At 57.8% G+C, this 66880-nt stretch overlaps 5 protein-coding genes across 5 annotated transcripts; 2 read left to right on the top strand and 3 right to left on the bottom strand.

Annotated features, from left to right (window-relative positions):
* Positions 1-6323: 6323 nt before the first annotated feature.
* On the top strand, positions 6324-21436 carry FBXO41 (F-box protein 41). The gene is made up of 12 exons (XM_054290836.1): positions 6324-7191; positions 11075-11303; positions 12127-12209; positions 12968-13275; positions 13523-13791; positions 14187-14302; positions 14573-14725; positions 17225-17320; positions 18103-18221; positions 18863-19021; positions 20003-20118; positions 20770-21436. Exons 1-12 carry the CDS (start codon positions 6470-6472, stop codon positions 20830-20832), a joined length of 2433 nt encoding a protein of 810 aa, XP_054146811.1. The 5' UTR covers positions 6324-6469; the 3' UTR covers positions 20833-21436.
* Positions 21437-26832: 5396 nt separating this feature from the next.
* Positions 26833-40845, bottom strand: CCT7 (chaperonin containing TCP1 subunit 7). The gene is made up of 12 exons (XM_054290757.1): positions 40746-40845; positions 39111-39264; positions 37564-37670; positions 36774-36899; positions 35740-35792; positions 34035-34206; positions 32898-33062; positions 31916-32104; positions 31333-31430; positions 30546-30678; positions 29061-29267; positions 26833-27072 (listed from the first exon to the last, which is right to left on the bottom strand). Exons 1-12 carry the CDS (start codon positions 40749-40751, stop codon positions 26842-26844), a joined length of 1641 nt encoding a protein of 546 aa, XP_054146732.1. The 5' UTR covers positions 40752-40845; the 3' UTR covers positions 26833-26841.
* A 163-nt stretch (positions 40846-41008) lies between these two features.
* PRADC1 (protease associated domain containing 1) lies at positions 41009-45099 on the top strand. The gene is made up of 5 exons (XM_054290824.1): positions 41009-41090; positions 42174-42274; positions 42582-42691; positions 43709-43876; positions 44386-45099. Exons 1-5 carry the CDS (start codon positions 41039-41041, stop codon positions 44504-44506), a joined length of 552 nt encoding a protein of 183 aa, XP_054146799.1. The 5' UTR covers positions 41009-41038; the 3' UTR covers positions 44507-45099.
* An 80-nt stretch (positions 45100-45179) lies between these two features.
* On the bottom strand, positions 45180-51767 carry SMYD5 (SMYD family member 5). The gene is made up of 13 exons (XM_054290769.1): positions 51687-51767; positions 51401-51509; positions 50753-50892; positions 50453-50574; positions 49780-49849; positions 49521-49625; positions 49026-49088; positions 48802-48872; positions 47943-48049; positions 47667-47723; positions 47358-47452; positions 47027-47097; positions 45180-46523 (listed from the first exon to the last, which is right to left on the bottom strand). The coding sequence occupies exons 1-13, from the start codon at positions 51750-51752 to the stop codon at positions 46385-46387; spliced, it is 1215 nt and encodes a 404-aa protein (XP_054146744.1). The 5' UTR covers positions 51753-51767; the 3' UTR covers positions 45180-46384.
* Positions 51768-55322: 3555 nt separating this feature from the next.
* Positions 55323-59699, bottom strand: LOC128946658 (homeobox protein not2-like). The gene is made up of 4 exons (XM_054290607.1): positions 59391-59699; positions 57019-57040; positions 56291-56499; positions 55323-55481 (listed from the first exon to the last, which is right to left on the bottom strand). Exons 1-4 carry the CDS (start codon positions 59697-59699, stop codon positions 55323-55325), a joined length of 699 nt encoding a protein of 232 aa, XP_054146582.1.
* Positions 59700-66880: the final 7181 nt, after the last annotated feature.

The raw sequence follows: 66880 nt of genomic DNA, 5'->3' as shown, positions 1-66880 counted from the left end.
TAAGATTTCCCGAGGCGGCGCTTCCCAGGACCCTGGCATGGATTCCAGCGCTTCCCAGGATGGTCCTGCCTGGAGATTTCCCGTCCGACAGACAGACAGACGGACAGATATCACCACCGACGGGGTGGACACTCAGCGCTGGGAGCGCCCCGCTGTGATTTCCCAAGGCAGCGCTTCCCAGGATCCTGGCATGGATTCCAGCGCTTCCCAGGATGGTCCTGCCCGGAGATTTTCCAGCCGGCACGGTCGGGGCTGCGGCTGCTCCCGTCCTTTCTCCCCAGGGAGAGAGACCCCGCCGGGCTCTGGCAAGCGGTGCTAACAAGCCCTTGGGAAAGGTGATTTCAGTACTATTATTATTATTATTATTATTATTATTATTATTATTATGTTTGTAAAAAGAAAAGGCCTCCATCAGGAATATTTCAAATTTGTGTCTATTTTTCTAATTAAAGATCTGAGCTGATCCAAGCCCTCGCTGAGGTTGCTCTCTGCCTTTCCATCCTGTATTTCCGTTGGGTTTTTGACCTCTGCTGCTGCATTTTGGGGGGGGGGGGGGGGTGTTGAAAGATGCTTCCATAATTAGTAGGGAGAAAAAGATCCATCAGTGCCGAGAGCTCCTGAGCGTCCTCAGAGTCCAGGTGAGGGTCATCCCCAGGTGGGGAGGAGGGCTCCATCCCGGGCAGAGCAGGGATCCCTGCTCCCTGTGCTGGGTCTCCCTCCAGACACAGGACGTGGCTCTGGGATGCTCTGTTGGGGCTGGTCCTGCAGGAATCTGCTCCTCTCCCCTGGGGCCCCCAAAGCCCAGCCCAGAGCCCCCATTCCGGGATCCTGGCTCCCAGTGGGATGTGGATGTCCCACACTTCACCCTCAGGAAATAGGATGAGGTTCCCGTTCCCATTTCCAGCCTGGCTCAGCCCCAGGGTTGGAGAGATCCAGGCAGACAGGATGGGGAGCCCTGCACAAGGAGAGGCTGTTTGTGCCTCCCTTTTGGGGTTTTAGATGGTAGAGGGATGCTGGTTCCCCTCTCCGGGAATGGCTCAGGAGAGGCTGCTGCAGCCAGGAATGTTCCTCCCATGAAGCACCTCCCTCCTGTGGTGGTTAAAAATCAGTGACAATCCCGAAATCCCACAGTCCCGCCCCTCAGGGGAGGTGCTCGATGGGGCACGCCGAGTTTTGGTTAATCTCGTTAATCGGGAGAAGGTGCCGTGGGAAGGAGGCAGCAGGGCCAGGCCATTGTCATGGATGCTCAGGTGATTTAGGGGTGATGCTCCTTTGCTGGCAGAGGGAGGGCCACAGCTCGATCTACTCTTTCCTTTCCTGATGGATTTTGTCCCCTCCTGCAGCCCTGGAGAGGGGATCTGCCCCCCAGCCATATCATGAAGGAGACAGGGGTAACCCTGTTTTATTCCTTCATGCCCCTCATCCCTTTGTCTGCATGTGGGCTGCAGCATTCTGGGGCTAAACACCTGTAATCCCAGAAAATCCAGGGTCCCAGTTATCCCAGAAAATCCAGGATCCCAGGCGTTCCAGAAGATCCAGTGTCCCATTAATCCCAGAAGATCCAGTGTCCCAGGTGTCCCAGAAAATCCAGTGTCCCAGGTGTCTCAGTAATCCCATCAGAACCCAGTGTCCCAGGTGTCCCAGCAGAACTTGGTGTCCCAGGTGTCCCAGCAGAATCCGAGCTCCCATGGGCTGTGGAGGCCCTGTGGAGCTGGGGCGGGAAGCTGGGCAGGCCATGGGGGGTTGGCAGCAGAGATGGGATGTGGGAAGGGGCCAGGAGGAAAGCTGGATAAGAGGGAAATCTCGATTTTCCCCTCAGATGTGTCCCTGAATTTTCACTCCCCCATGGCACCCAAGGGTGCTGGTGACCCTCAGGTGAGCCCTCCCAGGGTGTGGGAGCCCAATCCTGAGCCAGGACCACTCCAAGGGGTGCAGGTGTCCCCAGAAGCCCGGGAAAACCTTTTCTGGGGGTGCAGCCCAGCTTTATGGTCAATAATGAGCCCAGGTTTCCTTTGGGAAGGGCTGGGCTGGCCCCTCCCTGGGGATGCAGGATCCCACTGGGCAGCAGAGCCGAGCTGTCCCTGCACCTCTGGCCATCAATGATGCACGAGGCCTTGATTAATACCCCTCAGGAAACCATCCATAATTGATGGGAGCCTGGAGCTCTGCAGAGGCACCGCTCCAGCCTTGGCCCTCTGCTCCTCTGGCAGCGCTGCCCGGGAGGTGGGAGGGATGGGGCACACCCCAGAGCCATCCCAGAGCCATTCCACAGCCACCTCACACACCCCACACACCCCAGAGCCACCCCAGAGTCTCCCCACAGCCAACCCACAGCTTCCATAGCCACCCCACAGCCACCCCACACCCCCCACAGCTACCCCACACACCCCACAGCCTCCCCAGAGCCACCCCACAGCCTCTGGGGCAGGTGCTCCAGGCTGAGGTGGCACTGGGCACACATGCAGGAGGGACAGGGGTGGCACCCCATGTCCCAGGGGATGGGGACACCCTCCTGCCCCCGTGTCAGCACCACCCTGGGCCTGGCACTGCCATCCCCTGCGCCCACACCCCGTGCTCACCCCAGAGAAGGAACTCAGCAGTGCCAGATGCCTTTGGCACGGGCACCAGGCTGAGGGGCTCAGGAGCTGGATCAGGATCAAGCCAGGCTTAAACCAGAGTGCTCAGGGACCAGCTGGGGATGGAGCCAAAAGGGGATGCTCAGGACTGAGGCAGGACCAGGGCAGGGATTAACCAGGGCAGCCTTGGAGCCAAGAGGACCAAGGCAGGGGTTAACCAGGGCAGCCTTGGAGCCAAGCAGGAGCAAGCTGGGAACCAGCCCAGGGTACTTGGGGACTGGACCAGGACCAAGGCAGGGATTAAGCCAGGATGGTCAGGGACACAATCAGGACCAAGGCAGGGACAAAAGCAGGGTGCTCAGGGGCACAATCAGGACCAAGGCAGGGATTAATCCAGGATGATCAGGAACCAGCTCAGGACCCAGCCAGGGACCAAGCCAGGGAGCTCAGGGACACAATCAGGGCCAAGGCAGAATACTCGGGGACTCAATGGGGATCAAGCCAGGGATGAAGACAGGATGATCAGGGACTGTCCTGGGACCCAGCCGTGTCCTGGCACCTGTGCCCAGCCCGGGTTGAGGCAGGAGCAACTCAGGTGCCCAGGCTGGCCCCACACCTGCGCCTGCAATCCCGGAAGGATGCTCGGGAGGATCCCGGCCGGGGGCTGCCAGGGGCAGGGGGCACAGGGGGTCTGGGGACTGCCAGGGGCTGTGGGCACAGGGGGTCCGGGCCGGGGGCTGCCATGGCAGCCGGGCCCGCCGTGTTCGTGGGGAGACAGGCAGAGGGAGCTGTGCGGGAGGAACCGGCAGCGAGCAGCCCCGGCTCCGGCTGCAGGGGAGGAGGCGCTGCCGGCGCTCGCCCTCCGCCTCCCTCCATCCCTGCATCTTCCCCTGCTCGCCGTGCTGAGCCCCCAGCGCCCCGGGGAGCCGCCATCCCCAGGGTGCCCAGAACCCTCCCAGCACCCCGCCGGGGCCTTCAGCCTCGGCTTCCTGCCTTCCTCCTCCTCCTCCTCCTCCGCCTCCTCCTCCTCCCCCCACCCCGCAGCCACCACCCTCCCTCCCTCTCTCTCTCTCTCCCTCCCTCCCTCCTTCCCCGGGGCCTGCCTGGCATGGAGCTGCTGGCCGCGGGGAGCATCCCCGGTGCCCCGCACCCCCGTGCCCGCATCCCCCGTGCCCCGCATCCCCCGGCGCAGCCCTGAGCCGCCTCCTTTGTGCGGCGGAGCGGCTGTGCGGGCTCCGGCCCCCACCCCGCACCCCCGGCTCGGGGGCGGCCCGCGGGCGAGCGGGAGGGATGCTGCCCTGGCCGGAGGAGCCCAGCGCCGGAGCTCGGCGGCCAGAAGCAGGTACGGGGCCATAAGGGATGGGATGGAGCGGCGATGGTGCCCAGGGAGGCGGCGGCTCGTCCCCAGGATGCTCCTCACCCAGGGCCCCCGGGAGCAGCGGGACGCGGCGGGGACAAAGCCGCTGCCAGGCTGTGAGGACGGACCCGCCGCTCCCTGCTCCGGGGGCTGGGGGGGCAAAGAAACCATCCGGATTTTCATGCCCACCTCCCCCGGGCACTCTGTGTGCCGTCCTCGCCCACCACGGTGCTCCCACCCCGCTGGAGCGCGGGGAAGGACGGGGACCGGCGGGGCGGGCAGCATCCTCCATCCAGCCCGGCATCTCCATCCACCCCAGCATCACCCTCCAGCTCGGCATCATCCTCCATCCATCCCGGCATCGCTCTCCATCCACCCCGGCATCACCCGCCCTCCATCCATCCCGGGCATCGCCCCCACCCGCAGCATCCCCACACCTCTCCTGTCCATCCCTCCCTCTCCAGCCGGTCTGGGAGCTGCCTGCGGTGATTTTTCGGGGCTGGGTGGGCAGAGGAGCGTTGAACAATGCCCAGGAAGGCAGGCAGGCTCCATGATGGAGGGCAGGTAGCGGGGATGCTGCATTCCCGGCGGCGTTTCCCGGCTCCGGATGCCCGTGGGGTTTCTTAGCGTGGTAACGACTGCACGAACGTCCCCTCAAATCCCGGCTGTTGCCGTGGAGATGGAGCCAGGCGAGGTTTGCGGCCGGGGTAGGACCTGCCCAGCACCCGGAGCGCTCCCGATCCACCTGGGCCGATCCTGCCGTGGATTTGGGCCGGGAAATCTGGGCTGGGGCTGCTCGGGTGGCCCGGGAGAGGCGGGCAGGGACCCAGGCCCGAGGCAGCACGGCCCGATTCCCCGTCCCTGCGCTGGAAAAGCGCTTTCTCATCCCCCGGCAGCGGCTGGAGTGTCCGGCCGTGCTTTGTGCTGGCCGCGGTTCGGGCTCCGGCCGGGCCGGGCCGGTGCTGCCCGGCTGGGGCTGGTGTGGGAGGGTGTGTTTGGTCACGGCCCCAAAGCGCAGCCAAGCGGGTCACACACCCTCCCGTCTCAGCCCGGGTTTATTTCTGGCGTGGATTTCTCGCCTTTGCTGATTTTTCCCTTAAAAAATGGTTTCCCAGCCTCGTGGCCTGGTTGTCCCTCCGAGGGGATGCTGAGCCACCAGGGATGCTGCCCTGGGACCAGCAGGGATGGATGGAGGCTCCGTGCCAGCTCAGGGCTCACCAGCTGGTGGCTGTGGGATGCAGGGGGGCTCTGAGGGCTTTTAGGGTGGTGGGATAAATCCCCCTGTATGGGATATTGCAGAGGGATGAGCAGGGGATACTCCCACCCACAGGTGCCCTGGGTGTTGTTGGGGTGAAAGCATCACAGTTTTCATGTTTGAATGATAAATGAATGAAAATTGTTGTGCCCTGAGGTGTGTTTGTGCCTCCCAGCCTGGAGGGGACCTCAGCACCCTCCTGGGGTGGATTTTCACTGGTTTATCCCATTTCTCAGGGGTGGGGTTCCCCCCACTGATGTCGTGAAGGATTTTGTGATTGGGGGGTGAACCAGGTCCCACAGGGACCCCCACCCACCAGGCAGGAGAGGCCACCATGTCCCCTGGGCAGCCCAGGGATGGATGAGAGCTCTTGGGATGGATCCCATTCCAGCCTTCATGGGCTGATCCAGCAGGAGAGGGTGGATTTGCCTTCTCTTGGAGAAGAGGGATCCCAGGAGCTGCTCCTGGTGTTGGACACAGGGATGGTCCTGGCCCTTGGGGACCCCTAATGCTGCAGGAGCTCGTTGGGTGGTGGTTGGGCAAGAGAGCAAAAGGGTCACCCCTGCCACCTCCTGTGACAAGCTGGGGGTGGATGGAGCGAGATTCCCATGGTCTGTGCCCCTTCCTGGTGGCTGTGTTCCCCTAGATGGTTGTAAACCTTCCCAAGGGCTGGGAGGCCTTCCCAAGGGCTGTGGAGCTTCTCAAAAGCTGTGGAGTTTCCCAAAAGCTGTGGAGTTTCCCAAAAGGTGTGGGTCTTCACAAGGGTTGTGGAGCTTGCCAATGGCTCTGAATCTTCCCAGGGTTCTGCACATTCCCAAGGGCTCTGCACATTCCCAATGGTTCTGCACCCTCTTCAGCACCATGTGCCCTCCCAAGGGATGCACATGGGTGGGAGGAACACAGGAGGTTGGGATGGAGGCACAGGGGGCACCCAGAAGAAGGGCCAAGGTGGGATTTTTGGCACTTTCTTTAGCACCTTGTGCCCACCCAGGGGATGCACGTGGGTGGGTGGAACACGGGAGGCTGGGATGGAGCCACAGAGGGCACCCAAAGGAAGGACCAAGGAGGGAATTTCGGGGAACCTCACCCCGGTATCACTGACCCCCATCTCTTCCAGCGCCCGGCACCACTCGATGCTGACTCTCCCCCCGGCGTGCCGCACCCCCCTGTCCCCACGCCATGTCCCAGCGGAGCCGCTGTCCCTGTCCCTCTGGCAGCCCCGCGTGTCCCTGCAGCCCCAGGCCATGAGCGGGCCCCGGCGGCGGGGAGCAGAGCTGCGGGATGGCCTCGCTGGACCTGCCCTACCGCTGCCCGCGCTGCGGCGAGCACAAGCGCTTCCGCAGCCTGTCCTCGCTGCGCGCCCACCTGGAGTACAACCACACCTACGAGACCCTCTACGTGCTCTCCAAGACCAACAGCATCTGCGACGCCGCCGTCTTCCCGCTGGCCGCCGACGCGGCCCTGCTGGCCCCGGCCGCCCGCAGGGACTACTTTGAGAGCACCTCGTTCCAGGGCAAGGACCAGCGCTTCTCCTGCGACCTGGTCCCCGCCGACGAGCTGGAGCCAGCGCCGCCGTCGTCGCCATCGCCGCGCTATGTGCACGAGATCGAGATCCCGCTGAGCGAGATCTTCAGCCGCGGCAAGGCCGTGGCGCCCGCGCCCGGCCCGCCCGCCGCCGCCGACGCGGCCTACGAGGAGGGCCTGGCCCGCCTCAAGATCCGCGCCTTCGAGAAGCTGGAGGTGGACAAGAGGCTGGAGAAGCTGACGGAGGAGGTGGAGCAGAAGATTGCCTCGCAGGTGGGCCGGCTGCAGGTGGAGCTGGACCGCAAGAGCTCAGAGCTGGAGAAGGCCAAGCAGGAGAGCCTGCGACTGAGCCGGGAGAAGCAGGAGCTGGAGGACCGCGCCTCGGAGCTGTCCCGCCAGGTGGACGTCAGCGTGGAGATGCTGGCCTCCCTCAAGCAGGACCTGGTGCAGAAGGAGCAGGAGCTCACCCGGAAGCAGCAGTGAGTGCTTTGTCCCTGTCCCAGGTGTCGGGTGGGAAGAAAGGGATGCCTGGCAGTGAGTCCCACAGAACCTGAGGCTGCCCCATCCCTGGAGGGGTTCAAGGCCAGGTTGGACAGGGTTTGGAGCAGTGGGGAATGGTGGAAGGTGACCCTGCCCATGGTGGGGTTGGAATGAGATGAGCTTTGGGGTCTCTTCAATCCAAACAATTCCCTAAGTTCAGAGGAGCCCAATACCACCACCCCAGGGCCAGGGCTCAGGGACAGCCCTTTGGTGATGCCCATCAGCATCCTCCCTTATCAGGTTCTGCATCTTCTTCCACCACTCAGTGTCCACACAGACCTGGGCCCCTCCATGGCTGAGTCATGGCGAGCCATGCCCTGTCCCAGTGCCACCAGCATTCCCAGGACATGGCCAGGCTGGGAATCAGTGAGCTACACATTGGTTTGGGTTGAAGGAACCTTGAATTCCACCTCATCCCCACCCCCTGCCATGGCCGTGCCAAATTCCAGGTTTTTCTCCCAGAGGGAGCGTGGGGCAGCCCAAGCAGTGCCATGTCCATTTACTGTTCAGCCTGTGGCACTGCCATCCTCATTTCCACCCTGTATTCCCCTCCCAACACCCCCTGCCCACCCCAAGGCCGCTGCTGAGCGTCCCTCCAGTGCAGTGTTGGGTCATTCTCCCCCTTGGTGCTGTCCAAACCAACCAGACCTCGCAAATCAGGAGCTGGAGCAAATCAGGAGGGGCCCAAATCAGTGAGGAGTTTGGGGGGGACAGGCACGGCTGTGTTGGGCTGGGAGCACTGCTGGGATTCCTGAAGGAATTGCTTTGATTCCTGTCATCCTCTGCACACTTGTGAATGACTTTGACTCCAAAATAATGACCTGGCTCAGGAACAGGTCTCCCAGGGTGGGGGGATGGCCTGGGCGAGGAATGGGGTGGCCTGGGGCTGGATAAGGACACCTCCAGGTTTGGGGGCATGGTTTGTGGGACAGGCACTGAGGGGTTTGGGGGCATGGCTGTGGGACAGGCACTGAGGGGTTTGGGGGTATGGCTGTGGGACAGGCACTGAGGGGTTTGGGGGCATGGCTGTGGGACAGGCACTGAGGGGTTTGGGGGCATGGCTGTGGGACAGGCACTGAGGGGTTTGGGGGTATGGCTGTGGGACAGGCACTGAGGGGTTTGGGGGCATGGCTGTGGGACAGGCACTGAGGGGTTTGGGGGTATGGCTGTGGGACAGGCACTGAGGGGTTTGGGGGCATGGCTGTGGGACAGGCACTGAGGGGTTTGGGGGCTGCCTCGTGGGTGCTGTCCGGGGACACCTTGGGGATGTGTGGTGAGGGAATTAAGGACACCAGCACGGATGAGTCTGGGGCAGGGCCTGGAGACAGCTAGACAGGGTAAATAGAGGGTCAAATGTCTCTTCATGGAACCTGGAAAATGTTACCCCCTATAACCCTGGGTTTATGCCCCAAAACTACCTCCTGGACCTCTCATTCCTCAGAGAAACCCTCCTGCCCCTCACCTGTCCCCAAACTCCTCCACCCCAAGGGACAAAATCCCCTGTGAGGTTGCAGGAAGAGCATGGGAAGCACTGGTGGTGAGAGGAGGTTTTCTCCTGGATGTGAGGAAGTCATCAGAAATCATTTTAATCAGCAAAGCCTTCCCTGGAAACACTGTGGGGACATTCCCCAGCTCCCAGACACCATGAAGCTGATGTCCTCCTGGGAGACCTTTGGCTCTGGGCTCCGTTTCCTCTGCCAGGAGTGTTTTTCCACCCAGTCCATGGGAATGAGAGAGACACAGGTGATAGCAATCAGCATCACCTTACAGCTGCTGCCCAGCTCCACATTTGCCTTCCAAATCCCCTGGGGCCCCTTCCAGGATCCTTCCCAGAGCACCCCCAGAGCTCCCAGGCTCTGCCTGCAAGTGGCAGGTTGAGGAGAAATTATTCGATAATTAATTGGTGATTAATTGGTAATTGATAGCCAGCAGTGGGAATTGTGTCACTAAAGAGCTGCCCCCTCCTTTCCCTTCGTGCTTCTGGGCAGATCATTGTGTCCAGGTGTCCGAGGTCAGCTATGTGTGATCAGGTTTGGTGTCCAGGTGTGCACAGGCAGGGCTCTGGGGTCACCTCTGTGTGATCAGGTGTCCGAGGCCAGCTGTGTGCTTGGGTTTCTGTGCCCAGGTGTGAGCTAGGTGTGCCTGGTCAGGTGTGTGTGCTTGGGTTTCTGTGCTCAGGTGTGAGCTAGGTGTGCCTGGTCAGGTATCTGAGGTCAGGTGTGTGCTTGGGTTTCTGTGCTCAGGTTGGTGTGTCTAAGTGTGCCTGTCCAAGGCCAGATGTGCCCCAGACAGGCGTACAAAGCTGGGTTTGTGCCTCTTCAGGGCTTCCTGGATGCTATGGGTGTGTGTGTGCCTCACCAGCAGTGCAGGTGTGAGCAGCTGTGCCTGGGATGTGTTCACGAGGGTGCTCGTGGGATGGTTGGGTGGGAAGAGACCTCAGACCCCACCCAGTGCCACCCCTGCCATGGCAGGGACACCTCCCACTGTCCCAGGTGCTCCAGCCCCAGTGTCCAGCCTGGCCTGGGCACTGCCAGGGATCCAGGGGCAGCCACAGCTGCTCTGGTCACCTGGGCTTTGCACCCTCCCCATGCTGCCTGGCTCTGTGTGTGTGTGTGTGTGTCTGTGTGTGCCATGCTGAGTGCTGGATTTGTGCTCTCCTGGGGCTGTGTGGGGCACTCAGGTGTGCAGGACAGGGCTCTGTGTGTGTGTGTGCCTGCCCATGTGTCCCTGGCTATGTCTGTGTGCCTGTCCCTGTGAGTGTGTGTGTGTACCTGGTGCACACCTGGGTGTTCCTGGAGCACATCCATGTGCAGGACTGTGGTGGCCACGTGTGTTTGGGCCGTGTGGACTCACTGGTGTGTCTGTGCCCATGCCCTCGTGTGCCCCACTGGTTTTTGGGGAGCAGATGAGGACACAGGGTGTTTGTGCCTCACTGGTGTGTCTGTGCCCATGCCCCCATGTGCTTCCCTGGTTTTTGGGGAGCAGATGAGGACACGGTGTCTGTGCCTCACTGGTGTGTCTGTGCCCATGCCCTCGTGTTCTTCCCTGGTTTTTGGGGAGCAGATGAGGACGGTGGGTGTTTGTGCAGGGTGGGGTCAGCTGGGGTCACAGCTGCTGTCACACATTTTGGGGCAAACAGCCCTGCTGCAGGCTCAGAGCTCCTGAGCACCTGCTAATTAATGTGTTAATGAGGGAGCTGGGGCCTTGCAACCACCGGGCTGAGCAGGGTTTAAGGGTGTCACTGCCATCCTCCTCCCTCACCCTGTCACACCATCATCATCCTCTTCCCTCTGCTCCATCGTGCTCAGGAGCCTGATTCCAGTCCTGGGAGCGATGGATAGGATGGGGATGTCACCTCGCCCCTAAAACAACAACATCCCCCTGCATGATGGGAGCATCCCTTCATCCCTGTCCTGCCCCAGCCCATCCCAGGGCTGGCACAGACCCGGACCAGGCTGGGGATGGAACAGCCCAGGTGTGCTCGGGTGTGTCCCAGCTGGGCACAGGGCTGGAGGGGTTGAGTGGGGTGGGGATGGAACAGCCCAGGTGTGCCCAGGTGTGCTCAGATGTGCTCAGGAGTGTCCCAGCTGCACGCAGGGCTGGAGGCACTGGTGCAGGCTGGGGATGGAACAGCCCAGGTGTGCTCGGGTGTGTCCCAGCTGGGCACAGGGCTGGAGGAGCTGAGTGGGGTGGGGATGGAACAGCTCAGGTGTGCTCAGGTGTGTCCCAGCTGCACACAGGGCTGGAGGCGCTGAGCAGGGTGGGGATGGAGCTGCGGGGACCCGTGGGCAGCCCCGGTGTCACCGATGGTCCCCGTGCCAGGGAGGTGCTGCAGATCGATCAGTTCCTGAAGGAGACGGCGGCGCGGGAGGCCAACGCCAAGGTGCGGCTGCAGCACTTCATCGAGGAGCTGCTGGACCGCGCCGACCGCGCCGAGAAGCAGCTGCAGATCATCAGCAGCAGCTGCGGCACCACCCCCAATGGCAGCCTGGGCCGCTGCGGCACCCCGGCCAGCAAGGCCATCGCCCGAGCGGGACCTCTGCGGGCACAGGCACGGCACGGACTCGGGAGGGCCACCGGGGGATCCGGGAATGTGTCCGAGGGATTCGGGAATGTGTCCGAGGGATTCGGGAATGAGCCCGGGGTATTCGGGAATGTGTCCGAGGGATTCGGGAATGAGCCCAGGGGATTTGGGGATGCGCCCGGGGGATCCGGGAGCGTGTTCGGGGGATTCGGGAATGTGCCCGAGGGATTCGGGAATGAGCCCGATGGATTCGGGAATGCGCCCGAGGGATTCGGGAATGAGCCTAGGGGATTCGGGAAGGAGCCCGGGGGCTTCGTGAGCGCGCCCAGGGCATCGGGAAAGCGCCCGGGGCATCGGGAATGCGCCCGGGATTCGGGGATGTGCCCAGGGGATTCGGGAATGCGCCCGGGTGGATTCGGGAATGCGCCCGGTGCTTTGGGAATGAGCCCGGGGGATTTGGGAATTCACCGTCCGCATTGGAAATTCACCCTCTGCTTCGGGAATGCGCCCGGGGACTTGGGGAATTCACGTGAGGGCTTCGGAAATGCACCCGGGACCTTCGGGAATTCACCCTCTGCTTCGGGAATGTGCCCTGGGCTTCCATAAGCAACCTTGGCCTCAGGAGTGCACCCCTGGGTCTCCTGCGCCAGGGCCCGAGCGGGGCAGTATAGGAACCCCATCTCCTTCCCGTGAGGAATGGATAATCCTGGGGGCCACAAAGAGAAGCTATTTCTCCGTGGGTTGATGTTCCCGTGGCGCTGGGCGGTGCTGGAGGTGCCGCTGGGTGAGCGGGGTGCCCTCCCTCGCTGGGATGTGCCACGTTGTCCCCTCTTGTCCCCTGTCCCCGCAGAGAGAGCGGCACCCGGGCTCGGCGGTGGCCGTGCACGGTCCCTACGGCGGCGTGGCCAACCAGCGCTCCTCCTCCAGCACCGGGTGAGTACCCGGCCCTGCCCACCGGGATTTTAACGGGATTTTAACAGGATATTAACAGGATTTTAGCGGAATTTTAACAGGATGGTGGGAAGGGGGTGCACGCCCGGCGAGCACTGTACTGGGACATCCTCTACTGGAATAATTGCCAATATAGCCGGATGGGATGTGCCTGAGCTTGTCTGGCCATTGCTGCTTGACCAAACAGTAGCACTGTGGTGTTTCACCCCACAGACTCTTTTGGCCAGCTGGGTGTTAGAGACAAGTCCAGGCTTGCAGGAGCTCAGGTTTGCCTTTGGTGGAGAAGCTTTAAGGTGATGGTGAAGGAAAGGAGTCGGTTCTGATGAAGGGTTTGGATCCAGAGCTTTATTCTGGCCCACAGGCCTCTGAATCCAGCAACAGCTCCAACAGAACTCCCTGAGCCCGTGGTTGCTGTCCTTTTAACCCCGGGGAGAGGGGAGGGAAGGGATAGGGAGCCACCAGCCAGGTACAGGAGGGGAGGGACAAAGGACACCTGGATGGCCCAATGCCCCCCAGGGGTAGGGGATATCTTTTGAATTCTGCCAATCACTCTGGGATGCCAGGATTAACAGACAGTGCTGGGCAGGGGTCAGGGAAAGGCGAGGTGACTGACACACCTGGGGAAGGAATGTTCAGGGGGAAACCCGGGGTGTCTGAGGCAAACCCCGATATCACAGCACAACAAACCCGGGGTATCTGGGGCAAACCCCGACATCACACCACAACAATCCCATCCCCAGGGCCTCGAGCCGGGCCAAGGCGGTGTCGCAGAGCTCGGGCTGCTACGACAGTGACAGTGCAGAGCCGTGTCCCACAGACGACACGGCCGAGGGCCCCCCATACCCGGCCCGGGAGGCGCGGGGCTCGGGACTGCGGCGCCAGGCCATCCAGAACTGGCACCGCCGGCCCTACCGCAACAGCACCGAGGGCGAGGAGGGCGACGTGTCCGACGTGGGCTCCCGCACCACCGAGTCCGAGGCTGAGGCCTGGGAGCCCGAGGGACCGGGATCCGCCGCGGCCCGACCGCCCGGAGGCTGCCGCCTGACCGGTGAGAGAGCAGCGGGCCCTGGGGGCCGGGAGGTGAAGGGGGTGAGAGCACTGAGGGTCTTTGGGGCTGGGAGGTGAAGGGAGTGAGAGCACTGAGGGTTCTTGGGGCCGGGAGGTGAAGGCCGGGGTAGCTGGAAGCCGTGGGACGGGGATGGAGCTTCCCTCACCCGGGGATGGAGCTTCCCTCACCCGGGATGGAGTTTCCCTCACTTGGGGATGGAGCTTCCCTCACCTGCTGCTCTCCCCAGTGGCCACGGATGCCGTATGTCCTGCGGGCAGGCCCGAGGGCGCCGGGGGCAAGGTGTGCCGGCTGGAGCGGGACAGCCCGGGCCACTGCAGCGAGGTGATCAGCCCCGAGATCCTCAAGATGAGGGCGGCTCTCTTCTGCATCTTCACCTACCTGGACACCAAGACGCTGCTGCGCGCGGCAGAGGTGTGCAAGGACTGGAAGTTCGTGGCCCGGCACCCGGCTGTGTGGACACGGGTGCTGCTGGAGAATGCCAGGGTCTCCTCCAAGGTACTGGGGAGGGGGTGACACCCCCTGGGGCGCGGCCTTGCTTCTAGAAGGGTAGAGCTGGGTGAGCATCTCCCTGGTGGCCGGGATGGTTGTGCCATTGTGGTCATGGGGGACACAGGTGGGTGCTTGCTCTAGTGGTGGAGGTGTTGCAGGTGAATGCTGGAGGACAGGAGCTCACCCCAGCACAGGTTTGCGTGTGCTTTTGTGGTCACACCCATGGTTTTGTGGTCACACCCATGGTTTTGTGGTCACGCCCATGAATTCATGGCACATGTTCTGCCACGGCCTCGTGTGTGCACCTCCACCTGTTTCTGCCACGTGTGTGCACAGCCACGCTGGGTGGTGTGGGATGTGCTGGGGTGTCCCTGGCAGTGACTGCCACCGTTGTGCCCCAGTTCCTGGCCATGCTGTCCCAGTGGTGCACCCAGATGCATTCCCTCACCCTCCAAAACCTGAAGCCACGACAGCGGGGCAAGAAGGAGAGCAAGGAGGATTACATGAAGAGCACACGGTGAGTCCCCGTGTCCCCTTGTCCCTGTGTCCCCCTGTCCCTGTGTCCCCTGTCCCCTTGTCCCCTGTCCCCGTGTCCCCCTCCCACAGCCGGAGCTGCTGCTCCTCAGGGCTGCTGCTGCTGCAGCTCCCTGAACCCCAACATTTCCACAACAAATCCGCTGTGGGATTGGGGTGTCCTGGAGCCGGGGGTGCCCGTGGGCCATGTCCCCCTCCTGGGCCGGTCACAGGAGGGTGGGCAGGGCTCCTGATGCTGGCTCTGTGCTGGCAGGGGCTGCCTGGAAGCGGGGCTGGAGTCGCTGCTCAAGGCCACGGGCAGCAACCTGCTGATCCTGCGCATCTCGCATTGCCCCAACGTGCTGACCGACCGCTCGCTCTGGCTGGCCAGCTGCTACTGCCGCGCCCTGCAGGCCGTCACCTACCGGTGAGCATGGCCCCAGGGCCACCACAGCGAGGGACAGGGCTGGGGACACCAGGGGACAGGGCTGGGACAGGGCTGGGGACACCAGAGGGACAGGGCTAGGGGCACCCACGGGGACAGGGCTGGGAATACTACGGGGACAGCACTGCTACTGCTGCACCCTGCAGGCTGTCACCTACCGGTGGGCATGGCCTCAGTGCCACCACAGCAAGGGACAGGGCTGGGGATACCGTGGAACAGGCTGGGGGCACCCATGGGGACAGGGCTGGGGACACCATGGGGACAGGTCTGGAGACACCCCAGGACAGCGCTGGGGATACCATGGGGACAGGGCTAGGGACACCATGGGGACAGGGCTGGGAGCACCCACGGGGTATGCTGGGATCACCCTGTTCCCTGGCAGAGCACAGGGACAGGGCTGGGGACACCCCAGGGTGGGATCACCCCCATTCCCTGACAGAGCATGGCCCACCTGCCCACCTGCAAAAGACCTGCCTGTCCATGGCAGCCCCAGTGTCCAGCTGTCCCTGCAGCTCCCATCCCTTCCAGGCTGTTCCCATGCAGGTGTTTCGCTTCCAGCTCCATTCCCATCACTCCATTACTGAGCTCATCCTGGCTGGATGGGCCGAGGGCTTGGCAAGGAGGCAGCACGTTGTGGCAGAGAAGGGTGAGGAGGAGGTGCCCAGTGAGGTCCCACCTGGTTGTCACCCCTGATGAAGGATCCCAGTGGAGGGAAGAGCTCAGGGTCCCTCTCTCCTGGGAGGGAGGAACAGCTCTGCCAAGGGAGAGCTGAGATTCAGCTTGGACACCTTGCCTGAGGTCAAGGACACAAGACATGGTGAACCTGGAGGAGGTCACAGGTCCTGGAGGGCATCACTGGCCACTCTTTGGTTTTGGCCACCTGTGGAGACAGGGTTGGCCTTCCCTCCACCCTCCAGAGGCTGATCCTGGCTCTGCTGCACCTGCAGACAACCACCTCAGCCTCATGCAGGCAGGACAGAGAATCCTCCAGGTGGGAAAGCACATCCAGCCACTCCCCTGGCGTGACCCCCAAGAGCCCAGAGCCGGCTCTGACCCACACCACAAGACAGGAGAGAGCCCAGAGCTGCCAGGTTGGGCTCCAGTGCTGCTCCTTTGGCTGTTCCCAGGGCAGCAGAGCGAGCCTGAGCTCTCCTGGCACATCCTGAGCTGTGCCTGTGACTCACGCTCTGATTAACCTGCTGCTCTTGGCACCTGCTCCAGAACAGAGGTGTGAGGCACCCAAGATAACACCTAGCCTTATTTTTAGTTCTGAAGTGGGACATTGAGACTTGGGAAGCACAGCCTCGGTCCCTGGGAGGCTCCTGGTGTGGCGGCACAGCCTGGGGACTGTTTGGGCTGGTGGCATCAGGGTGGTGCTCTCTGGCACCTCTCCCCAGATCTGGGCTCCCCCCCAGCTCATGACAAACCCACACCTCCCCTGCCCTGCTCAGCACCCAGGGGGCTTCTCCTGGTACCTCCAAGGACACCAAGGAGGAGCCACAGCAAACCCCTGCAGGGACATTTGGCCAAGAGCCACCCACAGCCACAGAGCAGGGACAGAGGCCATGGAACAGCCCCTGCCCCTGGCTGGGGTGTCCTTCCAGCCCTGGCACTGTCCCCATCCTGGCCAGGAGGTGACAAGGGACACCAAAGCAGTGTGACTGCAGGGACAGGGACAGGCTCTGTCCCCTGCAGGGACACACGGCCTGGCAGCCTCTGCCAGTCACTTATCACCTTGGCATGTGGGAGGTGCATCTGCTGAACCTTCCATGTTCAACCTCCCCTTCATCTCTCATCCCCCTCTTCACCTCCCGCACCTCCCATGTTCAACCTCCCCTTCATCCCTGCTGCCCCTCCTCACCTCCAGAACCTCCCATGTTCAACCTCCTCTTCCTCCCTCCTGCCTCTCCTCACCTCCAGAATCTTCCATGTTCAACCTCCCCTTCATCCTTCATCCCCCTCTTCACTTCCAGAGCCTTCCACATTCAACCTCTCCTTCCTCCCTCCTGCCCCTCTTCATCTCCAGAACCTTCCATGTTCAACCTCTCCTTCCTCCTCTCCCCCCCAGCCCTCTCCTGCTCTGCACCATTCCAGGTGGGAATGCCCCAGCCCTCCTGCACAGGGTCCTGCTGGGCTGGCTGCTCCAGGGGCAGCTCCTGGGCTGTAAATACTGACCAGCATGGTACCTGTGTGTGCTCCAGGGCTGTAAATAATGCCCAGACTGGTACTGTGTGTGCTCCAGGGCTGTAAATAATGCCCACACTGGTACCCCTGGGTGCTCCAGGGCTGTAAATAGTGCCCAGACTGGCACCCCTGGGTGCTCCTGGGCTGTAAATAATGCCCAGACTGGCACCCCTGGGTGCTCCAGGGCTGTAAATAATGCCCAGACTGGCACCCCTGGGTGCTCCTGGGGGATGCAGCCCCAGCCCAGGGTGGCACTGTTGCTCCTGAAGCCATCATGTGTCCCCTGTGTTGTTTCAGGAGCTCCACGGACCCCGTGGGCCATGAGGTGATCTGGGCCCTGGGAGCAGGCTGCAGGGACATCATCTCCCTGCAGGTCGCACCTCTGCATCCCTGGTAAGGCCTGGGAACACACAATGGACTGGGTGGGGAGGGACACACCCTGGGCCACCCCTGCCATGGCAGGGACACCTCCCACTGTCCCAGGCTGCTCCCAGCCCTGTCCAGCCTGGCCTTGGGCACTGCCAGGGGTGGAATTGGGTTAGGAGGCGGCCATGCTGAGTGTGGAAAGGATTTGAAAGGTTCTGCCAGAACCTGATTTGCTTAGGGGATGAGCAGCAGTCCTGGAGCCCAGCCCGTGGTTCAGGAGCTCATTCCATCCTTCCCTGTGCAAACTGGGAGTGCTGGGTGTCTGCACCTGCCTGCTGAGCTGGAGTGTTCCAGGGAGGCTGCTGACATCCAGATGAAAGGGATCTGTGCTGGGTTTGGGAGGGGGCACTGAGCATCAAAGGCTGGCTGGGCTCTCCCTGCTCAGCAGCAGCAGTAAGGTGGAATCACAGAACCCTGGAATGGTTTGGCTTGGACGAAACCTTAAACACTGTCCAGTGCCACCCCTGCCATGAGCAGGGACACCTCCCCCTGTCCCAGGGTGCCCCAAGCCACTCCAGCCTGGCCTTGGGCACTGCCAGGGCTCCAGGGGCAGCTACAGCTGCTCTGGGCAAGGTTTGGGTGCTGGGCACGCGGAGCTGCCCTGTCCCCGTGGCAGTGCCCATGCGGGGACACCCAGGGTGACCCCCGGGTGCTGGGGTGGGTGAGCTCTGGGTGCAGCCCCTCTGGGCAGTGCCTGGGGGTGTGGGTGGGTGGCCGTGCCACCGCAGCTGTTGTCCCTGTGTCCCCAGCCAGCAGCCCACCCGCTTCAGCAACCGCTGCCTGCAGATGATCGGGCGCTGCTGGCCCCACCTGCGCGCGCTCGGCGTCGGCGGCGCCGGCTGCGGCCTGCAGGGACTGGCATCCCTAGGTAGGAATGGTGGGATTGTGGGTCACTGGGGTGGAGAGGGGCTCTGGGGGCATCAACACACCCTGTGCTCCATGCCCAGCCTGTGCCCCATGCCCAGCCTGTCCCCGGCCCAGGGAACTCAGGATATGGGTCACTGGGCTGGGGAGGGGCTCTGGGGGCATCAATACACCCTGTGCCCCATGCCCAGCCTGTCCCCACACCAGCACTTGGGATCATGGGTCACACAGTGGGTCACTGGGCTTGGGGAGGATCCAAGGGCCACCAACCCACCCTGTGCCCAATGTCCACCTTGCCCCAGCTCAGCACTCAGGATCATGGGTCACACAATGAGTCACTGGGCTTGGAAAAGGTCTTTGGGATTGCCAAATCCACCCTGTGCCCAATGCCCACCATGTCACCAGCCTAGGGCACCTCCAGGCACTCCCTGGGCACCTCCAGGGGTGGAGACTCCAACCCTCCCCGGGCACCACCCCCTCCTGCTCTGAAGGGACAAGGACAGGGCAGAGAGGTGCTCCTGGTGTCCCTGTGCAGAAGCCCACCCATCCCAAGCTCCATGGGTGCTCCTGGTGCCCCCAGCCCCTGTCCCCGGGCTGTCCTGGTCCCCTCCCCATGGTGCTGATGATGGCTGTGTGTGTCCCCAGCCCGGAACTGCATGAGGCTGCAGGTGCTGGAGCTGGACCACGTGGCCGAGATCAACCAGGAGGTGGCAGCTGAGGTGTGCCGGGAGGGGCTCAAGGGGCTGGAGATGCTGGTGCTCACCTCCACGCCGGTGACCCCCAAGGCCCTGCTGCACTTCAACAGTGAGTAGCACTGCCAGGGCATGGCCTGTTGGCACTGGGACCTGCTGGGAGCTCTCTGGGTATCCAGCATCCCCCACCAGGGATGGGCCAGGGAGAGCTGATCTTACCTTGGGCCAGGGGGAGGATGGAGATGCTCCCTCCATGGCCCCAGGGTAACCAGTCCTCGGTGTTTGTGACACACCTGAGGCTTGTGACACACCTGAAGGCATTGGCCAGGCCAGGAGGTGCAGAGCCCCAGGAGGGCCTGTCCTGGTGATCACAGCTTGGGTGGCCATGGCTGGGATCCCTGTGGGTGGCAGAGACAGGGATGCCCAGGGGAGAGGGAGGACCCCAGTTTGGGATGGTGTGGTGGTGTGAGATCCTCAGGATGAGGTGAGAGATGAGAATTTGACTCCATGTCCTCAGAAGGCTGATTTATTATGATATGATATGATATGATATATATAATGTTATATATTATATATATGATTATATATGATTATATTATATTATATATGATTATATTATATTATATTGTATTATATTATATTTACGAAAACTATACTAAAGAAATAGAAAGGATACATCAGAAGGCTAGAAAATAATGAATAATAAAAACCCATGACTGATCAGAGAGTCCAACACAGCTGGACTGGGATTGGTCATTAATTAAAAACAATTTACATGGAACCAATCAAAGATGCACCTGTTGGTGAGCAACTTCCAGAGCACATTCCAAGCAATCACATAATTGTTGTTTACATTTATTTTCTTAGGCCTCTCAGCTTCTCAGGAGAAAAATCCTGGGCAAAGAAGATTTTTCAAAAAATATGACAGTGACAGGGCAGGGCAGCCAGGGCCATCTCACAGCCCATGGTCCCCCTGCCCAGACCCTGGCCAGGCCTCGTCCATCCTCAGGGAGAGTAGTCCCCACACACAGGGGGGTAACTGGGCTCCCTGCTGGCCCTGGGGAGGAGATCCAGGTGCTGTCTGTGCCCCCAGGTGTATGCAGGAACCTGAAATCCATCGTGGTGCAGGTGGGCATTGTGGACTACTTCAAGGAGCCCCACAGCCCCGAGGCCCGGAAGATGTTTGAGGAGATGGTGAACAAACTGCAGGTAAAGGAGCCCAGTCCCAGCTCTCAGGGTGGCACCAGCCCTGTGTCCTGCCCGTGGCAGGGGCAGAAATGTCCCCCCTCTCCCTCCCTCCCCTCTTTCCTTCCCAAGGCAGGGATTTGAGGTGTTCCTCTCTCTCCCTCCCTTGTTCTGTGTCCTTCTCATGGCAGGGATTCTTCTGTTCTTCCCTTGCCCCTTTCTTCCCCATGGCAATTTTGGAGAATTGGCAAATGCATGGAGAATTTGGGGCATTCTCCCTTTTCCCTCCTCACCCCATGGCAGGATTTGGGGCATTCACCTCACCCCATGGCAGGATTTGGGGTGTTCCCCTGTCCCTCTCTCACCCCATGGCAGGATTTGGGGAGTTCTCCTTTCCCCCCTCACCCCATGGCAGGATTTGGGGGGGTTCCCCTGTCCCTCCCTCACCCCATGGCAAGATTTGGGGCATTCCCCTGTCCCTCCCTCACCCCACTGGAGGATTTGGGGCATTCCCCCATTCCCCCCTCACCCCATGGCAGGATTTGGGGCATTCCCTGGTTCCCCCTCACCCCATGGCAGGATTTGGGCAGGATTTGGGGTGTTCCTTTCCCCTCCCCATGGATCAGTGGCTCTGTTGGCTCCCCCCAACCCCTCTGTCTGCTCCTCCTGTTTCAGGCCCTGAGGAAAAGGCCTGGCTTCTCCAAGATCTTACACATCAAGGTGGAAGGAGGCTGTTAGCCCTTCAGGGAGCCCAAAGCACATTCCCTGCTCTGCCCAGAGCCCCGAGGGGCCGGACGGGGACCCCCGATCGGGCACCAGGAACCCCAAACTCGCAGCCTTTGGGGACCCCCCGGGTGACAAGGTGCTACTCAAGGACAAGTTTTGGCTGTCCCCAGAGCCAGGGCCGTGCTCTTTGCCAGGAGGAGGATGGTTTTGCAGCCCTGCAGCTGCTCCTCACCCAGGATCCGTGTTTGGGGACAGCTTTTCTGCTGATCTCTGCTTTGGGGATCCCTGATCCCATTCTGGGGCTGGGCTGGCCACTGCAGCCCCAGGTGCTGGACCTGGGCTGGGAAGGGGCTGCTCCTCCCCCAGCATTGCCCAGGGTTTCTGCTCCTTTTCCTGTGGGATTTGGCACAGGGGCACCTGAACCCAGGAAATGCTCCCAGGAGCCAGCAGAGCACGAGGCCAGGAGCAGAGCTGCACCTCGGGCAGCCACAGGGCACAGGAGAGATGGGCGCTCCTCCAGAGGGCTCCAGCCTCACCTCCTCTCCTCCAAACCCTCCTGCCAAGGCAATAAACCATCTCCAGATCCTCACCCACCAGGAAACACGGGTCACACTCCTGTCCCCAACATCCCCAGACTCCATCTGGGGTCAGGGTCCCATGTGGAGAGAGGGACTGACACAGGACACCCACGTTTGCCTTCCCCAGCAGCCTGAAGGAGAAACCCTGGCCAGAATATCCTGAAATGATCCTGGGAAAAGCACCAACCAACAGCCCTGGCTGATCCTTATCTACAGCCACCATTTTCTAATTCTGATTTTTCTTCTGAGTGCCCTCAGCCTGCAAGGACGTCATCATCATCCCCGGAACATCCTTTTTCCATGGGAAAAGGCTTTGGAAAGGCATCCAGCAGGGTCAGGCATCTCCATCCTCCACCCTGGGGAGAAGGTAGCAGGAGGTGGCCCTGGGGCTGGGGACACCACCAGAGCACTGCCAGCAGTGGGGACAGCCCAGCCTTACCCACAGCCCCAGCTCCTGTCCTTGGGCTGAGCAGAGAAGAGACTGGGACAGTGGATCTGGGGTTTTCCCTCCTCTCTGGACCAGCCCTGCAGGTTTTGATGCCTGCTGCTCCCCTCCCAGAGCCTGTCCCCTGCCCAGCCCTCACATGGAGTATCCCCCAGGAGGGACTGGCTGCAGATCCAGCACCATGTCCCTCAGCCATGGCACAAGAGCTGCTGACCTCAGCTGGGGCTGCCACACAGCCCGTGGGGAACCCCAGAGCAAGGAGAATCACCCCAAATCACCGAGGCTGGTGGAGCTGGAGGCAGCTCAAGACCCTTCAGCCTCCCTCCATCCTGCCTGCTCTGAAGCAGGATGGGGTTTTGTGGCCACAGCCCCGTGGGAATCAGCCCCGCTCCCCCTCCCATGCTGCTTTCCAGGAGAAGGCTGTTCCTGAATGCACAAAATGTGGGAGCCCAAACACACCTGCGAGAAGCTCCTGCGCCCCCAGATCCCACGGATGAGCTCCTGACTCCCTGCCATGCCCACCATGGGTTTACCTCCACCCTGAGGAGCCTGGCACATTCCTAACCCTGGGGCAAGGGGTGCTCCAACCAGCAAAAACCACCCAGCAGAGCTACAACCCCCAGGAGCAGGAGCATGGCCCAGTGGAGATGGCAGCACCACAGCACAGGGACTCGTGGAATTCCCTTAAAAACAAAAACAAAACAAAGTACCTATTTATTTCTATAAAGAGAAGAAGGAAAAAAAAAAAGATTTTCAAGGAAAATTATATACTCAGCATGTTTATACACTCTATGCTTAAAGACTCTCATGGCCCAGAGGGGTGCCCAAGCCTGGAGGTGGCTGCTCTGGGTGTGCCTGGAGCCTCTCCTGGCTCCTGGGAGGGCGAGGATGAGGAGATGGAGAGAGAGGAGGTTTGAGGACTCTCAGAGAAACCTTCTGTGCCAGAAGAAGGGGTCATGACTGTGTGTGTGGTGGCATTGGTGACCCTGTGACATCCCCATCCCTGCGCTGCCCACGGGGCTTTGGAGGCACGGCAGAACTCTCTCCTGGATTCCTGGTGCATCCACCCCCAGGAGCTCTCCTGGATTCCTGATGCATCTCCAGGAGCCTCTCCTGGATTCCTGGTGCATCCATCCCCAGGAGCCTCTCCTGGATCCTTTGTGCATCCCCAGGAGCTCTCCTGGATTCCTGATGCATCTCCAGGAGCCTCTCCTGGATCCTTTGTGCATCCCCAGGAGTCTCTCCTGGATTCCTGGTGCATCCCCAGGAGCAGATCAAACCCTCACCTCTGCTCGGGGCATTCCCGAAAAACCCAGCTCAGCAAAGCCACGTTTTTACACAAATCCTCTGATGGCACAAGACCTTGAGTGGGTTCAAGGATGAGAAGATGGAAAGTGGGGATTTCTCCCTGTTTTACTTGGGCTTGAGTGGATCCCTTCCTCCTCCTCCTCGTCGGCTGGGGATGAAGGCGGCTGGCACAGTGACAGGAGCGGTGGGAAGGAGGGCCCTCCTGGTGGCTCCTAATTGCCCAGCTTGTTAACGAGCTCATTGAGGGCTCTGAAATGCCAGAAGGATCCTGCCCCTGCTGCTTCCCCTGCCCTGTCCCGCAGGGTTCCTTGCGGGGGGCTCCGGCCACGCTGGCCCTGGTCCTGGATTCACCCTGGATTCAGCCCTGGATTCATCCTGGATTCACCCCTGAATTCAGCCCTGGATTCACCCCTGGATTCACCGGAGCCTCAGCCCCATTTCCTCTGGAAGTGATGGGAAACACCCAGAAATGCCGAATTTCCTGGGAAAGCCTTCAAGGCACACAGCACGTTCAGCTCAGCCCCTGAGAAGTGCCAGAGGGGCTCTGCGATGACAATCCCAGTGAAATCCAGGGATCTGGGGACAGGATTGGGGTCACAGCCATGGCCAGAACTGGCAGGGGCTGGATGGACTGTGGTTCTGAGCCTGGCTCCTGCAGGACTAGTTCTGGGGAGATTTATTCCTTTTCGAATGGTTTTCCCAAAGTTTCCCCATGGCTGACATTGTCAGCATTCCCCTTCCCCTGAGTTTGAGTGCTGGTCAGGGATTTCAGGAGGAACAACATCACCAAAGGCAGCTCAGGGGCCAAAGCCACCCCAGCTCCCTGGGTTTGTGTCCCCCTGGGTTGGATTTCACTTGTTCCCATCACTCCCAGCCCCAGGGATGCTCTGGGGACCAGGGGCCTCCCCTGCCTTGTCCCTGTGCCTTGGGGCTCCAGGGTGTCAGGGAATGGGGGAAAAGGGACCCCCAGGCTGGCTCTGCCCCACCAGGGTTTTAAACCTCTCTGTCCCTGTTCCTGCCGTGTGTCCTGCTGCCACCAAGGGCATGGCCACGGCAGGGGCTGGTCTGGATACCCCAGAAGAGCCTGGATTTAGGGAAAACAGAACAAAAACAAAACAGGAGAAGTGTTGGTAATGGCTCCTGAAGTGGTTAGCAGATGTTTTCCTTCAGCTTTTAGGAGAGCCCCAGCCCAGGAGCTGGAGCATTGCTTCAGCCTCATTTTGGGGTGAGAGACAGCAGGTTGGGGTGGAGCAAAAGCATTTGGGAATTGGTGCCAAATGAGAAAGTGCTTTAAAAGGGAACAAATCCCAGGGAGCAGGGAGATGCTGGGAAGCAGAGATGGTTTGTTGTGAAGCATTACAGGGTATTGTGAGGCGGTGATGGACCTTCCCCATCAGTGGGAGGCAAAATAATCCCTGGAGAGGGTGGGAGAGCACTGAGGGAAAGCTGCTGCAGCAGCAAGGAGGGAAAACTGCCCAAAAGCAAGATAAAAAAAGGGATTTTCTAATGCAGCCTTGTGATTGAGCCTGTGGAGGCCAACGAGGCAGGTTGGGGCCGGGGACAAGTGGGTGCAATGGTGTGGGGCAGTTTGTGGGAGGCGAGGGGGTGATGCACAGTTGCTTCGAGATAATCAGAGGAGATAATCAGTGCAGAGAACAGAGCTATAGAATTCAGGAACTGGAATCATTCCCTACAGCCCTGGACGGCAGCGGTGTACAGCGACCTCCCCTCCCCAGAGCTTCCCCTGACCTCCCTCCCAAGTTATTTTTTTAACTCTCTATAAATTTAGGTCTATTTTAGTCTTTCTGCAGCGATGTGCCAGTGTCTGGAGAACCAAACATCCCTTGCTGCCCCCACCCCGTGGTCCCTGGATGCTAACCCGGGCGTGGTGGGAGCTGTGCCAGGGCAGGGCAGGGCTGGGCAGCAGGGCCAGCTCCGGCCGGCAGCCCGCGGGTTTAGCACTTTGGTTGGAACTCTCACCTGTAGACGCACTTTGATGTTGTTGCTTTGAAACTTTGGCAAGTGTAAACAATGTGTATTTAAAGAATTACAGAGAAACGACCCCCAGCCAAGCGTGTAAAGAGCTATTTTATGACTCGGTGTTGAATAAAGACTCTGGAGATCGAGCTGGGTTTTCACTCTCCCGGGGCTCACGCTGGACCCACACCAGTGACACCAGTTGCAGTTTGGGGCCTACTGGAAGTGTCCTCCTGACTCTCTCTGCAGGTCCAGGGGCTGCACTGGTCTGGCATCACGGGGCACAGGGACAAAGTGGGATACAGGGATACAGCATGGGGGGAGCACTGAGGAGGGAAGCCCTGGCACAGGGTGCCCAGAGCAGCTGTGGCTGCTCCTGAGTTCCTGGAAGTGTCTAAGGCCAGGCTGGACATCAGGTCTTGGAGCACCCTGGGACAGTGGGAGGTGTCCCTGGATGATCTTCATGGTCCCTTCTAACCCAAACCATCCCATGATTGTGTATTTCTTTCACTGTCCTCCTCCTCACCTGTAACCCACCAGACCCAAGTCTCCCCATATTCTCCCAGCACCATTTTCCTGTTTGAGTCCCCCCAAATGCCTGGATCCATCCTTGGAGCTGTCACACAGCTGCTGCCCTGAATCTCCTTCCATGAAGCAAAGTGGAAAATGGAAATACCCCATTGAGCAGAGCCAATTAAAATGTCAGTGAGCAATATCTGAGAGCTCCAAGCACACACAGGGGTGCTCCATCCTAGAAGCACTCCTGGGCTGTGCCTGGAGTCTGCCCTGCTCTGCAGCACAGCACCTGCTTTGAAATGGGCCAAAACCAGCCTGAAAGGTTCATTTCTAACCCCAGTCCTGAGGCCTCCCTGTGTGGAATGAAGCAGAGAACAGAGGGCAAACCCAACTGCCACTGAGACCAACTCGTTTTATTGTGGTGGAGCCTGGCTTCAAACTGCCCAGCAGAACAAAACACAAACCAGTATAAATAGGCCCCAGAGCCTGCCTGTGCTGGCTCCAGCCCGGGGGAGGGAATGCTCCTGAGGAGGGAAGGGTCCCCAGGGAGTGAAGGGTCCTCAGGAGAGGAGCCTGGGGAAGGAAGGGTCCTGAGGAGGGAAGGCTCCCGAGGGAATGCCCAGGCCAGTGAGGCAGCGCCAGGCAGGGCAGCTCCAGGGCTGTGGCTGCCAGTGCCAGGAGCTGCCTGTGACCGCCAGGAGCTGCCTGTGACCGCCCCCAGCCCAGGGCTGGCAGCTCTCTGCAGGGCCAGGAGCAGCCACCAATCCCCGCACGTTTCCAGGAGCTCTCAGTGGCTGTGGAGCTGGCAGCTCTCTGCAGGGGCAGAGCAGCTGCTGCTCCCCGTGGGTTTCCAGCTCTCAGTGGCTGTGGGGCTGTCTCCCTTGGCCAGGGAAGGAGCAGCTGCTCAGTGCCCATGGGACTGCCAGCCCTGGCCAGGGAAGGAGCAGCTGCCAATCCCTGTGGGTTTCCAGGAGCCCTCAGTGGCTGTGGGACTGCCAGCCCTGGCCAGGGAAGGAGCAGCTGCCAATCCCCACAGGTTTCCAAGAGCTCTCAGTGGTTGTGGGGCCGGGCTCTCTGCAGGGGCAGGAGCAGCTGCTCAGTGCCTGTGGGTTTCCAAGAGCTCTCAGTGGCTGTGGGGCTGGCAGCTCTCAGCAGGAGAAGGAGCAGCTGCTGGCTCCCCCAGGTTTCCAGGAGCTCTCAGTGGTTGTGGGGCCGGGCACGGGCGCGGCCGCGGGCCCCGGCAGCCCCGGCAGGCTCCACGCTGGAGCGCGGGTTGCGGATGGTCTCGTCCACGGACACGATGAGGCACGCGGCCTCCGAGGCGGCCGTCAGAGCGTTGATGCGCACCACGGCCGGCTCCCACACGCACGCCTGGAAATTGTCAGCGATGTCCTCGTTGGTCACGTCCACGCCGTACCACATCCCGCCCTGGGGACAGAGGGACAGGTCAGTGCCACAGCCTGCTCTGAGGGACAGAGGGGACAGGGATCAGTGCCACATCCCGGCCTGAGGGACAGGGATCAGTGCCACATCCTGGCCTGAAGGACAGATCAGTGCCACAGCCTGCTCTGGGGACAGAGGGACAGAGATCAGTGACACATCCCACCCTGGGGGACAGAGAGACAGGATCAGTGCCACATCCTGCTCTGAGAGACAAAGGGACAGGGATCGGTGCCAGATTCCACTCTGAGGGACAGCGATCAGTGCCACATCCTGCTGAGGGACAGAGGGAACAGGGATCAGTGCCATATCCTGCCCTGAGGGACAGAGAGACCCATCCCACTCTGAGAGGGCAGAGGGGACAGAGGGGACAAAGGGGACAGGGACTGGTCATGGGGCTGGGTGGGACTTGGGCCAGGCAAAGGTGAAGGGAGAGGCTGGAGCCTCCCTCACGTTCCACTGTGAAGGAAAACACAAGAAATCCAAGCTGAACAGCCTTTGCTTTCAGCCACCAGTGCCAGCAGTGCCTCATGAAGAGGAGGCTCCTTCCAGTTTGGGATCACAGAGTCACCGAGGCTGGAAAGGCCCTCCCAGACCATGCAGTCCCACCTGTGCCCCATCCCCACCTTGTGCCCAGCCCAGAGCCCTGAGTGCCACCTCCAGCCCTTCCTGGGACACCTCCAGGGATGGGCATTCCAAACCTCCCTGGGCAGCCCTACCATGAAGCTGCAGGAGCCTCCCAGGCCTGACTCCCCTCTGCTGCTGCCTCACTGCCTGGTTCTGCACCCTCATTTTGGGGCACCCTCCAAGCCTCACACCAGCAACAGGCTGAAACTGCTGGGAGTGACAGAACCCAAGGGACAACCTCCAAGCCCTGGAGCTGGGATCTCCACAAGACCTTCAGCCTGCAGCTCCTGTGTAAAACGCTTAGCTCAGCCAGCTCCTGCACTCTGCTTCCTTAAATGTTTAACACAGCAGCTCCTTCCTGACAAATGATGAGTTTTTAAGGAGCAAATCAGAACTCCCAGCTCAGGAAGTCACCTGACAGCTGGGATCAAAGGGAAATCAGCTCCTTTCCATTTATAGCCACCTGTGCCAGGCCCACACCTGATGTGAAACAAACACGGTGCTTAATCAAAGGGGACACGGCTCCAACACAGGCTCAGCTGAGCTACACCAGCTCTGACAGGCTCCAGGAGGGAACTGGGGACAAAAGAACCACACACACACACACACACACACACTGCCTCTGGGATGCCTGGGTGTCTGAGGCTGAAAGATGCAGCTGGTGTGTATTCTATTGCACCTGTCAGAGGTGGGGCAGTTCTCTGCCGTTCATTGGGCAATTTTCTTTATCTCTTCCACAACCAACCCTCCCTCCAGGAAATAATGTCTGTTAATGGGGCATTAATTATTAATTATCTGCTGTGAGTGTCCCTGCATGGCTGATCAAATTCCACCATTCCATGGGGAGATGCTCCGCCCAGGGGAGGAGCCAAGCATTCCTACCTGGATCCAATCTGAGGTTTGGGACACCCCAGCAGCCTTTGCCCACTGCATTGCCAGAGGAGCAGCTTTCTGCTGCCCTGCATTGCCAGAGGGAGCCCAGGCCCATCTCCAGCAGCCCTGGAGCTGCAGAGGAAAACTCCCCCCTTGTGCAGGATCCCTGCTGCAGCAGAGCCACAGCTGGCACTGCAGGAGGGCTGAGCCCCCATGGGATGGGGCTGGGACACCTCCCTGACACACAGGGGGCCAGGTCCATTTCTAATTCTGTCAGGGTTGTTTTGTACTATTGCACTTGTATTTTTAATTTTCCTAGCAAAGAACTGTTATTCCTATTGCCATATCTTTGCCTGAGAACCCCTTAATTTCAAAATTACAATAATTCAGAGGGAGAGGGTTTGCATTTTCCATTCAGGGGAAGTCCCTGCCGTCCCCAGCAGCCACCTGTCTGTTCAGGCAGGCCCCAGCCATACCTGGGCGTGCTTGGCGCGCAGCTTGTTGAGGATGTTGGTGGCGTCGAAGCCGGCGTTGTCGCACAGCTGCCGGGGGATGATCTCCAGGGCCTTGGCGTAGGCGCCGATCAGCAGCTGCTGCTTGCCCGGGATGGTGCGCGAGTAATCCCGCAGGAACTTGGAGAGCTCCATCTCGATGGCGCCGCCGCCCGCCACCACCGAGTCGTTCTGCAGGGAGGGACAGGGACAGCACAGGGCTCTGTCAGGGCTCTGCAGGCTCCTGGCAATGCACAGCCCATGGCAATGCACAGCCCTGCGAGCCCACAGCAATGCACAGCCCTGCAGGCATGGCAATGCACAGCTCCTAGCAATGCACAGCCCTGCCAGCCCACAGTAATGCACAGCCCTGCAGGCTCCTGGCAATGCACAGCCCATAGCAATCCACAGCCCTGCAGGCTCCTGGCAATGCACAGCCCTGTCAGCCTATGGCAATGCACAGCCCTGCAAGCTCCTAGCAATCCACAGTTCTGCCAACCCATGGCAACCCACAGCCCTGCCAGTCCACGGCAATGCACAATTCTGCCAGCCCATGGCAATGCACAGCCCTGCCAGCCCACAGCAATCCACAATTCTGCCAGCCCATGGCAATGCACAGCCCTGCCAGCCCACAGCCCTGGTGCTGCTGTCCCTGAGACTGTCCCTGAGCAGCAGCAGGGACACACCAAGAACCTCCAGTGGCAGGTGCAGCAGCTCAGCCCAGCTGTGCACAGGACAAAGGGGGGTTTGGGGACACTACACCCAAAGGAAGGGATGGCAGCTCACTCCCAACTCCCAACCTCACTCGCATCAAGCGTCCAAAACTAAAGCTATTGGCAGCAGCACCTTGCAGTTCAGTTCTTCTGCTTTTTCAAGAGGAAGATCAGGATGTTCTTTCTAAAAGCAACACCTCCAAAACTCCTGACATGCTTCTCCCCAGCCCCTCAGGACATGCAGCCTCAGAGATGCTTTTAACAAGAAGCCCTTCCTACAGCAACACGTTTTTCTGAACCCAGAAACATCCACAGCTTGGCAGTGTGACCCAGGATCAAACACACATCCAGAGAGGCCACAGGACTTCTCTTGGTGCCCCCAGCCTGCCCTCAGAGCCAGGGGACTGTCATGCCCTCAGACTGGGTACCAAGAGAGGGGCAAGTGGCTCTATGGACATGGACACACATGTTCCATCAATCTGCTGTTCCAGCTCCTGAAGCTCCACCCAGTACAGCCAGAAGCCTGCTCCCTTTAAGGTGAAGAATGGAGCAAGCACGAGGTAGAGCTGCACAGAAGTGCAGGCAGAACCCAGGCGTGCCTGGAGAGCAGCTGCAAACACTGCCAGAGCCACGCTGAGCCAGCCAAGGAACTGCACTCGAGTGACTCCACGGGACGTGCTCACCATGCAGAGCCCTCAGCCAAGGCCTGCTGTGTGTGTGAGGTGTGCAGGGAGGGCAGGGCAGGGGCCAGGCTCACCTTGATGGCCCTCCTGACGATCATGATGGCGTCGTGCAGGGAGCGCTCGGTCTCCTCCATGAACTGCTCGGCGCCCCCGCGCAGGATGATGGTGCACGTCTTGGCCTTGGGGCAGCCCGTGAAAAAGTTGTACCTGCCACAGGGAGGGTGGGCATGGAGAAGCTGCTGCATTGTGGGACAGAGCCAGCCCCGCAGCCGTGTCCCTCTCACAGCCCCAAGGGACCAAGGAGGAGCAGGGCCAGGGAACATTGAAGTGACGTTCCAGGTAATCCAGGAAAATCCGTTCTCTTCCTGCTGCCAGGGGCTCACACTGAACTGGTGCTCCCAGTTTGCACTTGGCAGGAGCACAGAGGGCAGCAGCCAGCCCCAAACAGGACTGGAAGGACCCCAGGGTACCATCCCCAGCTTCTCCTGCACTGGCAGGGAAGGGTCAAGGTGGAACATCACAGAAGAGCCACAATCAACCCCAAAATGTGGTGGTTTTCCATTACAAATGTGACAGTACCACTGTGCTTTTTACAAGGCACTGCAGAATAAACACGTGTTTTTCAAAGCTTTTACAAGAGGTAGGATCTCAGTGAAATCTTGCTCCTGCCCCCTCCCCCAGCCTCAAAAAGCAGCTTCTGGCTACAATAAAATATACAATAAAATATACATTTTCTAACAACCTTGTTTTCAACTCAACAGCTTGAGAGATGTTGACACTGCCAATGCTCTGACCCCAACTTTTCCACCTGCTATGAGAGGGCTTGCACAGCATCAAAGGTTTGCAGCTGGTGTTTTTTACCTCTCTCCCCCAATCTGGGTCTCCTCAAAGAGCTCACAGCGGCCCAGCACATCATCCGACAGGGCATTGACACTGGTCTGGATGGATCCCCCACAGGCCTGCAGGGAATGGGGACAAACATGGAATTAGCACTGCTGACAGCCCACACCAACCTCCCAGCAGGCTCCACTCTCCAGGGACAGCCCAGATGCTGAGCTGGTGCAAACCCATCCTGCAGATTCAGGAAAACCTTGCTCCCTCCTTCCCCTCTCATGGATCCAGGCCAACCCTCAACAGCAAAATAAGTTTATGCAGCTTCAAGGAGCTGACTCACAGGCTCCAGAGTCCAGGAGATAAACAAAGAAAGCTCAGGAAAAAACCCACTCATGATGGAACAGGTAAAAACACAGGAAAATAAATCTCTACTGATGCACTGATCAGATCTTTATATGTAACACCAGGCTGCCAGGGTGTGAGTGCTCACCCCACGAGGAACAGCCTTGTCCTTTCAAACCCTTGTGAGGAGCAGTGAGAGCAGTTTGGGAATGCCCAGCCTGGGATGCCAGAACTTTCCAAAGGCTTTCCTCAAGGCAGGGGAGCTCACCATCATGGTCCTCTTGAGGTCCTCCTCGGGGACACGGCCGGCACAGAACATGTCCCTGTCTGCGAAGTACTGCGTGGCCACGTCCCCAATGGGCAGCTTGGACAGCACCACCTTGGCTCCTGACTTGTGGATTTTGTCCAGTTTGTCATACAGGATGTTCCACTCTGCATCCACGATGGCCTGGTAGTCCTGGAGGAGGACAGGGGACAGGTGTTCCTGTGCCAGAGGATGCCCCATGTGCAGCCCTGGCACAGAGTCACGAGGGAGGGCCCTGTCCCATGGCACTGCCCAATGGCTGCTGCAGCCCCAGGAGCTCCTGCAGCTCTGCAGGCATGCTGGGTCAGCTGGCCCTGCAAGGCCCAAGGCAATCACCCAGAGCTGGTGGCTCAGCACAGCTGGGGCACAGGGACAGCTCAGCAACGTGTCCTGACCCTGCTGTGCTTCTCAGCCTGCTGGACCCCGGGCAGCACAGCCCACCAGGTGTTTGCAAAGGTGAAGGACGGGCGAAGGCAAACTCATTTATCATGGAATGGTTTGGGTGGGAAGGGACCTTTGAAAAGCCATCCAGTGCCACCACCTGCCATGGGCATGGACACCGTCCACTATCCCAGGTGGCTCCAAGCCCCATCTAAACTCACCTTGACACTCCCAGTGATGGGGCAGCCACAGCTGCTCTGGGAATTCCAGCCCAGCCCCTGCCCACCCTCCCAGCCAGCAATTCCTTGCCAAGATCCCAGCCCAATCTCCCCTTTCCCAGCGGGAGCCATTCCCTGGCTCCTGTCCCTGCAGGCCTTGTCCCCAGTCCCTTTGCAGCTCTCCTGGAGCCCCTCCAGGGACTCTGAGGATTCCCTGGAGTTTTCCCTTCTCCGGGGGAGCATTCCCAGCTCTCCAGCCTGGCTGCAGCCCTCCCATCTCACCCCTCCCAGGGGATGAGCAGCCCCAGGTGTGACAGGAGGAGGAAGCAGGCCAGGGCAGCTCTTACCTCCACAGTGTTGACTCTGACCTCGGCGTTGTCCTTCTCAGCCTTGAGCTCCAGCTCCACGTTGAGCAGGGCGATTTTGGGGGACTGGTACTTCTTGGGCTGCATCTCAAAGCCAGCGTAGGAGAAGGTTTTCTTAAAGGCAACTCCAGCCACCAGCTGTGAGTCCTGGAACACAGGGATTTGCCTCAGGCTCAGCCCCCAAGGCTTCCTGCACAGGGTTAATAATAACTCCCACAGGACACTCCCTGCTTCCAGAGGCCTCATTTACAAAGCCTTCCCTGCACTGTCTCCTTTGATTAACCCACTTTTAGAGGAAATAAGCAGCAAGCATTTCTTTCAGCTTACAAAAGCAGATTCCTCTCTACCCCTCAAAACTCCACAGCCAAAAACTCCTCACACAACCTGAAGATCAAGGAACAGAGCCTTCAGTTCTCTCCCTGATCTCTCTCCCATTCCTCCCCTTTGAACTTTTGGATATTTCTCATCTACAGCCCCACTGGGGGCTGGTTTTTGCTCTGGTTTGTCTTTCCAAGCTCCACCACCACCTCCTGGATTTTCTGTAGCAGGACAGCCCTGTCCAACACCATTCCCTGGCATGAGCTCCTCCATTTCCTGGGTAAAGAAATCAGGATCTGAATCTCCCTATCCACAGGGGCTGTCCCACAGCCAGGATCAATCCCTACCACATATGCAGGTGCAGTCCCAGACACAACAGGTTCTCCAGCACTGAGGCATAAACCACACATCCCACCTGCCCTGCCCACCACTGAATCAGCTTCATGAGGTTTGCCTTGCATTTTTCCCATCCCAGTAATCCTACATGCAACCAGGACTTTTGGATCCAGAAGTAACAAAGACTTCCCACAAAAAAATAATATTTGTAGAAAGATAGATGGAATTTCATCAGTAAGAACTTTTGCTGCAGTGAGGTGAAGAGTGTATTTAGCTCAAAACCAAGAAACCCTACCTATGGAAAAGAAACCCTGCTGAGTTTCTTCCTCACACCAGCAGCTTTGCTCCACTCTGGGAATTCCCCAACAGGCACTGTCAAGCTAGGCTGCACTTCTGCTAGAGGCAAGGCACCACCAGAGCTGGGATCTCTGTCTCCCACCCCTTCAGGACGGCTCCAGCACTTACTTCCAGAGCTCCTCCCTGCACCTTCTTTATCCCAATCATCTTGAGCTGCAACAAGTCATCCAACATCATCACAGCATCTACAACCATCTTGGAGAAAAACTCCTTGCTCTGGGAGATGAGCTTGGAGCTCAGGGCTGTGGCTGCACACTTTTCCAGGAGACTCCTCTGCTCACTGCAGGAAGGGAAGGAAAGGAAAAACAAAGGTTTGGTCACCTGCCAGACCTTTTCACAAGCCCCAAACACCGTATCGGGCTTTGTTAATCACAGCTTTGGTTGGAAAATAACTTTAAGATAATTCAGTCCAGAACTGCCAAGGCCACCAGTGCCCCATGTCCCCAAGTGCCACATCCACAGGGCTTTGAAATCCCCCAGAGATGGGGACTCTACCCCTGCCCTTTCCATGAGGAATGTCCCCAGTGCCCACCCTGAGCTCCCCTGAGGCCGTTCCCTCCACCCCTGTCCCTGTTCCCCTCCTGGCAGGGGCTGTGCAGAGCCACAAGGGCCCCCTGAGCCTCCTTTGCTCCAGGCTGAGACCCTGCCCAGCTCCCTCAGGGATTGTGCAGCCCCTTCCCAGCTCCCTCAGGGATTGTGCAGCCCCTTCCCAGCTCCCTCAGGGATTGTGCAGCCCCTTCCCAGCTCCCTCAGGGATTCTGCAGCCCCTTCCCAGCTCCCTCAGGGATTCTCCAGCCCTTCCCAGCTCCCTCAGGGATTCTGCAGCCCTTCCCAGCTCTGTTCCCTGCCCTGGCCATGCTCCAGCCCCTCATGGTCTGTCTTGTCATGAGGGGCCCAAAATCCTCTCTGACAGAGGCAAAGATCAGCTCCCTCCTGTCCATGGGGAGAACAAGGCACAAATCCCAGACTGACAAATCCCAGTTTCCTTTTCAGAGCTCGAGCATCAGCCCAGCACTGACTGACTTTCATGCACCTAAAATCAGAAAAGAGCAGGTGCCTTCCTTCATCACAAGGCAGGAAGATGCTCCTGAAACCCTCCAAAGGCAGGGTTCACATTCCCTGAAGTACTAACTCAGGTAATACACGTGCAGCAGTGGGTGACACAGAGACACCAGGGAGATGTGGATCCAGCTGCCAGGCTCTGTCTGTCCCCCATGGGAACCACTCTATTTCCCATCACAGGACCACATTTGGGTCTTTTTTTTTCCCAGAATTTTTTAAGAATTTGGTTTGGACAACCCATTTTAGTTTATTCAAGATGCTTATGCAGTTGAAATATTTCTAATTAACTGCAGGTATCAGCTAGGTCAAGTGGACAAGAGCTTAAAATCCAGGGAGAAAAGGAACTCCAGCATTCTCAGCTCAGCTGAAGGGATCACAGCTATGAGCTATCTACCTTGGTGTGTGACAGCTAAAAGGGGATCTGATCCTCAGGGAATGCTGAGATCTAACACTGCCACTGACTGCAGCAAGAGCTCCAAGAGTCCACAGCAGCAAAAAAGAAATCAGGCCACTTATTTTGGTGCCCAGCTTCCTCCATGAGCACTGGGAAACACTGCCCTACATCATCCCTGCAGCCAGGTGGGAGCACAGCACTGCCCCTTCAGGAGCAGGGAATTCCAGGGGAACTGGGAATAACCCCTGGTGGGGCTGCAGGTCCCAGGAAATGTCAGCCAGAGCCACAGAATGCAGGAGCACCCTCACAGCAGTCAGAGCCCAGAGCACAACCATGTCACCTCTAAGGAGAACTTACTCTTTATCCTCCTTCTTCACAGAGACAGCAATGTCTTTGATCTTGTTCACAGCCTGGCAAAAAGGCAACAGCTGGATTAATGATTTATGCTCCAACCTCTCTCTTTTTGTGTTTTATCTTTTGTTCCCTGCACCAACGTCACTGAAGCTCCAAGTGTTTAATTATTCCACCCCTGCCAGTACAATAGTTCCAAGGAATACACCAATATCTGAGGAGGGGGAGGAGGATCAGAGCTGCTCTGCTGCTTCTGTTTTTCAGCAGAGATCCTGGGAATCAAAGGGCTATTGAGGAGTGAACCTCCAAAAATCAGCTTAATGGGACCAAGAGGCTCCAGAAAACACACAGGTTACTAAGAAGCAGCAGAGAACAGGAGGAGCAGGGGAATGGGAAATGAGTTTTTACATTTATTCCTTGGGAGAAAACCCAAAGGAAGAGAGAGCACTCCAGAGGCAGGGACTGCTAACAGCAGGCCTGGCACAGGAGGGGCAGTGCTGCTGGCAGGGGGCAGCAGAGGTGGCTGCTGGCACTCCCCACGCTGGCACAGACACGTTTTATGAAAAATCCTTTCCTTAGGATTTTTCCTCCTGAGAAGCTGAGAGGCCTCAGGAACAAAATGTAAACAATGGTTATCTGCTGCTGTGGAATGCAACAGGTGCATCTGTGATTGGTCTCATGTGGTTGCTTGTAATTAATGGTCAATCACAGTTAGCTGGCTTGGACTCTGTCTGAAACACAAGCTTTTGTTATCATTCTTCCTTTTTCTTAGCTAGCCTTCTAATGAAATCCTTTTTTCTATTCTTCTAGCATAGTTTTAATGTAATATATAACATAAATAATAAATCAGCCTCCTGAAACATGGAGTCAGATCCTCATCTCTTCCCTCATCCTGGGACCCCTGTGATCGCCATCACATGCACACCCATTCCCCAGTGGGCTGTCCCTGGCCCTGGCAGGGTGTCCCTGGCCCTGGCAGGGTGTCCCTGGCCCTGGGGCAGGCCCTGCTGTCCCCAGGGCACCGTGTCCCTGTGCCTCACCAGCTGCGTGGCCGTGCGGAAGGCGCGGATGATGATCTGGGGATGGAGCCCCTCCTCCACGTAGGGCTTCACCTGCTTCAGGAACTCAGCTGCCAGCAGGGTCACAGACGTGGTGCCATCACCCACCTGCAGGGACAGGGGACCATGCTGTGACATCCCCACGTTGTGACACCCCCACGCTGTGTCACCCCCCGAGAGCAGCTGCAAAACCACTCCAGAGCTTCCAGGGAAACCAGAGCTCAGGATTTTCTCTGCTCACAGATTTGTGGCTGAATTCCTCAGTGATTCAGAGTGGTCTGGATGGGAAGGGACCTCAAAGCCCATCCAGTGCCACTCTCTGCCATGGGCAGGAACATCTACTGCCATCCAACATTGCTCCAAACCCCGCTGAACCTGGTCTTGGGCACTGCCAGGGATCCAGGGGCAGCCACAGCAAATCTGGCAATTCCAGCCCAGCCCCTGCCCACCCTCCCAGCCAGAAATTCCTTGCCAAGATCCCAGCCCAATCTCCCCTTTCCCACTGGGAGCCATTCCTTGGCTCCTGTCCCTGCAGGCCTTGTCCCCAGTCCCTCTCCAGCTCTCCTGGAGCCCCTTCAGGGACTCTGAGGATTCCCTGGATTTTTCCCTTCTCCAGGGGAACATCTCCAGCTCTGCCAGCCCGGCTCCAGAGCAGGCAGAACAAGCCCCAGCACTCCCAGAGCAATTCCCAGAGCTGACACTGAGCCAGGGCAGCAGTGGCACTCAGGCTGCTCCCTGTTCACCCCCAGGCACAGCCAGGCTCCCCTCCCACCTCGGCATCCTGGGACTTGGCAATGTCCACCAAGGTCTTGGCGGCCGGGTGCACAACGTCCAGCAGCTTTAGGATGGTGGCCCCGTCATTGGAGATGGTGGCTTTGCCTGGGGGTCATGGAGAAAAGGAAGTTAAAGGCAGCTTTACACCAGCAGGGGCAAGCCCTGTCTCTGGGGGCTCTCAGGAGATCCCAGCAGGTTCCTCTGCTCCACCAGAACTGAGTCCTGTCAGCCCATTTCTGGAGCAGGTTCAGTGAAGTCAGTCTGAGCACAGAACAACTTTCCACACCAACACAGGTTTGGAATTCACTTCCCTCTTCTCAAAGGCCTCCCCAGACAGACAAAACCATATTCTAGTCTGAGACATCCATGAACAAAGAGTCTAGAAATCCTATTAGTTATCATAGGAGAAATTTAAATCCAATTATCCTTTTGAACAAGGATTTATTAACAGTTCCTATCTGTAAAAACTATTTAAAGACAATCCTAAGCCTTTTCACTCCACCCTTCAGTAACAAAAATAATAAATAATGAGTTTGGTGACTTCATACAGGTCTTTTCAAGAGTGATGGCAAAGCTCATCTCTTAAATCACACTCCAAAAAAAAAATTAAAAATCAACCCAGGAACATCCACTGACCTCACACTCAGCCACAACTGCTGAGAAACTCCACAGGTGTCATGAGCCTCATTTAAAAATAGAGATGACCAAAACTGCCTGAAGCAAGGTTCAAGCCTCTCTGCTTCTCCTGTCTGGCACAGATTTACACTGGATGCATCCAACTGATGCCTCAGGTTTAGCTTTTCTATTTTTCACATTCTGTGCTGCTTTAGTGTGTGGGTCTGGGCTTCATATTATGGGACAGTGACAAAACAATTCCTGCTCCAGCTGGGCACCAAGGACAAATGATCCAAATCTCAGCCCAAGAGCACAAACACTGTGGGCTGGAGAGAGAAAAACAAGCAGGGTGGGACTGCCTGGGCTAAAGCTGGAACGGGACAATGAACTGCAAGGTGCAAATGGAGCAGAACTGATCACAGTGACAGACCCCAGGAGCGCTCGTGCATTTTGGTTCATCTTGGGTTCATTTTGGGACCATTTTGGGTCATCCTGGGTTCATTTTGGGACCATTTTGGTTCATCTTGGGTTCATTCTGGGACCATTTTGGGTCATCCTGGGTGCAGCCCTGGCTGGGCTCTTGTGCTGCCCAAGGTGGATCCATTGAGGAAATCCTTTTAATAAATTCCTGCTTTATTCTTTAACTCTGGTCTCTCTGTCCTATGGCAGCCTTCACAAGGCACCACATTCCCCCAGACTCCGCATCTCCCCAGGGGAGCAATCGGGGAATCCTCAGGCTGGACTGGCAATCCTCCTGCTTCCTACAGGGCACAATGAGGTGTTGTAGTGACACTGAGAGTCACAGTCTCACTCTGCTGTGAGAGCCGAGCCTGGCAGGGGCTGGGGCTGCTGGGGCTGCCCCAGATGGGTTTGGGTGCCCCAGATGGCCCAGCCAGGCTCAGTGGTGCCCAGCACACACACCGTACCCACCCCTGTCATCCACGATGAGCTTGTCCATGCCGCGCGGGCCCAGCGTGGTGCGCACGGCCTCGGCGATCACCTGGCAGGCGTTGATGTTGCTGACCAGCTGCGGGATGCCCTGCGAGGTGTCCGTGCCCTCCTTCAGCAGGATAACCGGTGTTGGCTGCAGGGGAGCACAGCACGGCTGTTAGCCTGAGCCCAGGGACCCACAGAGAACTCCTGACAGCCCACAAGACAGGAGAGTGCAGGAACAAGGGCAAAAATACAGACTCGGTGTAATTCCTCTGCCCCACACCACCCTGCTGCTTTCCACTGCTCCCACAGCACTGGGAATTCACACAACTGCTCACAACAGGCTCAGGGACACACAGGGACTGTCCCAAAACCAACGGGGATTCTTTGGGGCAGAACCACTGAGGTTGTGGCCTGGACGAGACAGAGCGTGCAGGAACTACAGAGACACTGAGGAACCAAATAAGTCTGGGTGGCGGAAGCACCAGAGCAGCTGTGGCTGCCCCAGCATCCTTGGCAGTGCCCAAGGCCAGCCTGGACAGTGGGAGGTGTCCTTGCCATGGCAGGAGTGGCACTGGATGGGATTTAAGGTCCCTTCCAACCCAAACGATCCCATGAGTGCTGCACCCATCTCATAGGCAGAGCTCAGGCAAAGCCCAAATGCTGCCCAAATTTGGGATGCACTGGCACAGAACAGCTGCCGGGAGGCACAGAGCAGAACTGAACTGTGCTTGGTGCAGTGAGGGGCATAGGCACAAGAAAAGGAGCTACTGCACAGGTTCAGTGATGGGCACAAAGAACATCCTTGGGATCTGCAGCATCCCTCCTAGGAGGAGCTGGGCCTGCTCAGGCTGCAGAAGGGAAGGCTGAGAGGGATCCCATCAATCCATACACATCTCTCCGAGGCAGTGCCAAGAGGTTGGTGCCAGACTCTTTTTGGTGATGCCCAGTAACAGGACATCAATTAAAACACAGGAAGTTCCACCTCAACACGAGGAAGAACTTCTTGCCATGGAGGGTGACAGAGCCCTGGGACAGCTGCACAGGGAGGGCCTGGAGTGTCCCCCCCAGAGACATCCCAAACCCACCTGGAGACACTCCTGTGCCACCTGCTCCAGGTGACCCTGCCCGGGCAGGGGGTAGAGCCGAATAATCTCCAGCCCTGACTATTCTGTCACCCCTGAAACTCGGAAAGATTCTGTGGAATAAACCGCACAGCTTTCCTCCACACCCAGCAGAGCAGGAACCCCAAGGGAAAAGGACCCGTTTGTCCCCGGGGAAACCAGGCTGGACACACCTCCCGCATCACCGCGGGGCTGGAGCCGGAGGGGGCTGCGGGGACCAGGACCGGGCCGTGGGGAGGCTCCGGAGCGGGAAGGAGCTCGGGGCTGCCCGCTGCCCGCTCCCGTCCATGCAGCCAGCGCAGTCTGGCTCCAGCTCCGGCTCCGGCGGGCGCGGCACTGCCCGGGTACCGCCAGGCCTGCGCGCCGGGGCGGCTCCATCCGCGCGGCCCGGCCCGCTGCGACCCCGCCACAGGCGCTCCCTGGGGCCCGGCGGGAGAGCCCCGGGCCGGGCAGGGCGGCGGGACGCGGGGACAGCGGCGGATGGCGGCGGATGGCGCGGATCACTCACCATCATCTCGGCGGCTGCTCGCTCCCGGCCCCCCACAATGCACCGCGCACGCCCAGAACCTTCCCGGGGGCGGGCCGGGGGAGGGATCACAATGTGGCAGGGAGGGAAGAGGGCGCGCAGCGTGCGGAAATGTGATGGGTCACAATTTGGCAGCGAGCGCCGCGGTGACAGCGAGCTGCCCGCGCCGGCTCGCGCGTGATTGATGGCGGCGCAGACCAATAGGAAGGAGTGCGGTAAGCTCCTCCGCCAATGGGGAGCGCGGGGCGGGCCGGTGGGTGGGGCGTGGCGCAGCCATGCTGCTCTGGCTCTGGCTGTGGCTCTGCGTCTGCTGCTGGCCGGCCCGCGGTGAGTGAGGGACGGAGGGAGGCGCGGAGCGGGGACAGCGCCCGGGCCGGGCTGCCACCACCCGGACCCCGTACCCGGACCGCGCACACACCCCGGGCACCTCGGCCCGGCCGCCTCCCCGATCGGCGCACCGCCATCCCGGTGTATTTCCCTTCCCGGCAGCCCGGCCCCGCTGCGGTTCATCTCCCGTGTCTGTATCCCGGTGTATTTCCCCTCCCGTGTCTGTGTCCCGGTGTATTTCCCCTCCTGTGCCTGTATCCCGCTGTATATTCCCCTCCCGTTTCTGTATCCCGGTCTATTTCCCCTCCCGGCAGCTCGGTCCCATTGCGGTTCCTCTGCTGTACCCGTTTCGGAGTACGGGGACATTTCCCCTTGCTATGCCCCCACACCATCGCATTTCTCCTCCCACATCCCAATCTGGGTGCATTTCACCTCCTGCATCCCAATCCAGATGCATTTCACCTCCTGCATCGCAATGTGGGTGCATTTCCCCCCCTGCATCCCCTGCATCCTGCTGCAATTCCCTCGGTGCAGCTCGACCTGGTTGCATTTCCCCTCCTGCACCCCAATCCGGATGCATTTCCCCACCCAGCACCCCAATCCAGCAGCATTTCCTCTTGCTGGGGTCCGAGCCCCTTGCATTTCCCCTCTGATCCAGGTACATTTTCCATCACTGCGCCCCAGCTCCATTGCATTTCCTGCTGCATCCTCATCCAAGTGCATTTTCCCTCCCATTTGTGATCCTGGTGGGTTTCCCCTGTGTCCCCCTCAGTCTGGGTGCCTATCACCCCTCTCCCCTCCATGCTCCAGCTGCATTTCCCCCTTGAGCACCCCAGTCCCTGTGCTTTTCTCACCCCCATCCCCTCTCACCCCCTGGGAACTGCCACATCTGCCCTTGGAACACCCCAAAACCTTTGGGGCATTTTGGGTCCTGAGCCCAGCCAGGATTTGGCATTGCTGGAGGGCCTGTTCTCTCCCCCATGGTTCAGGAGTGACAACTGACAAAAGTCAGAGACTTTTCCCCTTTTTTCAGGGACTTTGCCTTTAGTTTCCCTTGCCTCAGCTCTGTCCTTTCTCCCCCAGGATTACGCATCCATGAGTATTTGTACTTCCAAGTGCTGAGCCCCGGGGACATCCGCTACATCTTCACTGCCACCCCAGCCAAGGATTTCGGTGGCGTGTTTGTAAGTATTAAAAACTGAATTTTCCCCTTTGGCTACCTCCATCCCAATACTGCTCCTGGGTGGGACTCAGTGATTTGGGGTTTTGATTAAAATGGAGCTCATTGCTCTTCTACAAGCATCCCTCAGCAACGTTCCAGAAGCAGGGATTGGCCCCAGGGCTGGCTCTGAGTGTCTCTGAATGTGGGAGCCCAGAATCCCTCCAGAGCAGCCCCCAGAGGGATGAGCAGGGTGTGGGACAGCCCAGGTGGGCAGGGTGGGGAGGGGGAGCAGCTCCATGCCCCGGCTCACCCCTCCTGTCTCCTCGGAGAACACAAGGTACGACCAGATCCACCTGGTGCCTGCGGATCCTCCGGAGGCCTGTGGAGAGCTCAACAATGGCGTCTTCATCCAGGACCAGATCGCCTTGGTGGAGAGGGGGTAGGTCTGGCATCAGGGCACCGGCTGGGGAACCCTGCTGGGCAGGAGGGGAGCCCTGGCCACATCCCCCTGTCACCTCCAAATTCATCCTGTGGCTTCCCCCACTTAGAGAAACCAGGAAAATGCGAGGGTGTTCCTGCCCTGGAGAATTGCATCTTGTGGTTTTTAGCCTGTGACAAGGTAGAAAAAATGCTGTCTGGGTTCAGATTGAAAAAGAGTAGGTTTAGATTAGACAGTGGCAAAGAACTCTTCTCTGTGACAGGTTGCCCAAAAACATTCTGGATGCCTCATATCCCTGGAGGTGTCCAAGGCCAGGTTGGACACTGGGGATTGGAGTAGCCTGGGACAGTGGAAGGTGTCCCTACCATGGCAGGGAGTTGAACTGGATGAGCTTTAAGGTCTCTTCCAACCCAAACCATTCCAAGATTTTATTTCATGGGTTTTTTTTAGGAATGTGGGTGGCTTGTGCTTAAAATACAGACTCAAAGGAGCAGGGTTTTGTCGCAGACATCTTTTTGTGAAAATCCTTTCTTAGGATTTTTCCTGCTGAAGCTGAGAAGAATCAGCAACAAAATGTAAACAATGATTATCTGCTGCTGTGGAATGCAAGAGGTCCATCTGTGATTGGCCCATCTTGGATGTTTATAATTAATGGCCAATCAAGGACCAAGCTATCTCGGACAGAGTCCAAGAGAGCTGCCTTTTGTTATCATTCTTTTCTTTTCTATTCTTAGCTAGCTTCTGAGAGGAAACCTTTCCTTCTATTTCTTTTTAGTATAGTTATAATGTAATATATATCATAAAATAATAAATCAAGCCTTCTGAACATGGAGTCAACATTCTCATCTCTTGCCTCATCCAAGAACCCCTGTGAACACTGTCACGGTTTGGAGGAGGTGTGGAATCAGGGAGACAATCCCTAGTCTGAGTGTCTCCAGGCAGCTCTGGCAGGTGCAGGCTCTGGAGCCACCCGTGGCCACCCCAGGTTGGTGACACCGCGGTCCCTCTGTGCCACAGGGGTTGCTCGTTCCTGTCCAAGACACGAGTGATCCAGGAGCACGGCGGGCGGGCCGTCATCATCGCTGACAACGCCTACGACAATGACAGCTTCTACATCGAGATGATCCAGGACAGCTCCCGGCGCACGGCCGACATCCCCGCGCTCTTCCTGCTGGGCAGGGACGGGTATGTGACAGGGTGGGACAGCTCTCCCTGCTGGGCAAGGATAGGTACACGCTGAGCTGCCTTCCCGGGTGGGACAGCTCACAAACAGCCGAGTGACAGCCTTGCCCCACACAGCAAGGAGCTTCAGTTCTGTTAATTTAGGGTGCTCAAGGGGAAGGGGAAAATAGTGCTGGAGCATGGAGGGGAGAGGGGTGATAGGCATGCAGACCAAGGGGAACACAGGGGAAACCCACCAGGATCACAAATGGGAGGGAAAATGCACTTGGATTAGGATGCAGCAGGAAATGCAATGGAGCTGGGGCGCAGTGATGGGAAATGTACCTGGATCAGAAGGGAAATGCAAGGGGCTTAGACCCCAGCGAGAGGAAATGCTGAAATTTAATGATTGAGTTGGGTTCAGTCCTGGTTCCTGGGCAGGGTTGGAGCTGGGCTGTGGTTTGTGCTGGGGTCTGGCTGCACTCTCCCAGCCCTGGCAGCTTGGGAACAGCTGTCACCCCTCCATCCCCCAGGTACATGATCAGGCGCTCCCTGGAGCAGCACGGGCTCCCCTGGGCCGTCATCTCCATTCCTGTCAACGTCACCAGCATTCCCACCTATGAGATGATGCAGCCCCCCTGGACCTTCTGGTAGCAGCAGAAGGCTGTGATGGATCAAGGACTTCCTGGTGCATCCCAGGGTTTTGCCCTAAGGACCAGGTTTGAGGGAAGGATGCCAACATGCTCCAGAGATCCTGCTGGACTCGGCCACAGGGAGATCTTTCTGCTGGCACCGGTGTGTGGCAAGGGCAAACACCAATGCCAGGGGGAACCTTGAGCCTGGCACTGAGCTGGGACTGTGTGGGAGGGAGGGGAGGGCCCAGAGCACTTCCCTGGAAATATTTGACCTTGTGCTGCTGATCTGGAGGGATGCAGGACTGGCAGGGATGGGGGGAGAGCGATACAGGCTTGGTCTGTACCAGCAGGGCTCACCTGATGTCTGTATATTTTTGTCTGAGCTAATGAAGTCTGAGTAAGTTTTAGAGAAAGGGAAGTTTCTGTTTTATTTCCAGCAGTCAGCAGATAAAGGGATAAATCTCATCCTCAAATTTTTTCCTAGTAAAATTCTCACAAGTACCTCCTGTAGCTGGGGCAGGGCTCAGTCAGAGCCTCATGGGACAGCACAGCTTCCAGCAGGGGTGGGCTGGTCACAAATCCAGAGCCCACACTTGTACAGGTGTCTGTTCCTTCAGCCCCATGTCCCCACAGCACCAGCCCCTGGCTCACAGCCCTCTCTGCACCCAGCAATACAAAGCACAGGTCCCAGCTGTCACCAGTCTCGGTTTATTAGGAACACTGAAGGGGATGTGGCCCAGGACGGATGGGGACAAGCAGCAGGAGGCAGGGCTGGCGGTGATGGCAGTGCCACAGGTGTGCCACCCTCGGTCCCACAGTCCAGCTGCCACGGACATGGCAGCAGGAACACAGCTCCCCAAAATCCATGGAGGGAGGAAAGAACCCCAGGTGCATCCCTGACCTGCTGCCTGTCTGTCACTTGGAGCCACTGTCCCACATGATCTGCACACAGGGACAACACTGTGTGGCCTTGAGGCTGGCACATGGGAGGGATGACAAGGGGACATCCAGGAGGGCCACTCTGCACTGGCACATCTCCATGTGGGAGCATTGGGTGCAGGGAAGCACCCAGCACAAGCTGCATCCCCGGGCACATCCTCATCCCACGGCCAAAATGTCTTCTGGGTTTGGGATGACACCCAGCCCATGTCAGCTCCCGGCCATTCTCCATCCCCACACGCTCCTGCAGTCCCTGCCCGGGGCTCTGTGTCACGGGAAGGATGGGCCGAGCTGGGAAGGAGGTGTCTGCAGGGTCAGCTCTGCTCCCCCTGCTGGACTCGAGCTCCAGGCCACCCTCCGAGGCATCCCCTGTGAGATCCTGCTGCCCCTCACTGCTGGCCAAGGCATGGGATGGAGGATATAGAAGGGCCCCAGCTCCATAGTGTGTAGATAGTGCTAATATAGACATTAAATAGTACCCTCGTGCACAGACACACGGACACACACACACACATTGCCCTCGTCCCTGCAGGGTGGGAAGGACAAGCTCCTCCACATCCACAGCCTGCACAGACACAGCGGAGCCACCTCACAGGTGACCAGCTGGTGTCCCAGGGGCTGGCTGGACCCCACTCTCCTCCAGCCTCCCTTGCAAGCACCAGCCAGCCCCACCGGGCACTGGGATGTGCTGGAGGGCCACTGGCTCACAGCTTGTGCTGGCAGGGAGGACAGGGACAGCCTGACACACACACAGGCACAGGGACAACGCGGACAGGCGGGAGCAGGGCCTGCCTCCGGCTCCCGGCCGCCCCGCTCCAGCACCTGGGCACGCGGCCCTGCCCGACCCCACAACACAACCCTGTTCTAAATTAAAGCTGCTGCCTCCTGAAGGAGCCTCCAGGTCCTTCCCTTCCCTTCCCGTCCCATCCCTTCCCTCTCCTCCGGCCCGGGGCCAGGATCACACATCAGTCATCTCATCCTCCAGCTCGGCATCGTCCGTCTCTCCTTCGCCCTCCTCCTCTTCATCAGACGTCACGTCGGCGTCGTCGGCTTGTGCGAGGCACTTGGGACACGAGCAGGTGAACAGGTAGTTCTCCCTGCAGGGGGCAGGCAGGAGACAGAGGCATGGTGTGCACACAGCCATACTCCCACACTGCTGCTGGCCACGGGTGGGGGACAGAACAGCCAGGGAGGGGCTCAATGTGTCACACCCAGAGCAGTCTGGGGGTCCCATCCTGCTGGCTCGGGCAGGGTAAAGGGACCCCAGGTGGAGAGGGGGATTTCTCAGCCCCACAGGGGTGATGGGACAGGGGGACAGTGACCCCAGCAGGAACCCCTACCCTTGAGGGACAGAGAAGGAAAAGGAAGGGTCTGCAGGTGTAAGCCTGCAGAGAGAGGGGGGAACCCAAATCCTACAACACATTACAAGGAGCTCGAAGCACCAGAAGCACCACGTGCTGCACACACCCCCTGCCATGAGCTCACTGAAGTTCACAGCAGCCCAAGGCACACACAGCCCTGGGGTGGGGATGCTGCCCTGATGGATGTTTGGGGTGTCAAGGGGTGTGAGGTCCCCCAGATAGCCCCAGGCAGCCCCTACCTGAGTATCTTGTTGCGGCTGTGTCTGCTCCGCTCCCTCTGACAGCAGTCTAAGTAACTGATGCAGATTTCCTGGCAGCAAACAGAAATGGGCTGGGCTCAGAATCGCTCCCCATGACCCCAAAGCAGCAGGATTTGCCCCAGTCCCTCTCAGAATCAGGCAGAAACAGGGGGTCTGGCAGCCCCTACACGGGATGGGGATTGAATTCCTCTGCCAAGATGATGCAGGACACAGGAGGTTTCGGGGCTGGGTCCATGGAGGATGTAGGGGACACAGGGATGATGCCAAGGTGTGATGTCACCCCAGGGCCACCCAGGCCCTGCTGTCTCACCTCTCCTGCTTCGATGTCCTCCAGAGCAGTGAGATGCAGGAGGAAGTTGTTTTCTGGGAAGGATGTCTCAGCATTGGGGATGCAGCTGTGGTTACCTACGGGCAATACAACCTCTGCTAAATGCCTCAGTGGCTGCTGGAACCACATCACATCTGAGTGCATCCAAGGCAGGACTGGCCATTCCACAGCTGGGCAAAGTGCCAGGGAACACTGAGAGCAGTACCCATCCCATCCCAAAGATGGCAAGCACAAACCCCTTTCTCCCAGCCTAGCATGGGCCATTTCCCTCGCAGTCCTTGTGTTACTTACAGCAGCTCTGCAGCACGTAGAGCCCTGATCCCTCGCAGTTGAGGAACTCTCCCGACTCTGCAGCACAGAGAGAGGGGTCAGAGCTCTGCATGGGCCCTTCCAGCTCTTCCACACAAAAGCACAAGGAATGTCCATCAACAGGGAACACCCACAGCCAGCAGGGCCTGGGTGCTGCAGGGGGATCTCCCAAGAGCCTTTCCCTCCCCCAGGGAGGGAATGGAGGACAAAGATTCCCATCCTGGTGTTTGCCCTGTCCCTGCCCCCCCAGAGGCTCACCCTTCTCAATGTCCTTGTAGAGCTGGTCGATGAAGGCGTCCAGCTCCTCCCGCTCCAGCATGGGCAGGTCCAGAGCATCACACGCGTGCACCCACTGGCTCAGGGAGCTGGGGGAACAGGGGACATGGCACAGTGCCACAGGGCCTGGGGAACAGGGGACATGGCACAGTGCCACAGGGCCTGGGGAACAGTGGGACATGGCACAGTGCCACAGGGCCTGGGGAACAGGGGACATGGCACAGTGCCACAGGGCCTGGGGAACAGGGAACGTGGCACAGTGCCACAGGGCCTGGGGAACAGTGGGACATGGCACAGTGCCCGGGGAGCAGTGGGACAGTGACACAGTGTCACAGTGCCTGGGGAGCAGTAGGACAGTGACACAGTGCCACAGGGCCTGGGGAGCAGTGGGACAGTGACACAGTGCCTGGGGAGCAGTGGGACACTGACACAGTGCCACAGTGCTTAGCGAGCAATGGGGCAGTGACACAGTGCCTAGGGAGCAGTGGGACACTGTCACAATCCCAGGGGAGCAGTGGGACAGTGCCACAGTGTTTGGGGAGCAGTGGGACACTGTCATAGTGCCACAGTGCTTGGGGGAGCAGTGGGACAGTGACACAGTGCCACAGTGCTGTCAGAAACAGCAGGACATTTCTACAGTCCCACAATGCTCTCAGCACCTGGTGGGACCTCGCAGAGGGGATCCAAGGTGGCCCTGAGCAGCCAAGGTCTGACACAGGGATGTGAAAGGATTTGACACAGCCAAGATGAAGTTTTTTTAAGTCTGCCCCTCTCTCAAACCCAGCCACTGACACTGCACACCTGCACTGCCAGGCAAGGAGCACCCACAAAGCCTCATTACCTGGTTCCTATGCCTTGGCCATTGGTCCCGACGAGGGCAAAGAGGGATCGAAAGCCTTCTGGAGTGAACCACTGAAGGAGGGACAGACAGAGGAACTGAGGAGCCTGCGGGAGCACCTCACTCTGCAATGCTTCAGGGAGCTTTGGGGGAAGCAAGGGAGCAGCAGAGCCCCAGGGAAGCCCTGGCCAACGCTCCTGGGCTGTCTGGGAGGTAGATCCACTCACCCTGCTGAGATATTCATCATAAAGAGCCTCAGTGAAGAGCAGGCGCAGCAGCTCCAGCTGGCCCTGGCAGGACACAGAGCACGGTCAGGGTGGGGGTGCTGTGAGGTTGAGGTTGAGCCCAGCCCAGACCAGAGGCTCTGGAAGGATTCAGGCTCCCCAGCCTGCCCTGCATGGCTGGAGGCTGCTGGACTCACAGCCATGAAATCCACACATCTTAGCAGCAAAAGCCACCCACTCAGCAGCTAAATATCACACTGTCCCAGCCCACAGCAGGAACATCTCCCCCACAGGAAGGAGCAGCATATCCCATGAAAGCATCACAAGGCCAAAACCCTCTAAGCAACCACTTCCTCACTGTCAGGGCCCTCCCTTTTAGCCTGGAGTTCCCAGTGTTTCCTATCCCTGCTCTAATGAGGCTTTTGCATTTTGTCTGTGGGCTCACAGACACAGGCAGGAGAAGGAAGGCTCAAGGATTGAAGAGCTGCTGGGTCTCACCTTAAATTTGTCCCCCAGCAGCTTGTGCACAATCTCCTCTTCTTCATTTGCTGTCTTGTTGCAGAACTGGGAGAAGGTCTTGATCCACCACTCCTTGTCTTTAGCCTGACAAAAGAATCAAGCAGAGGCATTGCACCAACACCACTTTCCTCCCCAGCCCAGAGAGAGGGAGGATTGTCACAATAAATGCTGAGAAAGCCAGGCCAAGGAAACCTTGGGAATAACATCCACAGTGGGATAACAAAACCACCCAGTGTACCTGTTTGATGGTGGCGACCATCCTGGCCATCAGCATGATGCTGGAGGTCTCTGGAGGGTAATGCATGTTTCTGTGGGATTAAAATGGAGAAGAGATGAGCAGATCAGGGCTGGCATGGGAATGAAAAGCTGAGAGAGGCAGAAACAGCTGCCATAGGTGTGGTCAGGCCTGCACTGATCCAGCACACCAAAGTGCCCAGTGCAGCATTGCTGTGTGGGGGTCCAGTGGAGAGAAACCTGCACCCACCTTCCTGCCCCACCCATACAAACAACCCCCCTCCATCCTGCTCCCTCTGCTGGGGCTTGGGACAAGATTTCAGTCAGGGATGTTACTTATCCCCTTGGGAACCATTTCTTTTGAAAGCAGGGACAGAAACGTGCCCATGGGATGCTACGAGGAGGATCTCCCAGAGGTTGGAGATCTGCGGGAGCACCATAAACCTGCAGGAGTGAGGGATGTGCATAGCTCAGTGCTTTGTTGCTCTTTAGTGGGAGAAAGATCAGGAGTGCACAGCTGTGTGTCCAAACCCTTGGGCTGCCAACATCACAACACCCCACCAGGAGAAAGAGCTGGGCAGCGTCCCAGGGCCACCCCCACCCTCCAGCACAGCAAGGAGCCAACCCAGGAGAGCCACCTCCCTTGCCCATGGAGCCACAGGCAGGTCAGACCCTACCTCCATGCCTCCTGCAGCTTGTTGAGGGGGTGTGTGGGGTCGTCCCGGGACGGGCCGAGGCACAGGACCTGGTGGTACTGCTCCAGAGCTGCCTGCCTGCACTCTGCACTGCAGTACGTCACCTAGAGCGAGGGGACAGCGCTGGCATTGTGGCAGCAGGAAAGGGGGCTCCTAGATCTGTGCCCCCTCCCTGACCAGCAGACCCCTGGCTCTGGAAAGGCAGACAACACAAGAGCCCAGCTGGATGGGAAGGAGTCAAGGATCCCAAGGAGAGCACGGTGCCTCCCGGCAGAGCCGTACCTGGCAGCGGGGACACTGCTGGTGCAGGTCCTTCCTGATGCTGCACTGCTCCGGGTGAGGCAGCACCAGGGAGCTCTTCCCCAGCAGGCGCTGGGCGTTCTCCTCCGCCGTCTCCAGAGCCCGCAGGCAGTGATCACAGGCTGTGGGGACAGGAGGGGTGGGTGGAGGGATGGAGGGATGGAGGGATGGAGGGATGGATGGACGGACTGACCCATGGATGGAGGGATGGATGCCACAGGAAAGCCTTTGGAAAGCAAAGGGATCAGAACCCAGGGCAAGGCAACACAACTGGTACCAACACCAGAGAGGAACAACAGGATGGGGCTTGGAGCAACCTGGGTTAGGGCAAGATGTCCCTGCCCATGCTAGTAGTGGAATATGATCTTTAAGGTCCTTTCCAACCCAACCCATTCCAAGATTCTATGGGGGCACCTAGCACATTCCTCCAGAGTGATGGAAGTCACCATCCCTCAGACAACACCCGAACTTGTCAACAGCTTAGTGCAAAGGCATAAAAGGCAGCAGGACCACCTTTACAGAGGCACTACGACAAACCCAAACCCTTCCCTTGGTACCCCTGCGGTCCCGCGGTCACCCCACCGGACAGGTGCTAGGGATGGGGACACGCCACCAGCGCCGGCCGCTCACCTCTGTAGTTGTACAGGGCATTCCAGAGGAACTGCGATGACACCACCGGCCTCTCCACGAACACTGTTTCCCCTTTGCGGATGTTTCTGGTGGCGAACAAGCCCTTTCCCTGGCGAGGGACAACCGCGGGTCAGGGACGCGCCCGGAGCCGAGTCATACCCGGGAGCTGAGCTGAGGGAATCCCTCCATTCCCTCCATCCCCGCGGGATTTTACTCGCTGTGCCCCCAGGCTGGGCGGGAAGGGAAGGGAGGGACCCTCACGGAGGGCACACCGCGGGCTGCTCACCTTGGCGCTGCTGATGAACCGCGCCTCCGCCGCAGCCCCGGCGTGTGGCCCCGCCGCGGCCGCCATCTTCGGGCGGCGACTTCCCCGCCCTGACCCGCCGGGCAGCGCCTCTTCCTCTTCCTCCTCCTCCTCCTCCTCTTCCTCCTCCTCCTCCTCCGCCCCCTGCGCCCCTCAGGGGTCCGCGCTCGCCATCGCCCCCCTCAGCCGCGGGGCGCGGGGCAGGCGGCCATCTTGGACCCCCCTCCACAGCCCCCGGCCAGCGTCTGAAAACAGCGCCAAAACACCCCAAAACAGCGTCAAAACACCCCAAAACAGCGCCAAATCACCCCAAAACGGGGCCGGGGCGCTGCCGCTGCCACCCCAAATCGTGCAGGAGTTTGCTGTCTCTCCCCAGTCGGTTATTATTATTTAATGGTAGAGGAATAGCTGTCACAGCCCTGTCAGGCACAAGTTCCCCCCTCACCTTGAGGTCTCCCCTGGGGGAGTGAGGAGGCATCGCCCACTGTCCTGCGCACCCAAAACTGGCCCGACTTTTCCCAAAAAAGCCTTCAAAATACACTACTGTGGCCATTCTGCCCTCGCTACCTCCTGCTTGGGGGTCTGCAAAGCCTTAAAGTCCACGGAAACGCGTGTTTGGTTGTATTTACTAATTCACAGCGCCGCGGCTCAGCCCCGCTCGTCGCTGGCCAGGCGGCGGGAGCAGGGCTGGGAATTCGGGACGATTCCGTGTGCGGGGCTTTGGGCAGTGATTTGGTGTCACTAGATGTCACTGTCGGCTCGTGCCGGGGACACGACACCGGGTGACAAGGCGGGAGCTGCCACCTCCATCCCCGGCCAGCAGCTGTAGCATGGCCTCAGGACTGCCCACTGACCCACGGCATGGCCGCAGGGCTGGCTACTGCTCTGGCCACCCGGCCGGGGGACAAGGGACAAACAGGCTGCCAGGGCCACATCCCCTGGCCGTGCTGTGGGATGCCGAGCCCGTGGAGCCAGCACAGGCTGTGCTGCATCACACTGTGCCCATGGCAGGGACCATGAGGACAAGGCACAGTGTGGGAATGCTGCTGTCACTCACAATTACATCCTCAGCGGTTCATGGAATATTTATGTGGGAAAAGTCCTCTAAGACAAACGAGTCCAATGTTCCCTGGCACTGCCAAGGCCACAACTGAGCCATGGCCCCAAGTGCCACATCCACACGGCTTTTAAATCCGTGGGATTTAAAACTCCAGGGATGGGGTTTCCACCACTGCAGCTGTGCCAGGGCTGGACATCCCTTCCTGTGAATGAATTTTCCCCAACATCCAATACAAACCTCCTCTGTCACAACCTGAGGCCATTTCCTCAGAGATTTCTTCATGGAAAGAGGCAGAATGGGCATTGGCAGGGGCTGCCCAGGGAGGTTTGGAGACCCCATCCCCTCAGATGTCCAAGGAAGGTGGCACAGAGCTCTGGGCTGGGGACAAGGTGGGGATCAAGCACAGCTTGGACTCAGTGACCTTGGAGGGATTTTCCAGCCTCAGTGATCCTGGGATTCCTCTGCTCCTGTCCCTGTTCCCTGGAGCAGAGCCCGACCCCCCCGGCTGTGCCCCCCTGGCAGGAGCTGTGCAGAGCCACAAGGGCCCCCTGAGCCTCCTTTGCTCCAGGCTGAGCCCCTGCCCAGCTCCCTCAGGGATTGTGCAGCCCCTTCCCAGCTCCCTCAGGGATTCTCCAGCCCCTTCCCAGCTCCCTCAGGGATTGTGCAGCCCCTTCCCAGCTCTGTTTCCTTCCCTGGCCATGCTGCTCAGACTGGCAGAGCAGGAGCTGCAGAAAAGGCTTGGTCGCATCCACCTGCAGACACAAATTCTTGTTCTCCAGGAGCCTGAGCACCCCATAGTCACCAGACATGACTGCTCTTCCTGAAAATGTAGTTTCCAGTCCAGAGAGAGTAACTCCCTTCATCTGCTTTGATATGGGGTCATCAATCAATTGAAAAAAAGATCTTTCATAGATATTTTGTCCAAAATAGTTTATTAAGGATAAAAACCTCAAACTCTTTTGAGAAAGATGAAAATATATTTGGTTTGATTTTTTGGTGTGGGTTTTTTTTGGTTGTTTTTTTTTTTGTTTTTTTTTTTCTTTTTGTGTGTGTGTTTTAATTTTTTTTGGTACTAATTTCAATTGAAAATTAAAGTGAGTACTTGGAAATTTTTCCATCTGGTTTTTGTTTTTACACTCATTCCATCTCTTTTTAAAATTAACTCGATTTTTATCAAGAGACAAAGCAAATAAATAAGTGACACATATTAAGGCAAAAAAAAAGGTATTTCTATAAATAACAATGTAAGAGTAAAGTGATATACAGTGTTCTAAGTCAGAAAGAGACAGAATAAATTATCCTGAGCTGATGGGCCGTGGTCACTGCCATAGGAAGGCAAGGTGACAGCCTGAGTCCTTAGTCCCGGCCCCCCAAAGCCCTCCCTACCCCCAAAAATCCAGCTGTTAACCACATCAGGCTGCTCCAGATGTGCTTGGAGCGCTCCAGGTGCTGTGTCCCAGGGCACCTGCAGGGATAATGAGGAGAGAACAGAGCAGCTGCCTGTGTCTGGGCCACAGTGGCACATCTGGTTGCAGGGCAGGGGGTGTCTGCTGCAGCTGCTGAGTGTTGGGGCTGGGTTTTACTGCAGCCTCCAGCCCTGCACCTCAGCCAGCCCTGGGGCCAGCTCCCTACAACAGCAGCACACACACACACACACACACACACCCCCTGGGTAAGGACAGCAGGGTCAGGGGACACACACAGCTGGGGCTGGATCCATGGAAAAGGCACAGGTACACAAGGCACTGACAGAGGAGGCACTTCTGCTCCAGGGCAGGGGCAGACCCTGCTCCTCGCATCCAGGAGTCTGAGCAAGGCAGCAAAGGGCGTCCCTGTTTGGGGTATTGTGGTTTGAGTGATCTGAACATCAAACATGGGAGTCAAGCTGAGAGAAGGAAGTGATCAGGGAGATTCTCCTCCTTCCTCCTTGGAGCACACAGCCACACAGAACATGAGTGTCCCTGGTTTGAAATGTCCTTGTGCTCAGGGGCATCAGAGACAGCATCCCATTGCCTGCCCAGCATCACAGACTTTGATTGTCACCCCAACATCAAAGTCACCCTCTGATTGTCACCCCAGAGACACCCAGAGATTGTCAACCAGAGACATCCTCTGATTGTCACTCCAGTACCAGAGACACTCTGATTGTCACCCCCACATCAGAGAAACCAGCAGATTGTCACCCCAACATCAGAATCACCCTCTGATTCTCACCCCAGCACCAGAGACACCCTGATTGTCACCCCAGTATCAGTCACTCTGATTCTCACCCCAGCACCAGAGACATCCTGATTGTCACCCCAGGCTCTATGCTGGAAACTGTTTGTGTGTCCTGGTGCTCCATGAGCTAACAGGAGGTCACGTGCCATCGAGTGATGATGAAGCCCCAGGAATTACAGCACCTGGCTACTGAACAGCAGCCAAAGAAATTCGGGGGGTTCCTTCCAGCCAGCTGCAGTTTAGTCCTGTGGCTCCAGCTCTCAGATCAGTCTCACTTGGACCAAAGCAGCCCAGACACATCCCCAGGCACCAAAAAGCAGCCCAGTCTCATGAGCTGTTCAGAGCTCCACGTCCACGGGGTCCTCCTCGTGCTCCTTGCTGTCGGTGGAGTCGGCACTCGCAGGCTGGATCACCCCGAACTGAGACAGCTTTGCTGCCTTCTGCTCCATGCTCTGCTTCCTCCACTTGATCCTCCGGTTCTGGAACCACACTTTGACCTGGATGGGAATGGCACAGCAGCTTAACCCAAGGGCTCCAGGAGCCCTTTTCAATCCATGTGCTTCTGAGGTGGGTATCCCCAAAAAGTGGAGTTCCTTAAATGGGGACGTGCATCATTCTCTCAGGAAATAGTGAGTGAGAACAGGAGGAGGTGAAACTACAGAGGGCAGAGCAGTGATGGGAAAGGATCAGGGGACTGCAGCTGCACTGAGAAGGCTCTGGCCAGGGAAGTGAAGGAGGCAGCTCCCTAAGGAGCCCCTGAACTCATGCCCAGGACTGCAGCTGCCATGATGAGACCCCCAATAATTATCCATTGTCCCCCCCAGAACTGGCGTTGTTTTGCTCTCCCTTCTCCCCAGCTGAATTTAGAGCCCACTGTGGAAGATCACCTGGCTCCTTCTTTCCACACTAAACAAACAGCTTACTGTGGGAGGAGCAGGAACTCACAGGGCAGAGCAGGGAAATAATTACATATATCCAGTGTCATACAAGGACACTTGAAACAGTCTCCAGAGGATCATGACTATGCAGACGCAGCAACCAACCCAGCTTAAACTCAAAAGCACAGCAAAGTTGAGCTCCTGAATGCTTTTTGTTCTACTTCATGGATTCAGAAATCTTATCCAGGAACCATCCAAACTCCAGGCACATCTCTCCAATGTCACCTGGCAGCAGGGTGTCCCATGGATCACTTTGTACCATGCCCTCCTCCCACACTTCCCAGTGGGAAGATCAGCACAGAGCAGCAGGACCATCAGCACAGAGCACCCCAGGATCAGTCCCAGAGCTCAGCTCCCCCATCCTTTACCTGGGTCTCTGTGAGATGCAGAGTTGCAGCCAGGTCCACCCTCTCCGTGCCCACCATGTACTGCTGCTTGAGGAACTCCTGCTCCAGCCGCTCCAGCTGCTCTGGTTTGAACACCGTGCGCACTCTCTTCATCTTGCAGGGCCCCCCTGACCTCCAAGGCCCAGCAGGACCCAGTGGGGTGGTCCCCACACAGTGAGACAATTCTAGACCTGTGAGAAAACAGCAAAAATTGAAGGGGTCTGCACTAAAGGAGCCGGAGAAAGTGGCACCAACCAAGCAGAGATGTCCCCGCCCTGTCCCTACCCAGATAATCTCATCCAGGCTCCTTTTCCCATGAAAAGCTGGAGTAGAAGAGCTTTTGAGAGCCTGTTCTGTGGTTTTACCCTCAGGATACACCAAGGACAGTCCTGGACATGCAGCCAGGCCCGAAGAAATCAGCACTCAGTGAGGTGGGCAGGACTTGACGTTTGCCTGCACAGCGCCTTTGTAACAGGACAATAAATTGCATACAGAGCTGCAGAACACAAAAATCCCACCTCTGTCTCAAAAGCCCCCAAAACACAAATGTTTAAAGTCTGGGGGAGTTGACCCCAGACTGGCCCCTGGTTTTCCCCTTCCCGTGGCACACGGGCTCAGTGTCCAGGATCCAGCTTTCATGCAGGACCTCTGTTCCCCACAAAGTTCCCAGGGGTGCTGATGATTCAGCAGGACTTGCAAGTGTATCTGACCTGTCTGGTCTCCAGCTGTGGCCTGAGGACAGCCGTAATTAGCATAAATTAACATACAATCCAACACCAGCACTGGCACCTGACTGAGAGCAGGTCTCGCCTTCCCCAGCCCCTCATTCTCCCTGCTCCAGCTGATGTCTCTGCTCACTGCAGGGCAGGTCCTTGAAAATCCCTTCCCAGCCCAGCCACCGTGACTCCAGGCCCAGGTGATTGCGCTGCAGAGCTCCTCCAGGGCTCCCTGCACAGCCTGGAGGGTTTAGGAGCCATAGGAGCCACGGAAAGCCATCACTGATGGCACCACGGCTTCTCCAGCACCAGATTCACTTTAACATACCCCACTGATTACAGCCAGTGGGATTTTCCCCGTGGAAAGCACCGAACAGCACTGGCAGGATCAGACCAATAATGGTCCCCATCTCTGCTGTTCCTAAATATTGTGGCAAGCCAGGTTTCTCTAGGTTTTATGGAAATACTGCATATAATGATCCCCATTCACACCTGCTACTTATCTCTCCTTTAATGACTGATCTTGTCACGTTCTCCAGGCACAAACCTGCACCTTGACCTACTTATTTTCATTAATTGGGTGCAAGTTCTGCGTGTGTTTAAGGATTTGTGGGATGGAGACCTGACAGCTTAACAGCCGTAATTGCACTTTAAACTATTTTCATCATTAAAATCTTTTCACCCATCACTTTTTGTTTCTATTTTAACACTGGAATAATAGCACGTGTAATTTCCAACATGAAACGCTGAGTGGAAATCTCTCTGCAAATTGTTTAACTGTGTTTTCATACCTGGAAATTTGATATAATACAAAGATTAACACAATTCTGCAGATGCTGTCTCGTGAAAGAAATAATATATTAAATAGTTGTGCTAAGTGCTTAATAAAAGATCAGCAAATGCTTTTAGTGCCTGAATATTGTAGCATCAGGATCAAATCTGGAGTTCTTTATATACAGGGAAACCTGGCTGCAGGTTTTGCCTGAACAACAGCAAGATCACTCTCTCACTGCTAAAAAGAAATACTTCAAGAAAAATACTCTGAATAGAGATACTTTATTAAAAACACTTGGTCGTTGTCCTTATAAAGTTCCAATGAAAATGGATCCTGACAGATCAGGCAATATTGTCCATCACCACGGTGCAAATTTTACCCACAAATCAACAAAAAACATTTTCCTTAGATACTTCTGCACTAAAAACATGCAGTTTTGAGGGCCAAGTGCTGCAAAACACTTGGCAGTTTCACTTCTGTGAGTGAAAAATTGCAGGGAAAGCAAAATTAGAGAGAGATGATGGCAAATTTGGGAGAAGAGGGACCCACATAGTAGCAGAGGTGAAGAAATTAATTTTGGGAGCGAGGCTTTGGGAAATTACAGCAGGTTTTTGATTAAAACTCTGGCAGTGAAGTGCCTTCCTGCTATGTGAAAGGAGAAATAAATGCCAGCGTGTGTAAAGTCACCCGTAAAATCTCATGGAATCACAGACTGCTTTGGGTTGGAAAGCTCCTTAAAGATCATCCAGTTCCCCCTCCAACACCTTCCACTAGCCCAAGCACTGCAATCCTGGTTTTAGCTCTGCCCTTTACTATTAGACCTATTCCAAGTTTCTGGCTCCATCTCAAATGCAAACAGTGGGTTTGGATATTCTGCACCCGGTTCTGGACTGGGGACTGAATCAGGGATCAGTAAAATCCTGCAGCATCTTCAGGAATCAACCACAGGCTCTTTCTTTGCCAAACTGTTCAGAGACATCAGGTGTGTTAGAAACTGCCCGGCAAAATAAATAAACAAAAACCCCTACATAAACCGGTAATTTTTGCTCTCGCTATATCGATCACCTACAGAGGGAAAAAAACTCCAAGGAAAGTTTTCCCTCTGCCTCGTCCCTGTCCCCCCAGCTCGGGGCCGCTCCAGAGGCTGCAGGATGAAACCACAGCGGCAGCGAGGATCCAAGTGCTTTGGGGTGACTCCGACCCCGTTATTTCCCCGCTCGGGTGCCGGCCCAGCGCCCGGCATTTCTATCCCTCATCCCGTCCCTGTGAACGGCATCCCCGCCGGGCATTCCTACCCCTCATCCCGTCCCTGTGAACGGCATCCTCGCTCCGCACCCCGGCCCCGCATCCCGTCCCTGTGCGCGGCATCCCCGCTCCGCATTCCTGTCCCGCATCCCGTCCCTGTGCGCTCCATCCCCGCTCCGCGTCCCGGCCCCGCTCCCGCCCACAGACCCCTCTCACCTGCACCGGGCCAGGGCCAGGGCCAGCCCCACGCTGCGGGCAGCGGTCCCAGCCCCGCTGCCGCCACCGGGCCCGGTCCGGCTGCGGGTCCCGCCGGGGGCCAGCGCGGGGCGGGCGGCGCGGGGCTCACGGGGGCGGCGGGGCCGCGGCGCGGCGGCTCCCGGGCCAACAGCGCTTCGATGTGGAACGGGGTCTTGGAGGGCGGCGGCCCGGGCCGGGGGCACGCCGGGCTCTGCAGCATGGCCGGGATGGTGCGGCCGCCGCAGCCCCGGCCGCTTATATGGAGGGCGGGGGCCGGGGACAGCCGTGCTCCTATGCAAAGCGGCGGCGGGGGGGCGGCGGGGGCTGCACACACCCCGTTGGCCGCCAGCGACACCACTACCGACACCCTTGCTTCCCTACCAATATCCCACCGACACCCTTGCTTCCCTACCAACATCCCACCGACACCCCTGCTTCCCCACCGACACCCCACAGACACCCCTGCTTCCCCACAGACACCCCTACCGACACCCCTGCTTCCCTCCCAATACCCCACTGATACCCCAATACCCACACAGACACCTCTTCCTCCCCACCGATGCTCCCATGGAAACCCTCCTTGCACTCAAGCTCCTTCATGGACACCCCTCCTTCCGCACCAGCACCTCCATGGAGAACCCTGCTTCCACAGTGACAGCCCCACGGATCATCTGTTCCCACGGACAGCCCCAGTCACCCCACATTCCATGGCAGCACTCCCACAGACACTGCTCCTTTCGCCCTGGCACCCCATGGACACCCCTCTTTTCCTGCTGTCACCTGCCCTGCATTTTCCCCTACAGTGACCTGTGCTCTTTGCCCATGGATCACCACACTGGCAGTCCCTCCTTCCCCAAGGATGCCCTATGGATAATGGTTCCTTCCTCAGGGATCCCAAACCAACACCTGTTCCTTCCTCAGGCATCCAGAACAGCGCCTAAACCCCTTCCTGATGGACACCTCACACCAGCACCAATCCCTTCCCCACGGACACCCACAGGGACACAAACAATCCTTCAGTCCTATTCCCAAGCAATCCCTCAGTCCCATTCCCAAACTCCCCCTGAGATCCCCAGGCCTCACAGGAGCCTTCTCAGGGCTCAGCCTATGGACCCCAGGCTGTGCCAGCACATCACATTGTGCCCCTGTGCCAAGGGAATGTGTCTGTACCTGCCCAGGTGTGCCACAGTGAGTGGGAATATCTGGGATACAGGACAAGCGCCTCAGGAGCTCATACAGGATCCGAGGTGACCGTGCCCTGGGAATGGAACTGGTGCCATCCCTGTGTGACACCCTTGGAGCTGGGCACAGCCACATGGCTGATAGGGAGCTGTGGATGGCACAGACATCGCTCCCAGGTGGGGTTCCTGCTCAAATCCCACCAAATTCTCACTGGAAATTCACTCTGATGTGTACAAACACAGAGGAGCCCCGGAGTCTCCAGGTTAATAAACACAGAGCAAAAATCCCCTGTGGTTTAATAACCTGGCATTAGCCATCCCTGCATGCACAAGCTCACGGGCCATATCCAGTAAATCCTGCCTTAAACAGGCATTCATGCCATTTAAAGTTTCTTTTCCCTGCACAATGCATAGAAATAATTACAAACATCTCTGTATTTTTGAGCATTTCAAAGCAGATGGGAATACACAGGCAGGATTATCCTGCTCATGAGGAAGCACCCTGGTGATGGCTACAAGATCCTCAGGGAGGAGGATGCCCACAGGAGACAAAAGAGTCCCTGAAGTTTGCCTTTAAAACACATTTTTTTTCCTGCCTTTTAGCATCCTGTCTTCCCCAGCAGCTTCCAAATAAGTGAATAAATACAGCTGCTGCTTTATTGCTCCTTATCCAAACAGGCAGCTCTGATCCCGCTGCCGTGGAGCCACAGCCTTAATTGGAATCACACGTTCAAAGCTGGGTGAGTGCTGAAGCCTCTCCCAAAAAAAGTCACCTTGGGAAAATAAAACATCCTCAGAGATTCACAGCTCCTGGTTTTGCTGGCACAGAGGATGTGTGGGACTGAACATGGGTGTCATTAGGTGAGGATTGGGGTTATTAAAAGGTTATTAAATCCATTCATGATTTTTGCTCTTTTTAAGTCCTGACTGGTGCTGTGATTCCCAGGGAAAGCAATGTCAGCGCTGCTGCAGTTATCAAAGGATCTGTGTTGGAGTTGGGATGGGCGAGCTGCAGGCAGGGCAGGGACACTGATGGATCCCCCTGGCAGGATGGGGGGACAGACGGATGGACAGGGAGCTGCTGGGATGGACAGGGAGACTCTGGAAAGGACAGGGAGCTGCTGGGATGGACAGGGAGCTGCTGGGGTGGACAGAGAGCCCCTGGGATGGACAGGGAGCCACAGAGATGGACAAAGAGCTGCTGGGATGGACAGAGATTCTGGAAAGGACAGGGAGCTGCAGGGATGCACAGGGAGCCAAAGGGATGGACAGGGAGTTGCAGGGATTGACAGGGAGCTGCTGGGATGGCCTGGGAACGACAGGGATGAACAGGGAGACTCTGGAAAGGACAGGGAGCTGCTGAGATGTGCAGGGAGACTCTGGGATGGACAGGGAGCCACGGGGATGGACAGAGAGACTCTGGAATGGACAGGGAGCTGCAGAGATGGACAGGGAGCCACTGGGATGGACAGAGAACTGCTGGGATGGACAGGGAGACTCTGGGATGGACAGAGAGACTCTGGAATGGACAGAGAACTGCTGGGAGGGACAGAGAGCTGCAGAGATGGACAGGGAACTGCTGGGATGGACAGGGAGCCTCTGGAATGGACAGAGAACCACAGGGATGGACCGAGGGATGCCCCAGCAGCCAAAGCCCAGCTGACTTTTCCCTTCCCTCCTCGTGCTCACCCACAGCCGGTGCCTAATGACGTGTCCTGTTTCCCATTAGTGCTGTGTGCTCAGCTAATGCATTTTGGTGGGAAAGCTGGAAATTTTCACCCGCTGGTAATGACTTGGGAAATGTAGCACCCAGCAGCCAGGCGGGGCGGGGGGCTCTGGGCAGGACCCCCCACCTCCCCTGCCCACACCTGCTCCAGCCACCGACCCCAGACCCTCCAGAGAGGGGACATGAAAGGGTGGGATCTGATCCTCTTTGGTTTTCTGGTGGTGGTTATTTTATTTATTTTATTTTATTCACTTTATTCTATTCATTATATTTTATTCCTGTTTTGTTTTTCAAGAGTGTAGAAAATAAAAGGGGAATGGGGGGGGATCTCTTAGGGGGAGTTTCTTAGAGAAGGGGTAAAAAAAATCCCAACAACAAAACAACAACCCAAAAAGCCCCCCAAAAAGTCCCCAGCCCTTTGTAAACATCCCCCCTGAGCAAAGGGAAGGAGGTGAAAAGCATTTCCTGATAACTCCATTAAAGAATGAGGCTGCATTAACATTCCAAGTCCCTTGACAAGAGATGAAAGTGGGGAACTCAGTTCAGCCTCTCCTGCTCCAGATGTTATTATGGGCTCCCTGAAAGGTTTTTTTTATTTCTTTTTTTGCAAAGAGACAAAGATGTTGCCTACTTCAAACGGGGCTAATTGATGCTAATGACTATCAGATAGAGGGGGGGCCCTTTTTCCCCCTGCCAAGGGGAAAGAGAGAGCGCATTTTACAATCCCCCCATAGAAAACGCCCCACTCTTCAATCCAGGTTGGTGCTTTAGGGATTTTTGTTTCTCCCTGGCTACTGCTTTCTCTCCTCCTCCTCCTCCTCATTCCCCCCCCTCCCCGCTTCATCTTTTCTGTCCCCCTTCTTCTGGGCACCCCGCAGCTCTCACTGGTTTGCCCATGAGAAATTTCACACCTCGCCTCTCGGTGAGGAGAGCCCGGCTCCATTTCCATCCCTCTCCCAGCCCCAAACCCATCCCAGCGGGGCGAGCGGGGCGGCGGAAATTTCCCCAACCGCGCAGCAAGCACACGCGAAAACGTGACGGGGATTTGATGCATCTGTAATCCCAGGCGTGAGTGCTCCTGCCAGCGGGACACAGCGCCGGGAAACAGCGCCGGGAGGGAGCGATCCATCCCTCGGGAGCACCCCTGCGGGCAGGGGAGGATGGATCCCAGGCTCCCTGTGCTCCTGCACGCAGGGGAGGATGGATCCCAGCGCTCCTGCAATCAGGAGAGGATGGATCCCAGGTTCCTGGTGCCCCTGCAGTCAGGGAAGGATGGATCCCAGGCTCCCTGCAGTCAGGGGAGGATGGATCCCAGGCTCCCTGCAATGAGGGAGAGAGGATGGATCCCCGGTTCCTGGTGCCCCTGCAATCAGGGGAGGATGGGTCCCAGGATCCTGCAGTCAGGGGAGGATGGACTCCAGGTTCCTGGTGTCCCTGTAATCAGGGGAGGAGGGATCCCAGACCTCCTGCAATCAGGAGAGGATGGATCCCAGGTTCCTGGTGCCCCTGCAATCAGGAGAGGATGGATCCCAGGTTCCCTGTGCTCCTGCAGTCAGGGAAGAATGGGTCCCAGGCTCCCTGCAATCAGGAGAGGATGGATCCCACGATCCCAGTGCTCCTGCAGTCAGGGAGAGAGGATGGATCCCAGACTGCCCATGCTGCTGAGTCAGGAGAGTGCTCCTGCTCAATGGAATAAATGGCCCAGCACTGCCAACCTGAGAGAGCTGAAATCCTGAGCTCGTGTCTTTTAATGAAAATTGCCTTAGAAATGGGATTCTGAGCACCTGGTTTTGCCCTTTCATCAGATTTTTGCAAAGCTTTCTCCTGTGCTACTCCAAAGTGCCAGTAAATGATAATCTATGAATCAGTGATGGGAAATTAGGAATGTTCTCAGTCCCATGGCTCCTTGAGCTGGTGCTTTGCCCCTGTCCAAACCAGATCCCACTGAGTCCTCTAGGAGAGGGGAATGGGGATCCCTCTCTGCAGTGGGAAGAGGAGCATGAGTTCTCTTCGAGGAGGAGAATGGATGTGTTCCTATTCCTCCACCATAACGCCTAAAAAGATAAATTCCTCTGGCTCACAGCAACAGCTGTGGGTGCTCTGTGCACCGGGAGCACCTGGAGGTGGGTGCCAAGGAGCCCCCCTGCCTCAGCTCTGTCCCCCTCCCGTGACAGGGAGCCAAGGAGCTCCCCTGCCCCAGCTCTGTCACCCTCAGGCAGGCCCAGGGACCACAGTGCTGGGGCTGACTGCTCCTGGTGAATCCTGTCTCTCCCTTTGCAGGAGGATCCAAGTCTCCTTCTCGATCCTCAGCACCTCGCAGGGTCCCACCAGCAGCCCCAGACTGGGTGAGGACAGGAGCAAGGGGAGCCTGGGTTCCAGGTGACAAGGGCAAGGCCACCCCACAAGGACCCTGCCAGAGCCTGGTGTCAGTGGAGCATGGGATGGACAGGACAATTTGGGGACATGCCAGTGCCATAGGTCATCCCAAACACCAGCCTGGAGAGGAGTCCCTGCCTGTTCTCTCCTTCCTTGTCACCTCATTTGGTCCCCTGCCTGTCGAACCCCCCCAAGCTGACCCAACATGTCCCAGGCCAGGCTGGACGGGGTTTGGGACGTGGCACGTGTCCCTGCCATGGCAGGGGTGGAACGAGATGGTCCCCAAGGTCCCTCCAGCCCAGCCATTCTGTGATTTCCATGCAATGGAAGATTCCCTGCAGTCCCCAGGGCCCTGGGTTTGTGCTGGGGGAGGCAGAGGACAGCAGCCCCCAGCCCAGACAGCCAATACACACCCGGGCCGCCCCTCAGACACCGCTGCCCGGCCTCATTGTCAGGTTAATTTGGGATAATGGCCTGCAAAGCACCTCAGCCCCATCCAGCCTCATTAGCACTTGATAATATCGAGCATCCTGAGGAATTAGGGCTTTTCCCCCTCCTCCTCCCCAGCCGGGGCTGATTCATCACCCAGGCACCCGGGCATGTCCAGGCAGCCCCCACAGCCAGGCGGGCCAGGATCGCATTCTGCCCTTCCTGGGGACAAACCCCCGATCCCGGCGGGCTCCTCCCCGCGTGTCGCGCTCCTCCGTGCACATCTGGCCCCATAACTCAGCCAGATGTGCAGTGAGGGAGCGGGACGTGCTGCACCCCCGCCCTCGCCCGGCGGCTCCCCGGGGTCCCTCCCAACACCGCGTGAGTTGTGCTCGGGCTGGATGAACTTTAAAAATCTCTTCCAAGCCTGGAATTCCGTGATTCCATGGGGTTCATCCAGCTGACAGCAAAGCCTGGGAGAACCCCCAAAAATCAATTAGCGCTCAAAACGCTCCGTGCTCCTCCCGCCACGCACAGCCCCGGAGCCCCTGCTCACAGGGACTGCAAGTCCAGGTGTCGAGAGCATCCCAAACCTGCGCATTTCAAATTAATTGGGAATTATCAACAAACTAAGCATTGAGGCAGCCCTGGGCCGGGCCTGAGTGCGCCATCAGCCCGCTGCTCCCTTCAATTATCTTTTTTTTCCCACATTGTTCTCCCCTAATGAGGAGACTAATGACCAAAGGATGGTTCATAAGTGGTTCCCAGACTCTCCTTGCCCAGGGCAAACACCGTCCACAATAGGATCACAAATTGTAGGGAGAAGCCCCGGCTGATCACATCAGAAACGGTGCAGGGATTTATCTCTCGGCCTTAACAATAACAGTATGTTCTTAATCGCCACTCCAAAGGGACAACTGGCGGGGGATCTGCCCGGCCTCATCATTAAAAGCTGGCAGCATCTTTGCTAGCGCTGCCCCTTTGTTCATCGTGCATTATTCCAATGCTCCGGCCCAGTTAATTCCTCTCCATCTTATTAAATCAATAGAGATGGGGCGGGGGGGAGGACGGGGCCGATCCCGGCTCGGATCCGGCTCTGCTCCCCGCGGGGTGCGGGGTCACCCCCGGCCCGGCCCCGGGGCTCTGCTCACCCCGCTCCTGCCGCGGGGAAACTGAGGCACGGCGGGTGCACAGCCGAAACCAGCCCTAGGATGAGGCTTTAGCAGGGTTGGGAAGCTAAATCTGCCCTGCCAGTCCCACACCTTCGTCAGGATCCCCGTGTTCATCCCACAGCATCGGCGCTCGCTTATTTAACGATTTAATCCGTTTTTACAATAAAATCAAACAGATTTCATGCAAAGATGGTGCCAAGGTCACCCAAATTCATTCCACAGCAGCAAACATCACTTGATTGAACGATTTATTCCGTTTTTATAATAAAATCACACCAAGCAGGGGGTTCTGGTGCCAGGTTCCCCCCAGGAAATCCTGGTTCATCCATGCTGGGATGGCAGTGCCACAGGGAAACGGGTTTCGTTTTTTTGGGTTTTTTGTTTTGGTTTTTTTTTGTGGGTTTGTTTTTTTTTTTTTTTTTTTTTTTTTTTGCCACAAACCGTTTGCAAAGACGGAGATGATGAAATTTCCTTTTAAAAAAATTTTTTTAAAATTCTTTTCTCTTTTTCATAACAGCTCATTTCACCAGCACTGGTTTGAAGCCAGGATTTTTAAACTCGAAGGTTTTGGTCCCTGCAATGCTCAGTCCATAAAGGGGAATGAATCGTCAGTTTACCAGTTCCCCTGCTGCATTTCCAGGCAGGTCACTCCAATTCATCCTTATTTTCATGTATCCAGGAATCCAGGAGAGTTTAATTTAAAATGTGATGCCTT

Source organism: Melozone crissalis, unplaced genomic scaffold (genome assembly GCF_028551555.1).
Source record: "Melozone crissalis strain CALT ecotype California unplaced genomic scaffold, PUWL_Pcris_2 ptg000006l_1, whole genome shotgun sequence".
Taxonomy (NCBI): Eukaryota; Metazoa; Chordata; class Aves; order Passeriformes; family Passerellidae; genus Melozone; species Melozone crissalis.
This window is presented reverse-complemented; position numbering and strand designations above follow the sequence as displayed.

What these genes read in the sequence shown, in the direction of transcription:
- FBXO41 (XM_054290836.1), top strand. Translation starts at nt 6,470, where the DNA reads ATGGCCTCGCTGGACCTGCCCTACCGCTGCCCGCGCTGCGGCGAGCAC. An exon ending in CGCTCCTCCTCCAGCACCGG is followed by an intron (nt 12,210 to 12,967) that starts GTGAGTACCCGG and finishes TCCCATCCCCAG; the next exon opens with GGCCTCGAGCCGGGCCAAGG. An exon ending in GATTACATGAAGAGCACACG is followed by an intron (nt 14,303 to 14,572) that starts GTGAGTCCCCGT and finishes CTGTGCTGGCAG; the next exon opens with GGGCTGCCTGGAAGCGGGGC.
- CCT7 (XM_054290757.1), bottom strand. An exon ending in TCCGCACGGCCACGCAGCTG is followed by an intron (nt 35,793 to 36,773) that starts GTGAGGCACAGG and finishes CCTTTTTGCCAG; the next exon opens with GCTGTGAACAAGATCAAAGA. An exon ending in TGCAGGGAGGAGCTCTGGAA is followed by an intron (nt 33,063 to 34,034) that starts GTAAGTGCTGGA and finishes CCTGTGTTCCAG; the next exon opens with GACTCACAGCTGGTGGCTGG.
- PRADC1 (XM_054290824.1), top strand. Translation starts at nt 41,039, where the DNA reads ATGCTGCTCTGGCTCTGGCTGTGGCTCTGCGTCTGCTGCTGGCCGGCC. An exon ending in AGGATTTCGGTGGCGTGTTT is followed by an intron (nt 42,275 to 42,581) that starts GTAAGTATTAAA and finishes GTCTCCTCGGAG; the next exon opens with AACACAAGGTACGACCAGAT. An exon ending in ATCGCCTTGGTGGAGAGGGG is followed by an intron (nt 42,692 to 43,708) that starts GTAGGTCTGGCA and finishes TCTGTGCCACAG; the next exon opens with GGGTTGCTCGTTCCTGTCCA.
- SMYD5 (XM_054290769.1), bottom strand. Translation starts at nt 51,752, where the DNA reads ATGGCGGCCGCGGCGGGGCCACACGCCGGGGCTGCGGCGGAGGCGCGG. An exon ending in TGCCCTGTACAACTACAGAG is followed by an intron (nt 50,893 to 51,400) that starts GTGAGCGGCCGG and finishes CTGTCCCCACAG; the next exon opens with CCTGTGATCACTGCCTGCGG. An exon ending in AAGCTGCAGGAGGCATGGAG is followed by an intron (nt 49,850 to 50,452) that starts GTAGGGTCTGAC and finishes TTAATCCCACAG; the next exon opens with AAACATGCATTACCCTCCAG.
- LOC128946658 (XM_054290607.1), bottom strand. Translation starts at nt 59,699, where the DNA reads ATGTTGGTAGGGAAGCAAGGGTGTCGGTGGGATATTGGTAGGGAAGCA. An exon ending in GCCGCGGCCCCGCCGCCCCC is followed by an intron (nt 57,041 to 59,390) that starts GTGAGCCCCGCG and finishes GGCTGTCCTCAG; the next exon opens with GCCACAGCTGGAGACCAGAC. An exon ending in TGCATCTCACAGAGACCCAG is followed by an intron (nt 55,482 to 56,290) that starts GTAAAGGATGGG and finishes ATTCCCATCCAG; the next exon opens with GTCAAAGTGTGGTTCCAGAA.